Source organism: Sorghum bicolor, chromosome 9 (assembly GCF_000003195.3).
Source record: "Sorghum bicolor cultivar BTx623 chromosome 9, Sorghum_bicolor_NCBIv3, whole genome shotgun sequence".
Classification (NCBI taxonomy): domain Eukaryota; kingdom Viridiplantae; phylum Streptophyta; class Magnoliopsida; order Poales; family Poaceae; genus Sorghum; species Sorghum bicolor.
This window is the reverse complement of record NC_012878.2, coordinates 2901822-2962769: the sequence shown is the minus strand read 5'-3', so window position 1 is coordinate 2962769 and position 60948 is coordinate 2901822. Positions and strand designations below refer to the sequence as shown.

Here is a 60948-nt window from a genome sequence, read left to right as displayed (position 1 = left end):
AACGTGATTAATGATGATTGGTTGATAAATGGAAAATATTTAATGCAAAATTTTAAATGTTTAAATATACTATATTACAAGACGGGGAGACTATGTGCTAACGACCCGCCAGTTGGTGGACATTCTTGTTAACAAACATATGCAACAATTAGCGGAGAGAATGTCGGCAATATATACTTTAGCTTGTCCCCAAATCTGCAAATAATAAGATATGTCCACATAATTATATGCGACCTCAATCAATAAAAAAATACATTGTATTAGATAAATAAATTAATAAATGAGACAACGTTCTTCATCTGACACATGTATGCTTGTCCAACAAAGTACATGACATACAGAAATATATGTAGTCAACCGCCGGCCCATTTGATTCTATCGTTGCCTCTGTTTGTCTGTCGGTAGAGATGAGTTCCCCAATCGAAGTCAACATACAGCTTGATTATTAATTAGGTACATGGAATCTTGCCCTAACTAAGCTAGCTGCCTTCTCAGTGGCATTGAATTTTCTCACTCTTCACACCAAAATGCCAATGCGCTCAAAAAGTTTTCCAATCCTGAACGTGATTAAGCGCGTAGGTATGATCGATCGCTAGAGAGTTTCCGAATCGAACTTGATTAAGTACATGGATTCTTGTCCTAATTAAGCTGCTGCGTTTTCCGTGACATTGAATTTCCTCACTCTTCACACCAAAATGTCAATGCACTCAAACTAACGTCTCCAATCCTGAACGCGAGATTAAGCACGTACGTAGGATCGATCGGCAATGTCAACACACCAAGACGCCGCATTCGAACGTACCAATAGTTGTAACCAGTTTATGGTGCAGCATTAGCCACGAGTAACCTCCCAAATCATTGTTTCTGTAGTTGACTTACATTATCAAATACAAAACAGAAAATCCCTGTACTCCAGGGATGCATTAGCAACGTTTGTTTCCTCTCGCGTCTTTATCTATAAATACCAGCAGAGACCACACACTATAGTCACCATCAAACACTCCATTGTCCCTCAATCATCACACAGAGAGCCTGAACCTGTCTCCAGATTTCTGAAAGCTTTGTATAGCTTACACCGAGACATGGCAATGGCGACCCCAACGTGCCAGGCCTTAGTGATCATCCTGATCGCTGTAGCTGCTGCAATGAGCACGGCGTCTGGTACAGCATTGCAGTACGACTTCTACAAGTCGTCGTGCCCAAAAGCCGAGGAGGCTGTCCGCAACGCCACTCAGAAGATCATCTCCAACGACCCCACCATGGCTGCCGCCTTTGTGCGTCTCTTCTTCCATGACTGCTTCGTCAGGGTAACGATCTCAGCTTGTCCTCCTTAATTTGTGACATATACTTTTATATGAAATTGTGAGTAACAATGAAATGTCGAAAACGATGTATAGTTTATATATGTAACAGCACTACAAGCTCAGTAATTGACCACAGATGAATTGATTTCTCGTTTCAGGGTTGTGACGCTTCCATTCTGCTCGACCAGTCCAATAGCAACTCACAGCCTGAGAAGTTAGCCATCCCGCTACGTGGTTACGCCGAAGTGAACATGATCAAGGGGGCCGTGGAGGCCGAGTGCCAAGGCGTCGTCTCCTGTGCCGACATCCTCGCCTACGCGGCGCGCGACTCCGCCATCCTCTCCGGCGGCTTCGGCTTCGCCATGCCCGGCGGCCGGCGCGACGGATTCGTGTCCAACTCGAACAACATTTTTGGGAACCTCCCTGCCCCCAACATGCAGGTCCAGGACCTCATCACAAGCTTCAACAACAAGGGCCTCAGCTCCACTGACCTGGTGGCGCTCTCCGGCGCACACTCCTTTGGCCAAACGCACTGCTCCTTCGTCACGCCCCGGCTGTACCCCACCGTGGACACGACCATGAACGGCAGCTTCGCCCAAGGGCTCATGGCAGTGTGCCCATCGCAAGGCGGTGGCGGCACCGTGCTGAACAACAACCGTGTGACAGATCCCAACAGGCTGAGCAACCAGTATTACACCAACTTGGCCACCGGGCAGGTGATGTTCACGTCGGACCAGACGCTGACGAGCAACGCCACCACCAACAAGATGGTGCAGGACAATGCTGCCGACCCGGTCGCATGGATGGCACGGTTCGCGGCGGCGATGGTGAAGATGGGAGGTATCCAGGTGCTCACCGGCAACCAGGGTGAGATCAGGAGAGTCTGTGGCGCCACCAACAGTGGTAACTGAGGCTGGAAAGCAAGATCCACTGCTATTAGTTGTTTCCACCACTGTTACTCTTGCATTGCATATATGAGTTGCAGATTAATCCCAGTGCAACATGAAGTTGTTTTTGTTGATGCTGCTCTTCTAGCTTCAAAGATGTACAATTAATTGATTGATTTCATTCTCTTTTCCCATTTTAGATTTAAATCTGTTTCTAGTGCCATTTATATAATGTTCCATGGAGGTGCACAAGTTACCATTCATAAGGTTGCCCTTTTTTAATCTTGACATCACACTATGCTCCCTAGCTTGGAAGAAATGTAATGTTTGTTATCGCTATAATTATGTTTAAAACCTCTGTTCCTTAATAAAGAAATTAAAAGAAGTGGCGATATTCTCAACATGCCAAGCTTCTGCTACATCTAGATTTGCAACCTAGTAGAAACAATTTTCGGGCGGAGTACATATATAGGTATGTTATATGTACAACTAATATCTCAAATATCGTTTTAATAACTGTTGCAAATATAAATTGATATATATATATATATATATATATATATTCTCTTCATGTATGATTTTTAAGGCTCTTTTGCTCTTGGGAGGTCACTATATAGTCACCATATATCAAACATTCCCAGCACGTCCCTCTCTGTAATAGGCATCACGTTTTCTTGGGAGGTCACAAAACATAGTCTCACTATCAAGCATTCCAGCATGTCTCTTTCGGTAATATGCATCATATTGTCAAGAGTGAAATGGATTATGGGTCTCTAAACTGTTTCTCTATTCTCATATGGGCATGGGCTGATGAACTCTCAAAGCTATCATTTCAGTTCTGCAATTTTTAAAATTGGTTCGTTTAAGAATCATTTGAATAGTGGATATATAGATGGACCCAGATGATTATTTTGAGAGTGACCTAAACGAGAATGCGAGGAATGGACAATGGTGCATTTCACTCTGTTTTCAAATAGTGTGAATTGTGAGTGGAGATGTTGCCAACCTGGGAGCCAACAAAGCTAAAAAATTGTCTTTTCTTTTGAAAAAGGAATTAAGTTCGTTTGTGTGTTGCTACAATAGAAAGGATATATTTTTTGTGAAAGAAAGAAGATATACTTTAGGAAGTTAACTTCAACTTTATTTCATTAAGCATCCCCAAAAGTTTGGATTGCTAGTTATTTGTTTTCAACAGAGCTCGTTCTTCCAAGTACTTTTTGTTTTACAAATGATTCTGCCACATCCATCTTTTGATTAGTTGGCTTAAAAAACCATCTTGCTTATTAGGCATTGAGTTTGCACATTTAAGTTCCCTAGATTGGCATGACAGGGGCCGCTTATAATTAGTTAAATAGTCTTTATTTTTTATGCTTATTGTCAACTTGCGGGTAGAATTTTGAGAGCATCTCCAAGAGATTAGCTAAATCATTTTCTAAAGGCAAATTTAGCTATTGTTGAAGGAAAAACGTCTCTAACAGACTCTGTAAATAACTCTTCAAATTTAGCAGCTCTCCATCCTGCCTTATTCGCTCTCTACTTTTGGATAGCCTACCTCACTAGCCATCCTTTATAGAGTCTGTTGGAATACTCTAATATCTTTTTGTCAAATCTATTTTAGAGAGTAGCTAAATCTGTAAATTTGACTAGTCTTTTTGCTAGTCTCTTGGAGATACTCTTACCATGGTACTCTTTCCACATTATTATGTAGATTCTTCCACAAAAGATACAAAATCTACTATAACCGATTAGGTTTCCTTGATGTCAAGTTCTTGCATTCTTGCATGTCACGCCGACCAGCTTGGTGATCCATGTGACCTAGGCTGGCGAGTTGGGCTATCTCCTCCAGCACGGCCCATGTTGGGCCATGAGGATATATGAGTTTATACCCCACAACGTCATGCTTAGGCCTAGTTTGGATGCACATATATTTACTTTAATCTATATGTGTTGAGGTGGACTTAGTTTAAGTTCTATCCCAATGCACTCCAATACATGTGTATTGAGGCGAATGCATGTACATCTAAACAAGCCTTTAAGAAGAGTCTGTCTAGTTGACACTTGGTTGTTTTACCCCAACTTCACACATGAATTTTTCTGGCACTATTCATCTTCAAACTCCGGCAGCCCACGAGCACTGTTCATCTTCTACCTCCAGCCAGCCGTTGCGCACTGTTCATCCTCTACACCTTCGGTCGCCAGTCCTCGCTGCTCGCGGTACTGCATCTTCTTCGTTGGCACAGACCCCATATCACAGATCATAAAAAACAATTTTTTTTCTATGGAAGGACAATGACAAATCGCGACTGTGTTGGCATAGATCACAAGCAATAAATCACGGTGCAGCAGGCACAACCATGCCGCGGGGGCAGCGGCGGAGGTCCGGCTTGGGGGCAACAGAGGTGGCAGCGGAGGTCCGTGGCCTGAGGGCCGCGGCGGAGGTTCGGCTGCGTGGCGGCGATGGTGGTCCGGTCTGGCCGGGGGCTGCACGCGGCGCTGTCGCCTAGGCGCGAGGAGGCGTGGGCACCGAGAGGAGCTCGTCGGTCCCGTCGCCGGTGAGAGAGAGAGAGCACGCGGATGGGAAGACAGGAGCACGGAGGGGAGGAGTCGTCAGAGCCTGTGTTAGAGACACACAAAAAAATCGTGTGTTCACGAGTGCTAAAACACCCGTGTGGTGTTTAGCATTTCCGTTTAAGAATGAAAATAGTTCTTCCAAAAACATCATAATTTTTCATAAGAGCTTAGATAAAGATAGACTTTCTACTAGAGCATGACACAATTTATAACTTTATAGTTGGATAAGTTTTTTATTTCAGTCCCCAACAATACATTTTAAATTATCAAATTTTGAAATTTAGGATTTTCAAACAACCTTAGAATTTTAAATTTTAGAATTGTAGGCCAATCGTCGGTGTTCTGTACTACCGAATAGTAAACTTTTCGTGCAGTGTTTACTTCATACGGCTTAGCATCGAGGGACTTGAGATTTATGCTGGTCCATGCAGAAGCCCTACGTCAAACCGAGTGTAGTGAATTGTGTTCCTGAGTCCAGACACTAAGTCTTTAGTAGGGGTTTCATACGAGTGACAGAGTTAGAGGGTTTTGAGATGCTCCACAAAATGCCAGAGCTTTGAGCAAATCATGAAAAAGATGTGAGGGTCTCGAAGAAGAACAAAGATAACTCATGTTCCCTGTATATAGCCGAGGCTTCATGGTTTTAAAAAGGAGAGGAAAAGAAAGAAAGATAAGAGGGAGTCCTATAAGTCATCTCAACTGATCTATAGGAGGGGCCCCTCGGTCTTGCGTCGTGGCGTCCATTCTGTACTACTATGCCCATGTCGTGGTTGGTAGAAGAGGGCCACCACACTATCAAGCATAAGAGCATCTCCAAAAGTTCTCTAATACAACTCTTCCAATAAGATAGTAATAGGATAGTCTAATATCAGTTTCTAGATTTATTGAGGGAGATACTGCAGTAGTAGCCCCAATATATCTCCCCCAATACCCATATGAAAGGTGGGTCTCACATGATTGTAAGAGAAAACATGACTGAAAAATAGTAGTTGGAATGATCCTATGGTATTGGGGGAGTTGTATCTCCCACTTTCTTTGAGGGGAGATGAGAAAAATATTGGTGGCCACCAAAAAAAAGAAGAGATATTGGAGACTCCTGGAGAAAAAAAAAATAGCACATTTTCCTCAATATGCCAGCTTTATGGGACGAGGAGGTTCCTTTTTTTTTAGAATCATGGGATGAGGAGGTGATAAAAGAAAGGCTTTAAAATGGGCCAGTACAAAATGGTAGCTATTGGACCCGGTGTCAAAAGTGGCTAGGCTTGTTTGGGCCATTACAGATCTAGATGGGCCATGGTGCTTCAAAATGGGCTGGACAGAATGGTATCTATTGGGCCTGGTGTCGAAGTGGCAAGCACCATGGGTGCAACCAAGTATTGTTGATGTTGCCTTGACAGTCGATTGCTGGCGTGCTGCATGGAAAACTCCATTGGCTGTCATCAGAGTTGAGAGATCATGCATTCAGGGAAAACTTCTACTGACGACGGCATGGGAAAAAATCACTCAGCAGTGCCCAACTGTGAAGCTGGGAAGTAGAGGATGTAGCCTGTACCTGCATTGCATGGTATTCAGTTTTCAGTTGAGTGGATGTGCTGCTTGCATGTATCAGTGACTTCTCCTGATAGTTGTCTGTAATCCCATTGTCTGAAAATTGGTAGCTACAAAGAGGATGATGAAGCTGCAGGCTGCAGCTGCAGGTAGCTGATCTGCTCCGGGCGGCCACCAGCTGCATCATGTACGCTATGCTATGCTATGCTATGATTCTGATCCTCCATGCATGTGCAGATGTGCTCGCTGATGATGCTGCCTGACGACCTTCAATTCGCTTTAGTTTGCTCACCAGTCACCATGCGCTTTGGCTACCTTTGGGGGCTGTTTGGTTGCTATTGCTAGCCACAATTTGCCACACTTTACCTTAGGCAAGTTTGACCAAGTTGGCAAGTGTTTGGTTGACAACTAAGCTTAGGCATAATTCTTTTGGGCTCCACATGTCATAGAGTAAAATAGTGTGGCAAGATTCCTTTAGGCATGGCAAAGTGTGGCAACCAATTTGTTAGCCACACTTTTTGAGGCTTGCCACACTTACCTAAAGTTAGTTGTGGTGGATTATGGCTAGCAACCAAACATCCCCTTAGTTTTGCAGACCACTGGTGGCGCCATTCCAGCTTAATCGCTTGTGTGGTTGTGGTTATATGCTCTGCATGCACCCAAAGCATCTGTAGCTCTAGATAGCCACGGAATAGAGTAGCTAGTGGAGTAGCAGCTGTAGCATATAGTATAGCTAGCATGTGTGTGTGGCCCATGCATACTACCATGTGCCATGGATTTTCTTTCAGAGCGCGCGCACAAGGATCTGCAGTGCCCAGACCCCAAAATATATTCCACCCACACCCAGCATCATGGCATGCATATGTATGGTCCTAGATTAGGTGTACAGTAGGATTGAATGACTGATTGTTTTCAGTGCAGCCAATCAGCCAACTCGATCAGACCACACTGTTACTCCTCGTGCTAGGTGCGTTTAATTTGATAGAGCTCTGGCTCAAACATAAAGAAAGATTTGGTAAAATAGTTTTCATGGTAGATAAAAAAAGAATAAAATATCTATAATCTTTTTTGTCTTTTTTCTTCTCTTCTCTTCTCTTCCTTTATTTTGTCCTCCTCTTCTATATCTTCTTTTCTTCCCTCTATCTTATCCACACACCCCTCCCAACCCGTGTCGCCTCTCTCGCCTCCTCCTCCTCCTCCTCCTCTATCATGATTGTGTCGTCTTCCTCACCTGCGCACTCGACACCGTCTGCGCCCCTCCCTTTGCCTCCCTTCGTCAATGCCGATATCAACGCCATCGGGCTTCATGTTCGAGCGCAGCTTCCCGCACCTACATTTCTATGGAGGAAGGGCATTTTGGGGCGGGCCAGTGCCCACGAATGACGGAGCTAGTCAAAACTATAATTTTCAGCTTCATTGCGTCGTTCAAATCTTCTCGGCGCAAATTGTAGGTGGAGTTGTTCCACCTCTTCCCTTTTGGTTGGCAGAATCATGAAGCTAGAGGTAGAACGGCTTTGATAATGGTACAAAATGGGGCCTAGTATACGTACAAGTACGCAACTACACATACCGTTGGTAGCTTCAATTAGGGTCTCTCTTTTGCAAGACTTAGGCCTTGTTTAGCACAACTCAGCTTTTCTAGTGAAGTTATTTTTTTAGAAGAGAGCTTCATGAGTAACTTTTTAGATAAAGCTGAATTGTTTTAAAAAAGTTGTTTGATAAAAACAGCTTTAGCAGCTTCATGCATGGATGAAAGAAAGAAATATGAGAGAGTTAAGATAAGTTACTTTTTTTTAGCTTTATCTCAACTCATGTCTTTGTGAGAGAAGAAAAAAATAGTTTCACCTATGTTTCTGTAGCCTCTAATTCCAAGCTTCGCCGGTTTCTTCATTTTTTAGTGTATTTTGAGCTGGAGAGAGAAAATAAACTTTTAGATAATACTACAATGACGCTACAGTACGCATGTCAGGGAAGCTGAAACCGAAAGAGCCGTTGCCAAAAAGGGGTCTTCCTCTACTTTCTTGGATGGCCATCCCATCCTTTATCCATGCGCCATGGGACATGCACATGCCTGTCATCCACCTTTAATTTAATCTGTTTTATTAGTTTGTCCAAACTCCATACAAGGACAAGATACAACAACAGATCAACCATGCACATCGATCCCAACACCCACCCTACTCGGTGAAAACACGCATATGATGTATGTAAAATTCAGAAATGATGAAAAACACATGAAAAGCAGGGAAATAAATAATCAAACAAACATACAACAATAAAACCAAAAAGAACCAAGAATCAAATGAACCGATCAACATGATGACGATCCATCCTGTATACCAGTAAGTAATCACAATTTCCGGTGTGCACGCATGCATCCAGATCGAGATGCAGTCCAGGAGATCAGACACACTAGCTGCAAGTAATGGATTGGATATGGCTCATCATCATCAGGTCATCATCAGTTCACCCAGCGGCAGCTCTTCCTGATCTCCCCCTTGCTGTGCGGCGGCATGGGCAGCTTGCTGAGCTTGACGAGCGCGTCAGAGAAGTCCTCGTCCCACAGCGTGCCATTCTCGGCGTACTCCTTGACATGTCCCAGCGCCTCCTTCTCCGTCAGCAGCTGCCAATCGGAGTTGAAGGTGACGATCCTCGCCAGGTTGTTGTGGTAGTAGCTGTTATCCAAGAAATCCTTCGCCTTGCGGAGCTTCTTCAAGAACGACGGGAACGACGCCGCCACGGCACGGGGGTCCTCGTCGCGGACGTTGTTGGTCACCACGGGGTCCGGACCCGCCGCGCACTTGGCCGACAGCAGGTTCCGGTACGCCGGCACGATCTGGCTCGGCGGCGACGACAGCCGCGCCCGGAAGGAGGAGCAGTGGCCGACGCCGATGGCGTGCGCGCCCGACAGGATCACCAGCTCCTCGACGGTGAAGTTCTTCCGCCGGAAGTTGCGGATCAGCTCGGAGATCGTGAAGGTGGAGTCCGGGAGGTCCCGCTGCGCGTCGGCGGCGCGGGAGATCACGCCGTCGAGGCGGCCGGCGGGAGCGGCGAAGTGGACGTGCCCGTTGCTCAGGAGGCTCGACGCGTCGCGCGCGGCGTAGATGACGATGTCCGCGCAGGAGACGGTGCCCGGGCAGTGAGACTCCAGCGCCGCCTTGATGTCGTCGATCACGTCGAAGGCGGCTAGACCGATGTTGACCGGCGCCGTCTTCTCCGTCTTTGGGTTCGCCGGCGTTGGGTCTAGCAGCACCGACCCGTCGCACCCCTGCACATTGTTTTCAGTTGATTTGATTCATTATATTTAGCTAAGATAAGAATCCATTGATAAGAGAACCATGCATGCATATAGGTATAACGGCTCGTTTGGTAGGACTTGTCACAAGAGGCTTTTGTGTTTTTTACTCAAAACGACTTCTCTAGAAAAACGTTTCGAAGTTGATCACAAAGCATAGTACATGTCATCAGTTCGTACGTACATACACTCCTACTTTGTATTATGTACTGATGCATGCAATTAAGTGGCTCAACTACTAGCTAGCTAGCACTAAGTACTAGGAGCAACTAACAACCTGTTGCTGTGGAGTGACGTGTCAAGCGTGCATGGCAAGTCATTTCGTCGGTAGTGATAGATACAGGTGCAGTGGAGCTTTTAATTTCAAAGCTACTAGCGCCCGAACGTCCGGATCTAGGGGCCCATCCGGACGCACCTAAAATCCGTTCGTCTCTCGCACAGAACGCACGCCCCCGCCCCCGACCCCTCCTCGGGCCCCCTGCCCCCTCTCCCCCCCCCCCCCCCCAAATAGAGCGGAGCAAAGCAGAGGGGGATTAGAGGGAGCCGCGGAGCAGAGCAAAACAGAGCAGGATGGGAGGGAGGCTGAAGTAGAGCAAAGCAGGATAGAAGGGAGTCAAGTCGCATCGAAGAATAAGGCAAGCACACGTCCATCCCGTCATCACACCCTGCCGTCCATCGAACGCCATTCATCGCGTTGCTCCATTCCCCCCACCGTGCCCCACTATGTGCGTTGCATCCTCATAATGGAACAAATTCTACTGCAATATCAGGAAAAAACGACTATAACAACGGAACAAAAGCTACTGCAACACAAGATGCAAGAACAAAAAAAAGAAACTAATGCAACAAAGGAACATTGCTTGTTGCAACACTATAACAAAGACTAGTGCAACACAAAATAGAAAAAAAAAAGCAAATGCAAAATGAGAACAACATCAAGAAAAAAAAAGATTAATGCAACAAAAAAAATTACTTATTGCAACAGCAAAAAAACAAAACTGCAACAACAAAAGGACAAATGCGAGATGCAACATCAAAAAATAGAGTAACGAAACAAAGAAAATTACTTGTTGCAATAGTAAAACAACACTACTGCAACAACAAAAACAAAAAAGAAATGTCAGATGCAACATCACAAAAAAACTAGTGCAACAAAAAATATTGCTTGTTGAAACAGAAAAACAAGCCTACTGCAAACAGAGCTCGATGAAACTCTAGCCACCGTGGCGTCCCTCAGATCTAGATCCAAAAGAGGAGAAGGAGGAGAAAAATGAGAAGAAGGAGGAGGAGACCTCAGATCAAGATGAGGGAGTGAAAGAGGAGGAGAGGGACGGCTCAGATCTAGATCTACCTCGCTGGAAGCTACCACCGCCATCCTTCTCTCTGGCTGCATGGAGGTCACGGAGGTAGGGAGTGAGGGAGCAGTGACTCGCCGGGACCCGTCGCCGTCGACCTCCTCTCCAGTGGCATGGAGGTCACAGAAGGGAGAGAGGGATGGAAAGAGGAAGAGAGCGCGAACAGACAAGGCGGCAGCGAGCTAGATATGAGTGTGGCAACTGTCTCCAAGAGCAGCAGTGAGAGCAGCGGCGAGCGCAGCGGCGTGGAGGAGCGGAGAGGGGGAACGAGAGTAGAAAGTGGATGCGGGATTCACAGGGTTGAAATAGCAAACAAACAGATAAAGAGATGGGAGCGGTCACTTTAATTTTTAATTGAGTTTGGTTGGTGGAGTCGAAAGCGCTAGCTTCGGTCTGTCCGGACGGACGGACGCTCGAGAAGGAGCGTTACCATTATAAAATACAAGCTTAATCTCTCTGTTTGGACCTGAAACACGCTCTGGATCGGATGAGTTGTTGGAAAGGGATGTCCATATGTAGTGTCGGCAGAGGGAGGATGATGCACGCATGGGTTGTTATGCATTATATGTATATATATACTGGGACATTATTGTTCATAAACTGTTTGTTGTAGTGCTAATGAACAGCTTTTATTTTGGATGAAATATATAATTTATCTATGTATTTATTTTCAGGATGCCTTTTTCTTTCCTATATAATAGCAATGCAAAAGCTGAAAAGCATTGCACTGCATTGTTAATTAGCTGGAACCTTTGGTCTTTGGATGTTTTCTATGAGTATTCAATTTTTTAGGGGACTAGTGGAACCAATAATTGATGGCGTCGAGATGACTGTGTGTGTGACTAAATGCTAGTCATCCGCGGCCATCTTATAATTTTTCTTACTTGTAGCTCTTTCCAACTCAGGTTTTCATGACGACATAAACAACAGTTAAAGCATCAACATCCATCTCTCTACATCCCATCTATTCGTTCTATGCCACACATGCATGTGGGCGGGTGGCTTGCAAATGGGTGAAGAAAAAAAAACAAAATAATCTGCTATACATGCAAGTGGCTAGTTACATTTTCCAAAAAGCAAAAGAGGCTAATTATTTCCATCAGGATAATAACAAAATGTGATAGATGAATGGTACTAGAGAAAGAGTCAAGAAGTTAATGCCTATGGTGGTTGCATGTTAGTTATCAAATAGCAATCAGGGACACATGGAAGCTGCAATCAGCAAGGACAGGGACACACATGTGTACTGTGTCTATGGGGAGGCCCTACCTAGAAGGAGGCCATGGCATATGTCCATTGGATATGCATGTAAGCTAGTACTCCAAGCTCAAGGAAAGTATCACATTCCTGTTCCTGGTCTTTCCTGGCCGAGCGATGGATTCTCTTTCCAGCTAGACTAGAGGAGCGAGAGGAGGAGTAAAACTTTTGTTTCTTTCGCGTCATCATAATGTAGTTGGAGTGAACAAGCTGCACACGAAACTTTGAGAATATGGACACTTTCCTGGCTGCTGGCTGCTAGTGCTAGTGCTAGTCATCTCTCTGTTGAAGCTAAGCTATTGTCGCAAAAAAAAAAAGTTGAAGCTAAGCTAGAAGCTGCTAGTATAGCTTGGGACTTTGACAAGATGTGGTGGTTATCGTCAAACAAAGTAGTGATGGAGGGCATTGTTAGGACTCTCTCTGTTAGTAAAGATATATATCATATATGTATGCAGATGGCCGGTCACTGAACAAGTAACGGTTATTATTAAGTAGGCCTTGCTTGACAGTTTTGGTTGGTGATCACCGATCTCTAATAACTACTTGCTTAGCCCATGCATGTGTTCAAACGTAGTACAGAATGCAGGCACCGGTCCTCTCGATCGTTGGAACCCTTTAATTTACTAATTTGTGCCTTTGGCCTTTATTAATTTGTACCGAGAAAGTGAGCAGCAGCAGCAGCAGCAGTCACTGGCATCATCAGGCCGTGCTTGCGTTATCTTATCTTGGCAGTTAGCTGATGATGATCACTGTACATGAGGATTATTGCATTGTGGTAGTTTAATAAGCGAAGCCAGCAAAAAATACTGGAGCACTGACTAGCTAGCTAGGTAATAATGAACACTGACTAGTTTAAAAATAATAAGCATGCATATCCTGTAATTAAGCTACCCTTCCGTGGTAAATTAATTTGCAAGTCGGAATGACTTACGTACAGTCTGAAACGGAACAGAGAGCATATAGCACAATTGGGTGCAGTAGTTAGTGTTAGTATTAATTCTACTTGTAGTATGTAGTAGTTATAATTTAACAAAAAGGTATATAGTTAGCATGTTAATTATATACGACGTGCGTATACGTACTATACGTAATGTACGTACCCTGACGAAGCAGTCGTGGAAGATGAGGCGGACGAGGGCGGCGCCGGCGGCACGGTTGGCCTTGATGGCCTTGGCGACGTGGTACTTGACGATCTTCTCCACGCCCGGGCATGTCTTCTTGTAGTACCCCAGCTTGAGGTGCGATGCCTCCGCCGCCGACGGCGCCTGCGCCACCAGCAGCAGCAGCACCGCCGCCGCGCACAGCGCCGACACCTTCATCGTCGCCGTCGTACGTCGTCGGTCCTTTTTACACTTTCAGCCTGCAGGCCGGACACGCCGGCCGGCGAGACGTCGACGATGCAGTCGATCACTCACTCGCGCGGGCCGGCCGGCCGGCAGCAGAAAGCAACGGCACCTCTCGCTGAGCTAGCTAGCGAGAGCGAGCGAGTGGCACCTACCAGACTGCTGCAGTGCCGCTGGGCGAGGTGTGTGTGTGGCACTAGCTAGCTGCTAGCTTGGGTCGGCTGCTGCGGCGTTTCCGTGGGGTGTGTGGGTGGGGGTATATATCAGCAGCTAGCTGCTCTGCAGGAGGCTGGGCGAGCTGCTGCTGGGTCGCTGGCAGCTTCTGCAGCTTACCGTTGCCTCGACGACAGGGCTGGTTGATCAGAGAGCTAGGTGCTAACTGCCATGCCATGCCATGCCACGAGAGGAGCGTGCTGAATAGTTAGTAAGGCCTTGTTTAGATCCAAATTTTTTTTGGATTTTGACACTGTAGCACTTTCGTTTTTATTTGACAAACATTATCCAATCATGGAACAACTAGGTTAAAGATTTGTATCGTGATTTACAGATAAACTGTGCAATTAGTTATCTTTTTTATCTATATTTAATGTTCCATGCATGTGCCGCAAGATTCGATGTGATGGGGAATCCTGTAAAGTTTTGGGTTTTTGGATGTATCTAAACAAGGCCTAAGTTTAGGTTTCGTTTAGTTCTCTCGGTACCGTAACACTTTTGTTTGTATTTGGCAAGTATTATCAAATTATAGACTAATTAGGCTAGAAAGATTTGTCTCATAAATTATAGATGAACTGTTATTTTTTATATCTATATTTAATGTAAAATTCGATATGATGATGAAATTTAAAAAGATTTTAGATTTTAGATATAAGTAAAGGAAACCTTATATTTAATCGGCACGGGGGGAGCGCACCGGGTCGTGTGTCGTGTGGTGACGGATGACGATGACTCATGGACTCACATGGTGTGATGGCGAAAGCCGGCCAACCGGCGGGAGCACGACGGACGGACGGACGGGCGCCGTGGCGATCGTCGTCGACAGCTTGCGAATACTACGACGACCGACGGGCGCCGTGGCGATCGTCGTCGACAGCCTTGTTTAGTTTTAAAAAATTTTAAGAAATCGACACTGTCACACTTTTGTTTGTATTTGACAAATATTGTCTAATTGTGGACTAACTAGGCTCAAAAGATTTGTATCGTCAATTCCGACCAAACTATGTAATAAGTTTTTATTTTCATCTATATATTTAATACTTCGTACATGCGTCTAATGATTCGATGTGACATAGAATTTCAAAAATTTTGTAAAATTTTTTAAAACTAAACAAGGCCAACACGTAAGGCACAATTTGGTACCACTAGAGGTCCCATGGGTTGGTTGCTGCTCCCTTTAACTAGGATCGGGTCCGAGTACGTGTGGTGGACATGTATTTGTACCTCCCTGCGAAACAAATAATCATTGCACGTCACGATTATATGGATTATTAATTGGACAACAAACAAGCACAAAATGGCGTCGTTGAGAAAGAGAGATACGGACGGACGTGTCCGTGAGTGCGTGATCTATCTCTACCTACCTACCTACCTACCGTATGTGTACCTGCGCACGGTACAGCAACAGCTACCGTCCGTCCGTCTTGTGGATCGTGCCCTCCCGGCCGGGGTCCGATCCGATCCACGACGACGACGCTCTCGTACGTGTCGTGTCGTCTGCTAGCTCGATCACACTCCTCGCTCTCAGCTTCGTCACTACTGTCTATACTCTTACGCAATGCGCAGCTGCCGTACGGCAGCTACCTACCTATTTAAAAATATTTTTTTTATAATAAATCAATAAATATTACTTTCAGCCAATAACTTTTCAGCCAATCGACATATACTACTAGTATGGCGCAATTTGACGCTGCACATGCATCCATACACACACGCTTCTCGACATGACTTGCAACGTGAAAAGCCTTTCAATTCGTTTAGCATAGCATAGAGAGCAGCACAAAGCTATACCTCATCCGTGATCCACGTGGGCACGATATGGATGCATGCACGTATGGTTGATCCATCCACACAACCACATTGCATTGTGCAACCATGCATCATGCATGCATGCAACTCATAGTCGTCGGTCTGGCCTCGACCTCTCGCGCTAGTGTGGTACGGTGGTTGCCACGTTCCGATCCCCGGCCCATCACGTCTGTCTCCGTCGTCCATCGGTCCCCTCACGATGCCTCCCTGCGCGTGTACGTTCTCCGTCCATGGTACATCGCTCACTCCCCGCGCCGCTTCTCTTCGACCGATCCTCTATATATGTTCCTTCCATCGTCGGCAAACTTGCTTTCTATGTACGATTGCTGCTTCCTCAGATATGTATGATCGGCTCACAACCTTGCCCGGCCGACTCTTGATCCCATTCGTTTGGGAGAGTAGGACGACACTTGTCTCACATGGGAAACGCCCCGCCCAAGTTTAATCATGTGCGTCTAGAGTCGTGCGGGCGAGCTCCCACACATTTTAGCCATGGGTCACTGACCACTCCTGACCCCGCAACCTATTTATCCGCCACGTGCAGTGGCCACTTAGGTCCGGGCCTCATGCTGGTTGTCCCTCTATATTTTATTTGTCGATCTATGCTTTTATTTGTCTTCCATATCATTCCCCCAATCACCGTCTGCCTCGTCAAAGATGGATCGGCATCACCGCTCAACCATGATGTGTCTCGTTGTGCTTCTCCACAGTGGTTGGGGCGCCGTCCTCCCCTATGATCATGGATTTGGCTGAATTGAAGTGCCTCAACCACTTAACTGGCTATTGCTCAAGCTACCTTGGATGTTGATAGCTATGCCTTCTCGTATTTTGTGTAGGATCGTCATGGTGTGCCTAGCTAGCTCACCTCCACCGCTTTTCGATTGTTCTTGCTAGGGGGAAGCTTTCATGTTGGATGTGTGCGCCATTGTTGCCTGTTCATTATTATGACCATCTCGTTGATGCCTTTCACCACTGTGTGGTGTAGAGACCTACCTCGTTCCCCAAGCCAAGCCCCCTTGCTAAAGAGGAGCAACATGTGCTCGCATCTCTAGCATCGGTGAATAAGAAGGGGAGGAGCAACAATGAGGCCACCTAAGCCTCTTAATCCTACTAAGGGTCCCAAGCTTGGATCTTCATCTAGCTTATGTAAGTTCTTGGCAAACTCTAGAAGCTAACCACATGTACTTTCAACCTAGAATCCTCAAATTAGGGTACGTTATCCATGGATATCCTAGAGCTTTGCACATGTACATAGAAAACTACCAATGTACCTTCCTACATGTGTCCTAGGGGTGCCTAGGAATACCGAGGGACAAGCTCTGCTTGAAGACTTGGACCAATCCATTCTTGACACGCTTGAGATTCTACCTTGGTGCATTCATAGTGACCGACAGATGATCCGCCAATGCACATGAACGGTCCACCAGGACAAAAACCCGCATTTGAAACTTCAAGGTCGCAAATAAAAAATGATGTAAGTCCATCTGTCGAATCTATCAATCTCATCCATAAAAATGATGTAAGTCCATCCGTCGAATCTATCAATCTCATCCATCCGATCGGTCCGTAGTGTCTAATTGCTTTCTCATGATCTCACCACCTGAAGCTAAACGCGTGCTCCCTTTGTCCCCAAAAAAAAGGTATTATTATGAGATTCATATTAGTCAAACTTTCTTAAATTTGACTAGATTTATAAAAATATTAGTATTATTTATATCTCTAAATAAGTTTGTTGTAAAATATATTTAGTGAAGTTAAAATGTTTAACTTTTTAAAGTGAGAGCACCCCTATATAGATCCATAGTATAGTACTATGGTAGGGTACGGTGTGCCACCAACCTTGTTAATATAAACCTATGAGGGCACTCTCAATGCTAGAAACTACATGTAGTTTCTATACATATTAATTTTTATAGACACTATATATATAGAACCTATGGTCCCAATAGACACTTTCTATAGAATATTTTTTTTATCCAATCACATTTATTCTCTCTCTATTCTCAGCCAATAATATCACATCATGTCTTGGATTTCGTGCAGACATGGTTTCTAACTTAAACTCAGTTTCTATGATTTTTGTTTTCTCTCTTTAATAATTATCTTGTCACATCAGCAAAATGTTTAGGTAACACTACAATTAATGTTTATAAAAATTATGATAGTTCCTGCACCCTAAATAAACGAGTGCTAGGTATGTAGCAAGGTATGGAGATGTGCAGGCACACACACGCATGCTGATGATTCAGAGAAATCGAGAGGCCGGCCACGAACGACGCCCAGCAGTGCAGTTTTAATTTAAAAATTTGGCAACCCTTTGCAAGGCAGCAACTCGATCGGGCGACCCATCCATCCATCCATCCATCCCCAAATGGCCAAATGCGTGCAATGGTTTGTCATGCCAGTTGCGCCATCTCCATCCGTCGTTAATTATACCGTGTTCCTCAACCACGCCACGATGTAAATGCAAATCACACACAGCACGCACCAGGGCGCTGACTACTACTGTTGTGTGTTGTTCCATCCATCAGTCACCACCACGTTAATTAAAAGAGCCAAAATTTTCTTCCTCCATTTAATTGCTTCATTGTCCCGTTAGTAACCCAAACTCACAATTCATATTTATGAGTTAGAATACGGTCGTAACCTAAACTCACAATTCATATTTATACGAGTTAGGACATGTCCAACCACAATAGAGGAGCTGATTTCAGAACATATTAAAATAGAATAGGACATGTCCAACCACAATGCGCTGGCATAGTATTTGCTAGTGTACGTATAGAAGAGAAAGAGCAGGGAGGGAATGTAACCGTGACATTTCGGACGATCCATCGGTGTCAGCCGAGATAGGTTCCCATTTCTGCCTGCCTAATTTGGCCTTGTTGTGAAGATGCATCTTCCCTGGGTTTAGCTGGCCAATCTAAAACGTACTCGAGTCTTGTCAAAAACAAGAAAAAACGTACTGGAGAGCTAGAGTTTGATACATCGATATCCAAAGTGCATGCATGCCTTGCTTCATCATCGATCATACATATATTTTACTCCTATATGAAGGTAGGCGGTCAATTCGTCCAGGCTGGCAAAAGACACATGCATATAGACTACATTATCGAAACGGGAGATGATAACAAACTAGCTTGTGCATCAGGCCGCCATGTCTGTATTGTGTACTGCTACTATCACTATGGAGACAGACGCTTTGCCGAGTATCTCTGGCACTCGGCAAAGGTCTAAATACACTCGGCAAAGAGCATATGGCAAAATTCTGACTGGCAAAGGGATCTTTGCCGAGTGTTTTTTATCGGGTACTCGGCAAAGGAAAGTCAAACTTACTTTACGTTACAAATTTTTCTCTATAAAATGACTTACAATTTGAGATGAAGGGAGTACTATAGTACTTAAAAGACATCCAGTCCACCATACCATATCCTACTGATGATGGCCGTCTATTAACTTTCAACGTACGTAGCGTAGTAGGTCATGTGCACACCGCGAACGCAACTTGTTTATTTCGTGCCCAAATATTTGTCAGCTTGCATGCATGCAGCAGCAGCAATGCAAGAACGCTAGCTTTGGTCTTTGTGCTTAACCGCTCCACCACCTACATAGCAGCCGCCCGGCGCGGCTATATACATGCATGCATGCCCAACATATAGTATTTGCAAGATGCTTTGATTTACTTATTATATATTCCCTGTTAGTACTTTGTTTATTGCTTATTACATATGCATCTGCATGGAGGTTTTAGTGATCCATCTGTGATCTTGAACTTGCACATTGTGATTTGTGAGAGGCTGCTTGGTTGGAGTCTTGGAGAGGACTCCAAAGTTGCCTGGCGCCGGATCCAAGGCGTTGCATTTCGTTGTGCATGCAGGCACCAAGTAGACAAGCCCTGTGTTGACCTATAAATTATCAAGCTGATAAGTTATGGTTGAAAATACTATTTACTATTTTAAAAAAAAACTGTTGAATGACTGCGAATACACCTGATCGAACCGGGAGTAACGTACCATGCATCACTGCTGGTAGTTGAGGAAAGCTAAATATAATATTGCTATATATTTGCTAACGAAACATGAAACAGTAACTTAGCTTACGCGTCAGGACGCTGATCCGATCCCTGGCCGTTTATAATTTTTCAACGAACGTACTCATCGTCATCTCTAATCTCCACGCGACACGCAACATGCATGTTTATTCCGTGCCCAAACAAATTGGCTAGCAGCAAGCGGCTTCAGCATGGCGGCTACCCTATAGCCGCTCACACAACCACTTTCCTAGAAAATTTTGCAAAAATTTTCACATTCTCCGTCACATCGAATCTTTAGACGCATGCATAAAGTATTAAATATAGACGAAAATAAAAAACTAATTGTATAGTTTGGTCGGAATTGACAAGACAAATCTTTTGAACCTAGTTAGTACATGATTGGACAATATTTGTCAAATACAAACGAAAGTGCTACGGTGTCAATTTTCCAAAATTTTTCAGAACTAAACAGGGCCAACTCCAACTCCAACTCTAGCTGCCATGCATGCATCTATCTCTCTCTGTGTGTGGTCCCCATGCATGCATATAGCAGCCCGGCCGCCGGGCTAGATGCCAACATGCATTCTGCTTTATTCCCTGCACTTTGCATGGATTTTATATATATTTATATACTGCTATTTGCATAGTACAAGCTAGCGAGCTATCATTTTCCTTTGAGAATTACAAGTATTTTTCTTTTTAATAATGTGTACACATGTGCACCCCACTGCTGTAGCTTGTTCCAGAAAGCTACTCATGTGGACTGCATTGGTCGCCGAGTACATGCATGCTAATCAGCTAAAAAATATAATACTTACGTTACATGTACTTGCTGATACTGCCGGTTTATTGTTACCAAACCCATAACCATGCACAGATGGATTCCTGAGGCAACAAGCAAGCAAGGCACCACCGTAGCCATCTTTTCTGGTTCCGAATAGGCGAATAGTGCCATGTGACCGATGGGGGCTACTGTTGCTAGTACCGTACCCATCACTTTCCTCCTTATTAATTTAGCAGCATATATACGGCCAAACTTCGTTCCAACTTCCAAACCTATGAGTACGTACAAATGCCTTTGTATATAAATTAAATGTTATATATACTCATAGGACATAAAAATTTAGGCCTATATTTATCTTGAAGAAAGGCAGCTTTTTCATGCACATAAAATGGAATGGTGCTTAGTACTTGTAAATTGTTTGATACAGGTGTACAGCACCAGAATTTAGACTGCAGATTCCTGCAGCTAGCAGGAACACATGAAAGCATCAAACTTTCAGGACATATATATATATATATCTCAGATTCGGGGTCCAAGTACATACATATTTGCTTGTCAACTGGGGCGGCTGTTAACTGGAGATAGATGCGTGATGCTTTTGTCATATGACTACATGATTGCGACGAGATTAATGTACTTGCTTGCATTGTTGTAGCTACACTTAACTAGATAGCGTCTCATCCATGCATGAATCATGATGACGCTCAGATCATTGTTGTAGACTGCTTGTAGTAGTACAACTGGAGTAAGCTTTCCATGGATCATAGCAACTGTAAAAGTTGAGCATTATATTAGTACATCCATAATGTACTTAATCTGACCATAAATTAATAAAATCGTAAAAAGAAGGAAAGATGCTCACATACACCAACATCAAAGGAGTTGATACAACAGCAGCAGCCATCCGCTGGAAAGGTTGCGCCTATATATATGCACGTAATATGCATGTTGGTGCACATTGTTTTTAATAATGTTACAGACCAATAATGATCGTCTTGCAAATTAAAGCTGCTGCTAGAGTTGGGTGTAACAGAGTATACTACTATGTGATAGTCAAGCTTTGGTGCCTTGCACCAGTGTAATCATGATGGCAGTGCCGTGCATTTTTCATTTTCGTCAAGGGTCGACCCATGATCTGAGCGTGTGTGTGTCCTGCTAGCGCTACAACTAGCATGGTTGGTGCGGATATGATATAGACATACATATGCATGATATCTTGGCACCATTATTTCTTTTCCCCTGTTATTTGATTCACCTCAGTTTTAATTTGGCGACTCTACAATTTTGGGAGTAAGGAGAAAGCGCCTACATTTTGCAAGAGATTGACTAACCAACAAAGCAAACGAGGACGATGATGATTTGTGTTAGTAGGATCACTACTTGAAAAAAACAATATATGACATGATGAGTTTTGCTAGTAAAAAATACTTGAGAACTTGAGATTGTAGGATCACCATGAAAACCACTACTATAGAAACAATCATGGTTCTAGAGATGTCATTTATTTTAGACATGCATATTAGATATAAAAACACCCCTAAAATGGTGACCTATAGTCCGTGGGTGTTACACAATTGAATGCCTCTAAAAAATAGAAGCATTTCTAGAAGCGGTTGGAAACAACAACCACGGCTAGAAAAGCGATTTCAACTGCGCTTGGTAGCGTGTCTCACCTCTAAAAATAGGTGAGGCACAAAAAATGGAAATTGCAGACATCTTTTTTAAAATTTTAAACCATTTATGAACCAAAAATATTGAATATAAAATCTATAAAAGTTAATACAAAAGGATAATTATTGTCCTAGGAATCGGTTGGAAACACCAGCTGTCCACACTACATACGCTTGGTTAGAGCCGGTTGAGAAAACCGGCCTACAAATCATTTTTGACTGCCCCATAATAATGTTCTGTGTAGCAGTGACCCAACTTGAAAAATAGATGCTTGACGATGAGACTTGTTATTAGTAGAGATAAGATGAGACAGTGAGATCACGATGGTTGGCTTGATGTATATATCTCTCCTCTTTTTTTTAAAAAAAAAAATTGTGGCTATAACTTGGATTTGTATGATTGTCATTTGCTTGTCCGTTTTATTAATTTAAACTTGGTACTGCCTCTAGTTAGCTAGGACTGTGGCCACATGCTTCGTGCAGTGATCCCCCCTAGAGGCACTATATCTAGTTGTATATGCTTGCTCATTAGGAACACTACCGCTGCTGCTACTGTGAAATTATTGCTCTGCTCCGGAAATAGGAATTGGCTTGTTCTGTACAAACTGCTAAACCAGGCTTGTCGTGGGCCGGCCATGATAGATTAGCGTCAACTGTAAAGCTGAAGCTAGCATTATCCATTGCTTAACTTAGACATAGTATAGGAAAAAAGGAAGTTAAAGAAACACATATACCGACAAAGCACCCTGCTTTTTTTAGTAAAACAAAATAACAAAGCCATCTGGAAAACAAAGCTAGAGGTAGCTATAGTGTGTTTCTCTAAAAAGGAAAAAAGGTAGCCATGTTCATGAAAGCATGCAAATGCATATAGACTTATAAACTATGCTCATGATGCAATCATGCGTCTCCATTAGATAAGATAAAGCTGCTGCTTGCACATATCTTAGGGCGTTCTCAATGGTTAGCTATTATGATATGGACAATCAAAAAGTAAGAGAGAGTAGTCAACAGCCACGAGCAAATAGTCTATTTATTTCGCGTAGTACGTCTAAGAATATGAGAAAATGACACGTGAATCCAATAGTACATAAAAGAATAAATATATATATAATAGTCTTATCTTTTATCTCTCACCTCTACATAAGCTAACTACATAGATAGCACCCATTGGCGGACTCAGGGGGGCTAGGGTGGCTGCAGCCCCCCTCTTGGACTCAAAATTTTTTTAACAGATTTTCTTTTTAGCAAAAGACTCTATGTATTTGGTATTTTTCTATGTTTATCTTATGAATCTTTGCTTTTGAGCACTTTGAATCAATATTGAATTATCAATCTTAGCTATATCTATTAGTGTACTGGATTGAGCGAGCAAAAAAAATTTAGCTATATTATTTAGCTCCCCTCTTGGTCCGTTTCTGGGTCCGCCACTGATAGCACCATTGTGGACGCCCTTAAGAGCAGGTACAATAATGGCCTTATAGCCAAGCTAATGCTGATGTGGAGGAGAGAAGAGAGGAGAGAATGATAGCTTGGCTCTTATGTAAGCACCAAGCTGGGCACGGATGCATAGGTAGTGGTGGGTCCAAATAACAAGTGTTGTGAGAAGGAATAGAAAAAAAAAGTGTTTTTGAGACAACTTATTGTATAACTTGGCTCTAATCACTTGGCTTATAGCCAAGTACTTGGCTCTATTATTGATTTTGCTCTAATAGACAACATATTGTTTACCTGCTAGCACCAATAACGATGGCGCCGTGCATCTTCCATGATCAGCTCGATATGTGTGATGCATGTGGTCAAGCTAGGACTCGAGCAAGGCAGGCCGGCAGCAAGTGTGGATCGCTGCTGACACAAGTTGGCGCCCCGGCAGAGCACTGATCTTGACACGCGATTTGCTCGTCAGTTCACCGGCCCGTTTTGGCGACTTCCATTTCCATCAGTAAGAAAAAAAAAAGCCGGTCTTTTCATCAACCAATCAAACCAAAACAGTCCTAGCATTTGCTATATTCCAGGAGCCTGAATTTTTAGATGTTTCCTGATAAATTCTTACACATTCATCAACTAGTACAATTAAACGGGACAACTCACAAGAGGATAATTCATAGACACACAACAAAATTACATGCATGTTGTCAGAACAATGGTAAAAGAAACCAGGCACCTAATATTTGTGTGACGATGGTGACCTAAAAGGAGATATATATCATGTCATGGCATGATGATGCACACACTTCTAGCATTGGTGTGGACCGGCTAAATGTGTGTGCAGCACACTGTGCCACCTTTTTCCCTTTTGTAAGGTGAGACATCGCTTTATTTCCATCTGTATATTTTTTGGTTGCTGTGGCGTCTATGTTGAGAGCAACTAGCTAAGGCCTTGTTGGCAAAATTTTTTGGTTTCAGATACTATAGCATTTTCGTTTATATTTGATAAATATTGTCTAATTATAAATTATAGTTAATGCTCCATGCATGTATCGTAAGGTTAAAAGATTCGTCTCACAAATTACAGACAAATTGTATAATTAATTTTTATTTTCGTCTATATTTAATGTTTCATGCATGTGCCATAAAATTCAATGTGACAAGGAATCTTGAAAATTTTTAGATATTTTTTAACTAAACAAGGCCTAATAAGGCTAGGACGTGGGCGTGCACTAGCTCACTGCTCACTCACCCGCTCACTCACGCCAGCAGAGATGCTATTTCAGATGCATGGTGGAGTAAGGTAGGATTGGGTAGCTAGCTTGGACAAATCAGGGAGAGCTGTCGTGGAGCACTACATGATACACAAGTGTCGGTCACAATTGGGAGTTCATTCTGAGTGCACTGCTGTGTGGCATGCACCGTACCTTGAATTAGCTGCCCAATCCATTCTAATTAAGGATGTCCTGTGAAGTTTCCAGATCCTGACCCGGCCATTTTCAATTCAGAAACGTTGATCACATGCATGAAGGAGAAATAATACAAGAAAACTTTTTACATACAGACAAGACCCTTTTGTCTTCTTTTTTGTATCTCAAGCAGGGGCAGATCCAGAGTACATAATAATTTGGCTGGTGAATTTGGCCTTTTTTTACATAGTGATCATTGATGTCATCACTTGTGTTAAGAACATGATCATCACTCTTGTTTTTCCTTAGGTCAATAATTAACATTTTAACCAAGGATTTCAAAAAAATCTATTATATTGCTGTCAAGTCTGCACCAAATTAAAATGCCATGGCTTCGCTCTTGAACGCACGTACCCATGAAGGAGGTGTTGTTCACTGTTAATTGGGTGCAGCTGCAACCAGCACCACTGTGCGAAGCTCTAACGAGTTTAATGAAAACATTTCCGAGGGAGGAAAGTTGTGAAGCATCTGATCTATTCCTTCCCTCATCACATAACCCTTAATTAGACCACACCGCCTCCACCTCCAACCCCACCTTAAAAAGAGAGTGAAGTATATTTCCCCCGTCTAGACAGGTTATAAATTAGAGTAAAAACAAAAATCTAGCCCTACTACCCCAAACTTGTAAACCATATACCATGAAATAATCTACCAAAATCAAACAAATTACTCGCTTCGCTAGTTTAAAGTGGTTCCAAGGTAGTTCTGCTGATGTATCGTATGGGACCTATGAGTTTCGTTCTCCACTTTCTCCCCCTCTCACTGACAGGTAGATCCCACCCATTATCGCCCATCTCTCTCTTCTCTCCTCTCTCTCTCTCTCTCTCTCTCTCTCCACAACATTGTTGCTTCATCTTGCACGCTGTCGTCTCCTATGTGACATCCGACGTAGTTTGAAATTTGTCCATTGTGGCAAACATGTGTTGATGTCAGTGAGGTTGAGTGCCACCTTGTTATTGATGGTGACTTAGAACTATATATGGCCATGCAGCTCGCGGCCCTGTGGCCTAGGCCGAGCACGGCCCAAGGGAACAGGCTATGCCTAGGCCGCCACCCAAGCACGCGGCACGACTCGTCCCAAAGCTCGGCCTATGAAAATGAAATGTTGTGTAGTTGTGACTTGTATATATATGCTGTTAATTGTTATACTGGTAAAAATGATAAACAATTGATGGAAATGTTGAAGTGTTTCAGCACTTTGTGAAAATATTGACGAAAATGAGTTGTTTTTAGCTTGACGGGTCGTGCCTTAAGCCGAAGGCCAGACACGAAGCCGTAGAGGCACGGCCCGCTAGGCACACGGCCCGTAGTGGCCCGATAACCTACGGCACGACACGATGTCAGGCTGTGTCGCCCAGCATGACCTGTTAGACATATATATACTTAGAACAACATATAAAGCTCATAGTCCATACCAGCAACTAATGATGGCCAAAAAAAAACCTGAGTGGAAACGGAATTGGGCCATGCAAATCTCATTGTCGTCTTCGTGCAAGTTACGCACGTGGGCCAGAGTTTGGGCCACCAAACTATAACCCGTCCGTTTGCCTTCCCTTGAGATTTTTGGGCCTCACAAAAGCCCACCAGGGAAGCCTAACAAAAAGCCCGAGTCTGTCAAGAAAAAAAAACAAAGAGGCCGAGCCCAAGCACGCCACAAACCGCCTTACTAGCACGAGCCCAAAAAGCCCGAGTCGCTCGCTGCTGCCGCTTCCCTTCAACTCATTTGCCCAAACCCCTCGCCGCCTTCTGCGAACCTTCTCTTCCGACGATGAGCTCCCCGGCCGCCGCCGCCGCGGCGGAGGCGCCGCGAACGGTGGCCTCAGCGGTGCTGCGCATCCAGATGGCGCTGCTGGACGGCGCCGCGGCGTCAAACGAGGCGCTCCTCCACGCGGCCGCCTCCGCGCTGCTCTCCCGCGCCGACTACGACGACGTCGTCACCGAGCGCACCATCGCCGACGCCTGCGGCAACCCCGCGTGCCCCAACCCTCTCCCCTCCTCCTCCTCCGCCGCCGCCGCCACGGGGCCACGCTTCCACATCGCCCTCAGCGAGCACCGCGTCTACGACCTCGAGGAGGCGCGCAAGTTCTGCTCCGACCGCTGCCTCGTCGCCTCCAAGGCACTGGCCGCCTCGCTCCCGCACGACCGGCCCTATGGGGTCCCGCTCGACCGGCTCGCTGCGGTTGTCGCGCTCGTCGAGGGCGCCGCCGCTGCCGGGGACGGGAGCGGGTTAGGGTTTCAGGGCGTGGATGGGAATGTGAAGATGAAGGACGAGGGAAGGAAGGTGGAGATCAAGGAGAAGGAGGTCGCCGGGGCTGGGGAGGTTTCGCTGCAGGACTGGATTGGGCCCTCCGATGCCATTGAGGGTTATGTGCCGCGCCGTGACCGCAGTGCCCATGGTGAGTATTCTATACTTTGCTTGCCCATGATTGCATTTTATTATTTCGTAAAACTTCAATTGATTGAATGATGGAAGCGCGAGAACAGCCTGATGGTGTTAGTGTCCTGTCCTAATGCTGAAGTATTGCATAGTGATATTTTGCTTTAGTATTGCAGTTTAAGTATTTGGTCATACATATTGCCATAGGTGATCGCTCATGAATAACTTGGGTAGTCTGAATTGGTTTCCAGAATAAGATATGAATCTAGGTTAATCTTGTTACCTTTTACAAATAGTCTTTACCCGTGGTTGGAATTAGTAAAGTTTACTTGCAACCTGTTACCTGTCAGTACCTCTAGTTAGCGACCTCTTTGTATACACGGTTCAAAAAGGCACTACTAGGTGCTCGCCTAGGCACGCTTCCGCGCTAGGCGGAGGGGTGCCGCCTCACCTATGGGGGTACGCAGAGGATAGGCGCTACCGGGAGGCGGGCGTACCGCCAGTGTGGCCAGGAGTCGGCAGGCGACGATCAGAGGCTGGGGCACGGCTGGGAGGAAGGCAGGCTGCGGGTGCAGCTGTGAGGGAGGGCGGATGCTGATGTCCGGCAGCAGATGCCGGCGTTACGGGCGGCAGCGGAGACGGAGGGAGGAGTCGCACGTCACCGGAGACGGAGAAGGAGAGAGGAGGCGCGTCGGAGGAGGGAGGAGCGGGCGGCGTTGGAGAAGCAGGGAAGGGAGGCGGAGCGTGCGGTGGGAGGGCGATGGTTGGATGGATAAGGTGGAAGGGGTGGATAATGTGTGCTGGGCTTTTTTTATTGGCCTTTCTTCCAACTTTAGGTCCACAGATCTCTTATTTCTTCTTTTACTTAAGGTAATTTAAGGTAATACATATGTATCTGTATAAACATTAAAACGCCTAGGCTCGCTTAGGCTCTAGGCGGTGGGTCACATGAAAACTATGTCGGTGAAAGGAATCAAACTCAATGTTACCTGCATATTGTTGATATGATTGTGTCTATGGTGATTGATGCGTGCAATCCGCAAATGTAGGTGTTTTTGTTTAAGTGTATCAAGTAGTAGAAGTTAAAGAAAATAGAATAATATAGCCTGTTGGTCAAGGATTTTCTGACTCTTACTCCATTCCTTTGAATGGAGGTGTTACAAATCTGCAAAACAGTAGGAAAAAATTGACCAGGTCACTTCACCCCTTGCAATTTAGTCAGTGCACTTGATTTAATATCTCTACTGCTGCATTTACACGTCATAACTTTGCTACTGATGCAGTTCAGCCTGCACCTTGCAGCACACTGAAAATTTATAGGGTCCTCAGCTTTGCTTAAGAGTGTTGTATTATTTTTCTTAGCAAAATTGCACACTAAAACTTTAATCTGGGTTCTGCAAGCATCTTTGGGTTGATATAGATTTGGCACACTAATTTTCTGGTCACTGGTGTAAGTAACAATGTTTACCAGAGTAACGGTAGTTTTACTTGCAGGCACATTTCTGTACATGAAAGGATGCTTATCTCCATTCTTGCCCTTTGTTCGACCTGTCTTAAATTTCGAACAATTGAAGATACAGTGAGCTTATGTTCTGTTTTCAGGGCAAAAGCCACAGGCTGAGCAGAATAAAGTTGCTGGATCTGATCTGTCCAGAACTAAGAATGTGGATGATAGGACTGCTGCTCCTAGTGAAGATGGCATGACAAGTCCACTTTCATTGGTTGAAACACACATGAGCGCTGAAGTAATGGCTGAGAGAATGGGCGACCTGGTTCTTGGTGAGAATACAAAGACACTTAGTAGAAAGAAGAAAACCAAAACCCCATCAAAGATGATGGAGCAAGAGGAAGATGACAGTATGCTGTCATCTTGCATATCTGATTCTATTGCCAAGCAGCTCGAGGATGTAGTTTTGGAAGAGAGAAAAGGCAGTAAGAAAAATAAAGTGAGTAAAGCATCATCGAGGACACATAAGAGTAAGTCTAGAAAAAGGCCTGCTGGAAGCGATGGCCACGAGGTGGACTTCACGAGTACCATCATTATTGGGGATGCTTCGACAAACAGGGAGGAAAGTGCTATGAATCAGTATAACTATTTGTCAAGTTCTGTATTGGTAGACAATCATCCCTCGTCATCTCAATCTTCAGCAAAAGATTCAACGCAAGCTTATGCTGAACAACTGTGCGAAGAATTCAGTGAAGCAGTGAACATAGGAAATGATGAGACAACTGATGAAAAGATGAGGCCTGCATTGAAGCCTTCGTTGAAAGTTACTGGGTCTAAGAGCGGTAGACAGTCTGTTACGTGGGCAGATGAGAATGGAAGTGTCCTAGAAACTAGCAAAGCATATGAAAGCCCCTCAAGTAGCATAAAACAACCCAACGAAGGCATAGACAGTTCACTAAGGCGTGCATCTGCAGAGGCATGTGCTGCAGCACTTATTGAGGCAGCAGAAGCTATTTCTTCAGGCACAGCAGAAACAGAAGATGCAGGTGAGCATGTATTCATTTTATTCCCACGGTTGCTATTCTTTGAGGTACACAACTTTTGTTATTGATTGGTACTGATGCAAGCCTCTCTAATGTCAGTTTCAAAGGCTGGAATCATCATTCTGCCTGACATGCTTAACCAGAAAGAATATGGCGATGCCAAAAACAATGGCGGAGATGATGACCCTGAGATAGATAGGGATGTTATCAAGTGGCCTAAGAAACCTGTACTTTTGGATACAGACATGTTTGAAGTTGACGATTCTTGGCATGACACGCCTCCAGAAGGTTTTAGTCTAACTGTAAGTATTATTAAGAAGGAAAAAAATAAATACCAGTTTTGCTTCTTTTAATTCAGTCTCAGCATGATGTACATTTCTTTTCAGCTGTCTGCTTTCGGAACAATTTGGGCTGCGCTATTCGGATGGATATCCAGGTCATCTTTGGCCTATGTGTATGGGCTTGAAAGGGGTTCAGTGGAAGAGTTGTTGATTGCCAATGGGAGGGAATATCCTGAGAAGATAGTTCTGAAGGATGGGCTCTCATCGGAGATTAGAAGAGCTCTAGATTCTTGTGTTTGTAATGCTGTGCCAGTACTCATATCAAACTTGAGGTTGCAGATACCGGTTTCAAAATTGGAGATTACTTTGGTATGTGTCAACTTTACCAAGCAGATAATATCATACCTTTTCAAAATAAGACTGCTAGCTTCATGCTGGTGGCTGACAGTTATATTGGCCTTAACACATGAAACTACACCGTGTATGTGCTTGCTTTTGGATTATCTAATGTGAGCCTTGCTTTGCCACCAGGGCTACTTGATTGACACAATGTCTTTCGTTGAAGCCCTGCCTTCTCTGCGATCAAGGCAGTGGCAGGCTGTGGTTCTGGTAATGCTTGATGCCCTCTCTGTTCACCAGCTTCCTGCCCTTGCTCCAGTCTTTTCAAATTCGAAGCTTGTGCAAAAGGTGAGTACCCGATTTTACTTTTCACTGAAGATTTTTGTGCTTACTTGAATAATGTATCTTATTTTGCTTTGGTGACATCTGAGTTCTTTCCCCAATCGATGATGTGCGATGCAGATGTTGAATGCCGCTCAGGTTAGCAGAGAGGAGTATGACTCCATGGTGGACCTGTTCCTCCCTTTTGGAAGATCCGTCCAGGCCACCACACCCATGTAGCCCAAACGAGAAGCCGTGTGAATCTGTATTCTGAAAGCTGCGTGAATCGCCTGCTACTCTTCGTAGGATCTGATCTGATATTTGGCTGAACTGACAGAGTAAATACAAGTCGCTGTCTAGTAGTACGAGTCATGGTTATCTGTTGAACAAACTGCCCACTGGCAATTACAGTGAGGCTGAAAGACTTGCGACCTTGACGCCTGCTTGTCGGCTTGCCATATTCCCTCAGCATCTGCGTAGGCTGTGAGAACAGACAATCTTTACTGTCATTCTCAGAGGCTGTTGTTAGCTTTAGTGTGGGGAGAGCAAAAGATAACTTACACGGATGTTTGGCAGTAATTTACAAGCCTTTGGACCTGAACTCTTCACTCTGCTGTTTATCCCTGAGTTTTACTTGTTATATACTCTCCGTGTTCCAAATTATTTCTGGCTATATATATATAGTTAAAGCTATGTAAGTAGATATAGCATATATATCTAGAAATATATATAATTTGGAACGGTGAGTATGTAAAAATTGTGGATTTGGCAGCCGAAGCTGTCGTGTCTCCTACACGACTTATCTACCCCGGTTTGTCGCCGGAATTGCGTGCGATTGGCACAGGTGCGCACTAGTCCACTCCCATCTGCTACCTGCTCGACTCCCATTTGCGTAGTCAAATGCAGTGGCTGTGCAGCCCGCTCTGCTCTACTTTTCTCACTGATGACTGAAGTTGGCGGCTCAGGTATAAACACATCCAAACATAGACTCTTGTGCCTTTGCAATTGGCCATGCCATCTTATCTCCAAGACGTAGAAAGCAACTTTGCTTGAAAGGCCCCTTCTGTAGTTGGTGCAATGGTGCCATTGGCATTAGTGAAACGCATGCTCTTACGGCTTCACGTCGCCTCAAGGCTGTTCACTGTTTCTAGTTAACCTCTTTGCCTCATGTATGAGCCGCCATCTCTCTGTTCAGTAGCCCCAACGGCCAACGGCCAATCTGCTGCAATTCCAGCATCACAACAGAACCAAACATGGAAGAAGGTAGTGGCAATGGAGCATGCCATCAACATCATCATCATACATATATGTACAACAGAGAGGTGGTGCTAACAATAACATCAACGACTAAATAACAAGGATGAAAGAAAGAAAGAAAGAACAAAGTGAAAAATAACCTACAAAACTGCTGGCTGCTGCTACAGCTGACCTGCCTACGTAATCCGCAGCCGCCTCTCAACAAATGGCCCAGCGCTCATCATGCGTCAACCAGTGTTGTCAGCATAGTATTTACACATCCCGAACCCAACCTCCTCCACACTCAAGCAGCCGCTGCCGCCGCCCTCTAGCGGTGGTCGGTCTCCAGCCAGCTCCTCAAGTTCTCCCTCTAGCGGTGGTCGGTCTCCAGCCAGCTCCTCAGGTTCTCCCTCTAGCGGTGGTCGGTCTCCAGCCAGCTCCTCAGGTTGCACAGTGCCTCCGTCGACAGGCCCTTGCAGCTCCTGGGCCTCACGGGCTGCTCCTGCTGTTGTGATCCCATCTCCGATGCGAAGCACACCACAATGACCGTGAGGTTGTCCGCCGTCTCCAGCCGCTTGGCCTCCATCACGAGCTCCCTCGCGCACCGGGCAGGGTCATCGTGCTGCCGCAGGCCCCGCCGTACGAGGCTCACCGCGTGCTGGCTCGTCATCACGTCCCAGATGCCATCACAGCCCATGATGAGGAACTCGTCGTCCTCGCCCAGCGTCGCCTGCCGGAACTCGGGCTCCGCAATGAGCGGGGACACCGACGCGTCGGGCGTCTTCATGTCCCAGTCGCCTAGGGCGCGCGTCACCGAGAGGACCCCGTTGAGGTAGCCATCCTCAATGTACCCTCCGGATGCCGCGACCCTCTCGCACTCCTCGACATAGTTTGCGCGGTGGTCTCGAGACATCTCCATCGCGACTCCTTTTCGGCATAAGACCGCACGGCAGTCACCAGCGTTTGCAACCAGTAGTTGCCTGCAAGGAGGGGAAAGCACAGGAATGTTTGAGACAAGAACAATGTGGCTCAAGTGATTCGAAATGCTATCACTGCTCTACAGCTAATTATACCTCCCAAAGACTAATGCAGTGAGCGCAGTGGTTCCAGATGAGCGGCTGATGTCCAAATCATCAGCCAGAGCAAGATCTGCCTGCAGGAAAGCTCTGCGGACAGAGCTCTCAACAGACTGAACGTACATCTCATCGACTTGAGATGCTTGTGGGAACTCACTATCCTCGAATAAGAACCTCATTGCATGCCTTTTCATGTAGGCTGCGGCATCCGGACCGCCATGGCCATCAAAAACCTAAAACACAGGGATACAATCAGTTAGGCATGGCAGTGTTTTAACACCAAGTGCTGGAGAGGTAATTTACAGATAAAATGACTTACCCCATAGAAGGCACTAGGCAAAGGGCAGACCAACAGTGAGCCAAGATGAGCAGAAAGATCATCTATCCTGATGTGTTCATCCTCCATGTACCTCCTAGGCCCAATATCGGCAAAGCTACCAGATCGAATGGTGGGCACAAACTGTAGCACGTCCATAGACACACTTGGTGCAGCATCAGGCTGCTCCAACCCCTATATCACACACAAAAAAAACAATTAGTGCCTTAATCGTTGAATGGTAGAAAGCAGTAAGAAGAACAGTCCATTGTTGCATCCTAATTAGTAAGAAGAACAGCCCATTGTTGCCTCCTAATTCACAAAATAAACACCGTGTGTCAAGGCCAAACTATCTCAGTTTCCAAAAAGTTCCTTCGTCTACGCAGTTGACAAATTACGCACCTAAACAGGTGAGAACATGCCACATACTGCACATATGGTTCACCCACTAATAGCCCACTACATGCTGATGAATCAGGTTAAGAAAGTAGAACAGCAAATCTTTTATTGCATTAACAGGCAAGCAGTATATAAATGACCAGATTAAGAACCACTAAGCCAAACTCAACTGGGTAATCTGAACTAGTGCAAAAGCACGCATAAAACTAAACTCAACCACCACCAAACACTACTAGAGACATGTATGTATGGGTCCAATAATTCACCACCCACTTTTCTGAACCCTGATGAGGCCTACAACTGTGCAACCACCACACTAGAGCTCCTCCCCTCAAGAAAGGAGCTACTACTTTTTGGCAAGCAAGTGTATCAGCCTTTTGCATCCACGAGCAGATCTTTTTTCCCCCCAAATCGAGAAAAAGGAAGATGAAAAGAGGGACTCCCTGAGCTTGTCCTACACACTTGAAGAACAGTAGCACAACAGTAGTAGTAATTAATCGGTAGTAACAACACCTAACATGAAATTTGATTTGCAAACTTACAAGCAAGAAATTTCGGCTAAAATGTTTCCAGTCAGAGATAGATTTTTTTTTTCACCAGTAGGCTGAGCTTGAGGAACTCACCATGAGAGGCACCTCCACGGCGACCTCGACCTCGACCTCGACCTCGACCTCGACTTCAACCCCGACCTCCGCGGGCGCGGCTACGGCCGCCGCCGCCGCCGCGGACATCCCGACGACGTCTTCAACCCCTTTTGTCGTCACGCACCGGTGGTACTGCACCTCTAGCACCGGCACGGGGGTCTGATGCATCACCTCCGCCTCGGCCACCATCTCCGCACCTCTCAGCAGACTCAACTACTCCCGGTCCAAGACGACCGCCGCCGCCGTTGCCTCGCCGTCAACCAGACACCGCCCGATCCGCGAGCCGACCCGCCGAAAAGAGCACGTAGACCTCCGAACGCCGCCGTCGTTGTACGATCTGAGGTGCGGGAGAGGAACGGCAATCGATCCCCGATGGTTCCCAGGGGCACGACAGGACACGGTTTCTTGATCTGAGCAGGAGGAGGACGCGACGAACAAGCGAGGGGGGAGAAGAGAAGAAATGCGGAGACGGGAGGGGGGTGGTTGTTATTTAACCGTGGCGTTGGCGTGCGCGGAGGTGACCGGCGGCGACCGGGTGGGGGTGGTTTGGTGACCGGGTGGTGGCAGTGCGTTTCGGGGCGCGGGGACGCGGCTGCGGCACGGACACGTGGCCGTCGCCTGCCCGTGTGATTGGGTGCCGTTGCCGACCACGCCACGGTTTTCTCTTTTTTTTTCTTTTCCCCTTGGTTTTTAGGAGGTTAATTTATGATAAATATTAGTGCTGGGCTTTATTTTAAATAAAAAATGTGCATTTAAATTTTTTGTTGTGGATATTGGTGGTTTATTGCGGTTGTCGAAGTGGATTGCGGTTGTCGAAGTGGTTTAAGGGTGTGTTTGGTTGGCAGCCAAAATACGTCACTCGGTAAACTGCGGCTGCCTGAAGTTGTTGTTTGGTTCTCGTCCACGCTTTGGCCACCATAGGTTTTTCTCTCGTTGTTTTGCTCATCTTCCTTGTCGTTTAGTGTATACTAATTTATGGCGAGACTGTGACGAATGTGGCATACTTTATGGACACCACGGTTATGGCTACGCCATTTAGGAGTGGCCAACACTGGTCGGGAACCAAGCAGCCCCTAAGTTTGGTAAAAAAAAAACGTGTTTCTAGTTCGATGAGAACATGTTTCTTTTTTAACTCCTTGCAAAGGAAAAGAAATATTTCTATCTCGGTGTGGTTACCGGATCGAGTTACACCATTTAACTTGCTAGTGGTAATAGCTTCAGCCCATGTCACTGTGCTTGTTTCCGTTCTTAACACAACTACCTAACTAGCTGCTGGCCGGCTAATAACAATATTATATATAATAAAATAAAATGCAGACCGCCAGGTGATATATATGCCCTTGTTTTTTGGCGGGAAAAGAGTGGACGAGTGAGCACTAGCTGAGCGTAGAAGCGAAGTGTTTCTTGCACGGCAACGAGTGAACCTCTTGGTCGTCCCATAATCTGGGTCTAATTTTGAGATAACTTAGAAAATTAGTCTGAGTTAAGTTGCATTTGTTGATTTCCTACAACGATTAATTGAAATTTTTACCTTTAGATTTTACTCCCTGCATTCTAAATTATAAAATGTTTTGACATTTAATTTATACATATGTTGATTTTTCTATGTATCTATATATACATTGATGTGTTGATATATAGTGAAACCAATAAATTAAAAAAAAAAACCAAAACATTTTATAAGTTGAAATGAAGGAAGTAGTTCTTTTCAATTCTATTTTCCTGGCTTTATTTTACTTTTTACCCCCAAAAATATATATCTTAATATCAGAGAGAGCGTACTTATAACTCGCAATGTACGTTAGCTGCAATGTAGTATGTACTACGTGTCTACGTCAACATATATGGTAATAGCCAATTTTTCAAAATTATCGACCGGACGGACACACATACAAGTACAGTACGGAGCAGACGCGGTGGTGGACGCACCAAGAGCACACATGCATGTCCCTCTTTTATTTTCATTTATTTATTTTTCTGCATAAACAAAGGCCTTGTTCAGATGTGAATTTTTTTAGATTTTGATACTGTAGCATTTTTGTTTTTATTTAACAAATATTATCCAATTATGGAGTAAGTAGGCTTAAAACATTCGTCTCGTAATTTACAAACAAACTGTGTGTAATTAGTTTTTGTTTTCATCTATATTTAGACCTTGTTTAGATGCGAAAATTTTTTGGATTTCGCTACTGTAGCACTTTCGTTTGTTTGTGGTAAATATTGTCCAATCATAAACTAACTATGGTTAAAAGATTCGTCTCGTGATTTACAGGCAAACTGTGTAATTAGTTTTTGTTTTCGTCTATATTTAGTGCTTCATGCATGTGCCGCAAGATTCGATGTGATGGTGAATCTTGAAAACTTTTTGAATTTTGGTGGGAACTAAACAAGGTCTTACTGTTTCATGCATGTGCTGTAAGATTTGATGTGACGGAGAATCTTGAAAAGTTTTTGGTTTTTTAGGTGAATTAAACAAGGGCAAAATCAAAGCGGCGACAAGAACATCGTCCTCAGGAGTTACTACTGCGATCGATGCCTATCTATTTTCCTATCTCAGTAGTCAAAGCAGTCATGCTGTTGGATGGTATGAATTTATTAGAATGGACCTTTGTAGGCAAATAGTTATATGTTTCTCCCCAACTCGTGCTGAAAATACTCATGTCGTGCTGATAACAAAGGTGTTAGAGCATCTTCAAGAGCACCTCCGCCCAAAAGAAATACAAGGCATGGACCTAAACATTGTTGAACTCTTGAGGAGTAAGTATACAGTTCTATTTGGTTCGAGAATAAAGTGTGATAGAATGATCTTGTCCCTAGTTAAGAGATAGAATAGTCTTGTATCCTGTTTGGTTGAAGTGGACTAGGTCCATAATCTCATAATCTCTTGTTTGAATGGGTGGAAGTGGTGGTCATCCCTGAAAGTTTGAATGAAAAAAAAAAAGCACTTTGCGTAGAAGATTTAAATTTTTCTATACAACTAATTCTGCATGATTTGTTTGGTCATGCAGAGCTTGAGCCGAGCTCGCAAGGGTGCAAGATCCAAAGGATGCAAGGGTGCACGCACAAGTCAGCATGCATGCAAGAAAACTCATGCAACCAGGCTCAACTCAGACTGGTTGAGATATAATATGAGCTAGGCAACAAGTATTCAAGTAACCGGTCACGTCCTTAGACAATGAGAATTTATTTAGTTTACAGCGATGTTTTGAGCACCGCTCCCTCTATATTCATGTCGGACGTTTTGAAGGTTCAAGTCAAACTTTTAAAACTTTGATTATTATCATTTTTAAAAAGCTAGTCTAGAAACCTAAAGATCATATGGATAGATTTTGTCACGAAAAGCTCCTTTGTCTATAAAAGCATAAATTTGTTACCATGTTCATTTTATACTCTAATAGAAAACAGTAGTCAAAACTATGTTTTTGAGACCATGTCATTGTCTAAAAAATCAAGTATTTACAAAACTAGAGGGAGTATTACCTTTGCACACTTGCTCTTTTGTCATAAACGCTTTGATTTGACCCTCCATTTTTATAAGGCATGCACTCATTCCAAGAGTCATACACCATGTAAACTTCAATTGAAATCATATAAATTTTTTCATACAAAACTTTTGTCATTACACTCACATTTGAGTATTCTTATTATATGATTTCAGTCCACAAACATTGAATTATCTTTTTTTTAGTGAGGCACACATGCTACTTAAGATTAAACTTTTTAATCACTATCAGCAAATAGAAATTTCTTGGGGGTTCACGACCATGATTTCCTTGAGTACCAAAATCAAACCACTGAGGAATTAATCATTTCATTGGTGGTTGTAATAAATTTCCAAGGTAATTTGTATCCTTGGGGTTTCCACTCGGCCTCCAAGTAAATGTGTAATTTTTTCTTGAGTGTTATTGTGAACCGTTAAGGAAACAACCATTTCCTTAAGTGCTATTGTAAACCACCAAGGAAAAATTAATATTATTTTATGAATTTTTCAAATGACATGGAGAAGTGACCTAAACGAAAATTATAGTACTCAAAGAGATATACAACTTTCTAGTTCATTTTTTCCCAATAGAATTCATTTAGGATCTCAAATATGCATTACAAATTTCACTAAAGTGAATACAAAAATAATGCATTAGGCATTTAGTCTTCATGTTTTTCTTGGAGGTTTTTTACCATCAAGGAATTTTTGTTTTAGTGCAGTGAATCTTTATTAATCTTAAATGTATATACTATAGTCTATAATTTTGGTGTTACTGGATTCTTCTCTAAAAAGGTCCATACTATGTTAATTTTGTAGTCATGAAAAATTATGACATAGGAGATATTATTAATGGTCAAAGTTTGATATTAGAGATCCCATGCCAAACCATGCTCACAAAAAAAGGATGGAATATAATACATGACATAAATTAAGAGTTAAACTGAATCAAATTACATCTTACTACATTACATTTCACCTACCTTTATATGGCTGCCGAGGGCGAGTGCCACACTTGGATGACGCAAAAAAAAAGTACTGCTAGCGCCCGGACGTCCGGCGCCAGCAGCGCGTCCGGACGCCGAGCTCCCTACCCGCACCACACGGAGAAAAAAACCGTCAGCCTCCCAACTAACTCGCCCCATGCAAAGGACCACCTTTCGTCCGCTCCCCCGCACAAGGAGCCCATCCCCACCTCCACGAGCACGGGATCTGCCCGCCCCCCACCTCGCCGCACCCTAGCATATCCGTCTGCCGCCAACTCGTTCCCACCGAAAACGACTCCTGCCCCGCGCCCGCATAGAGAAGAAAGGCGACCTCCACGTGCACAGATCTGTCCGCCCACAACCTTGCCAACCCAGCACCTCTGACCCAACCACCAGCTATAACACTCCAAATTTTTTAATTTCAAATTTAGTTTAAATTTGATTTAATTTTGGCTTAGTTTGAATTTTTGGAGAATTATTAAATAATTTACAAAATTAATTAAAATAAAATATAAGGTAGAAACGTGTTTGATTTTTTGCATTCATGCTGCTGCATAATTTTGCCTGATATTATTTATTTTGCTGATGCTTGTTTTGTTTTGTTTTGGAGCAAGAAAATTTAAAAAAAAAAGAAAAAAAAAGAAAAGGGGAGAGCTCTCACCTGGGCCGATTCTCGGCCCAGCCCCCGCGCGCGCGCCCCCCTTCTCCCCGCACGGCCCAGTAGCGGCCCAGCCGCAGAGCCCGCGGCGCCCCCTGCCCCCAGCCCGCCTGCCGCCCGCTGCCGCTGACGGGTGGGCCCCACCCGTCAGAGCCGCCCCCAACCTCCCGTCCGAAACGGACGGGGCAGCCGCGCCGCCACTCGGAGTCCGCGCCCGCGCGCACCCCGAGGATCGCTGCGCCCTATAAACAGGCCTCGGCCTCGCCCGCACGCCCCCCCCCAAAACCCTAGTGCAAAACCCGAGCCGCCGAGCCGCAAGTTCGCAGCGCCGCCATCGGAATCCGCGCCGCCGCCGTCGAGCTTCTCTTTGCCGTCGACGTTTCGCGAAGGTGAGGCCTCCATCGTGCTCGTCTCGCCGAGCCGCGCCCGCCCATGCCCTCTGCTCGGCCAGCCGAGCCCTGTAGCGCCGCCGCCGCCCGCCGGCCGCCTCCAGCGCGCGCACCCGCCCCTGCTCCGGCACGCGGTCCACGGTGGACCGCGGCCCAGCGCCTCGTGCGGCCGGTCCACGTGGACCGGGTCCACGCACCCGCCGGCGCCGCTCCGTAGGCGCGGTCCACCATGGACCGCGGCCGCCCTGCCCCGCGCCCGGTCCACCGCACTGTGCCGTGGACCGGCCCGCCCGCACGCCCCTAGCCTTTTTGCGAAAAGGTCCTCGCGTTTCTTCAAATTTAACCCGCGATCCAACTCAGTTATAGTTTCATTTAAAATATGCCCCTGCTTTTACAGTTTAGCCCCTGCACCCGTTGGTATTTATGTATTTAATCCAAAATGAGTTTTAATTCAGTTTTAATTAGTTTTAATTACGAAAAATAGTTCAGTTTATCTACAGAAATGTCATTCAACTTGTTTTAGCCATAACTTTTGCATCGTAACTCCGATTTAGGTGATTCTGGTCGCTATAGTTTCGTTTCATGGAGTAGAATACAGTAGTGCAGTTGCTTTATGCTTTCGCATGCTTTGGTGTACTGTTTCTGATTAAGTTTGTTTGCTTGCATGTATTGTTCCTATGATTGATGATTGTCGCGTATAGCCAACGAGACGTTCGTGAAGGAAGAGGTTCAGGATCCCGCTGAGTTCGAGCAACCCGACTTCGATCAAGGCAAGTGCAGACACCGTTTGATCATTTTGAACCTATTCATTAATGTCATTTACTTTATATGCATGTGTCCAATGAATGCAAACCCTAAGGACATGACTAGCTTTACTTATTATTCCTTGCTCACCTGGGGTTATGTATTTGGGTAGACTAGGCTATACTAGGTCTGCTTAGCTGCTCTACTCATCTTATACACATGTCTAAACAATAATTACTCTCTACTTAACTTGATGCATAAACTGTGCTGAATCTTTGGTCACTGCGGTGATGGCGATGTTGGATGCTTGCGAGCATCGCGATGATGGTGGTGACAGGGGGAGCGGGTACCGTTGGTGGTCCGGTTTGCCGGGCGTACCCGTCTCTGCTCTCCGTAAGGACTTAGTTAGGGAGCGGCCCCCTGGGACTTACAGTGCAGCTCCAAGCTATATGGCTCTGGCTTGACTAATTAGCAGGACCTCCACTAGTAGGGTGTTACTTTCCGGGTAGGCGTGAGGAAGTAACTTGGGTAATGAATATTAAGTTGTCGGTTGATCGGTACGCCATGGCTATGGGTATCGACTGCCGAGCGCCCCGGCAAAAACTTGCGAGTGGCATCCTATTAGTTGGACCCTGTGAAAGGTCTCGTAGTGAGACCCTGCCTGCTCACCTTGGAAGTGTTTTGGGGAGTCGCGACCCCGAGCAAATGGGAATCACGACTTGGAGTGAACGTGCACACCTCTGCAGAGTGTAAAACTGATATATCAGCCGTGCTCACGGTCACGAGCGGCCCAGACCCTCACTTGATGAGCAAATTGGATTCACTGGATACTTGGAGATGGAACTTGGCGAGGTTGCTACCTCGTGTTTTGGCGGAATGGCTATTCCGTGTTGGCAGGATTGCTATCCTGTGTTAATAATTGGGGTTAATCCCTGGATTACTATAATAAGTAGGATAGTCTTTTAAAAGATGCTAATTACTACTTACACTAAATAAGGGTTGGGTTTATGCTACTCATATTTAGTAATAGGTTGTTCTAGTAATTGTTATAATTAAAAGTGATCAACTAAAATGCTACCGCAGTCAAACCAAGTCAGCTTTACCTTGTTTTAAGCCTTGCATGTCATTACTTTCCGTCTGTGCTTGCTGAGTTCGACATGAACTCACCCTTGCTATAATCATTAAAGGTTGCTCGGACGATCAGGAGTACAATTGCGATTTCCCTGAGGACTACCCTGAGTCTCCTGGTTGTTAGGCTCGTGTGGTTCTGCCGTCGACCTTCCTGTGGCAAGGTGGTCCTGCTACGTCGGCGTTTAGTTTTCCCTTTATTTATGGAACAGTTTAGTTTATGTTTCCCCTCCGCACTTTGATAAACATTTGGCTTGTAATAATGGTACTTTTACTCTCATTTATGTAATTCGTTTGAACACTGTGTTTTGTACCATTGATGATGTCGGTCCATGTGTGTGAATTTGAGATCCTGGCGCACATGTGATTTAACACCCGAATGCTCTTTTACATCCAGGTGTGACAGAAGTGGTACCAAAGCCGTGTTGACCGTAGGATCACGCAGCCTAGTTAGAAACAGCCGTTTAGATTGTCCCTTTTGGGTGGAATACACCATTGGATCTATTAACTACCTTACTAACCTGTCTCATTAGACTTTATCTATTAGCCTTATCTACTTACTTTTACTAACAGTTCAGTTTATTCACTTACTTCCTGCATTTATTACCTTGTTATCATTTATTGCTTTCTATTTCTCATATTGCATTTATATTCTTGTTTCAACTTTTACTACTTGTTATTTGAACCTTTCTTTTATACCTTGTCATTTATTATCATTCTACTCATATTACCTTCTTGTTCCTTGTTTTTCATTTATTACTTGAGTTATGTTTTATTTCTGCCTTGACAATAAATTTCATTACCTTGTTTTCACTTTATACCTTCATTACTTGCTTTTATATCTTACCATAAATACCACCAAAGTTCATATTGTCCATCCATTGTATAATCTTGGTTCATCTTCATTACACATACACTTTTACCTTCATTTATGTTATTCATTTACCTATCATTGTCATGATCTATTAACCGTTTCCTGCATGTCTATGATCTTATGCATAAGTAGATGACTCGCCACCTGACCTGCCGCAAGAGCGTTATCAGTTTCCGCCCCGTTCAAGCTGTGGAGTTCTCGTTGACTGGTCGCGTGGATAACATCGTGTTCCAGCCTAACCAGCATCTTGATGACGGTGCTAACCTCCAAGACGCGGAACCCTATGAAGGACAGCAACCACCTCAAGCTCTGGTGGTGCATGGAAGGGCGCCTTGCTGGGCACCTGGAGGAGATGATCCCTTCGGTGATGATGACATGGATGATGATGATGAGGATGATGATGATGAGGATGCACCTGGAGGACCTGGAGGACCCGGAGGACCCGGTGGACCTGGAGGACCTGGAGGTCAAGATGGACTTTTTGCTGCTGATGATGGGTGGATTGTGACAGTCTGCACCAGGGATGGTGGAGAGTGTTTCTTCCACAGCGAGCTGAAGCATCTCCTTGACCAGCAGCTGGGACATGGCATGTTCTCAGTGGAGTACCGCAGTGAGCACTGGAGTCACCCAGACTACCCGGCGTACTGGAAGGTCTGGGCACACGTCGGTAGGCCTAACCCGACGTTGAGGGCACTGAGGATCATGTCCATACATGAGGCTGTGGCTGAGAGGTCTACCCAGATGGCGGGCATTAATGATGCTGCTCGCCAGGCTTTCTACGCATACCGTGACCACTTCTTCGAGGAGATCAGCCAGGATGAGCGTCGCTACTACCCTCGCCGTCGCCGTGGAGAGTTGGCAATGACTATTGCTTCCACCACTAATGAGCAAGACCCCCGCGTGCACAGGACTGTCAAGCTGGTGGCGGTCACTAACACCGAGCTCAACAGTTCACTAGTGGAGCTGAAGCAAGTCAGGAAGGAGCTGGACGACGCCAGGAAGAGGATAGCGCAGCTGGAGGCTCAGATCACTGGAGTGCCACCGCCTTCACCTAAGTGGCCTGCTTTCTCTCCGCCTCGTGAAGATCCAGCCTATGGAGATGCCAGTGCTCGTACTACTATAGAATAGGAGCTATTCCCAGTTTAGTAATAAATAGTGCCACGCTTAGAACGTTAGCACGATCTTAGTTATGCGAGTCTATTGCTTAGTGGTTTGCTTAGTGTGCTTTGCTTGGTCTGTGTGAGAACTTGATTTATTATTGTGTTAATGGTGTGATTTGGTTCTTTGTAATGAGTGCGATGAGTTGTGGGTTATGTCCACAACGCATCAAGAACAAGATTAAGTATTAAGTTTATTTGAGATAGTTAGTTTGGGTTATCATCGGTCTCCTTTATTTGTGCTTTATCATATTTCATAATCGCTTTATCTTATCAGACTTACTTTATCATGATCAATTCATTATCTATATATTACATCTGTTATGAGTACTGTGTTTATCAACTGAGAAAGGAAAGTGACTATCAGCTGGTTCATACTTTGAGGAAAGATTTTCACATTGCAGTTTACATTACAGCTCAGGTTTACACATATGAACTGCATCTGATTTTATTATATTATTTCTATACATCAGATGCCTGTCCACACCAGGAGCAACACCAATGGAGGAAACAATGGGCAGTCCAACAACAACAACAATGATCAGAGCGGGACTAATGCCAACCCTCCTCCTCCTGGGAATCAGCCCATGACCATAGAGCAGTTGATGACTATGCAGACTCAACTGATGCAAGGGATGGCTCATATTATGAACCACATGCAGCAGAACCAAAACCAGAATCAGAACCAACATCAAGGAGGTAACAACGCGTTTGCCCCACCCAGGGACAAGCGTGGAGAGTTCATGAAGGGACGTCCACCGTTCTTCTCCCACTCAGCTGATCCTATGCAAGCTGAGGATTGGCTTAAGACAGTGGAGAAGCAGCTGGTCATTGCTCAGTGCAATGACAGGGAGAAGGTTCTGTATAGCTCTGGGCAGCTTCAGGGAGCCGCACAGGACTGGTGGGATTCATATTGCTTTGCACATCAGGACCCGGATACTATCACTTGGGATGAGTTCAAGGTCGCCTTCAAGACTCATCATGTGCCTGCTGGATTGGTGAAGCTGAAGAAGGAGTTTCTGTCTCTGAAGCAGGGCTCCATGACAGTTTGTGAGTACCGTGACAAGTTCACTCAGTTGTCGCGGTATTGCCCCAATGAAGTGGAGAATGATGAAGACAAGCAAGACCACTTCCTGGAAGGTTTGAATGATGGTCTGTCCTACATGATGTCAAATGTCAAGTATGCCAGTTTCCAGGAGATGGTGGACAGGGCATTGGTGCTTGAGAGCAAGCGCCGTAAGATGGAGGACAAGAAGAGGAAGTATAACTCCTCTCAGCAGCAGGCTGTTGCCAGTCGTCCCCGTTACAACAACCAGCAGGGCCCTCAGTCTCGCCCTGCATATCAGTCTGGTAACCAAGGACAGCAACAGAATGTCAGGTACAGCAACCAGAGTCAGCAGACGAGCCAGCGCTACAACAACAACCAAGTGCAGCGCCCCGCTAGTCAGGCGCCTCGCCAGAATGCCCCAGCACCATCAGGCTCTCGCCAGAACTCCAACACTGTCCCAATGAAGCCCAATGTCAACCCCGCCCCCACTGGAAATACCTGCTTCAAGTGTGGTCAGCCTGGACACTATGCGAATGCTTGCCCCCAGAAGCAGAAGAACAACAATGGAAGGGTGAACCATGTGAAGCTGGAAACTGCTGAGGAGGCTCCAGATGTGGTAGTTGGTACGTTCCTTGTCAACTCTTGCCCAGCTACTGTTTTGTTTGATACTGGAGCATCACATACTTTTATAAGTGCACAGTTTGTTGAGAAACATAGTATAGCCACCTGTACCATGCAAAACACCATGCTAGTTAAATCACCTGGGGGAAAGATGCATACTAATGCTTTGTGTCCGGGAATGAGCATTAAAATAAGGGGGGTAGATTTTCCTGTCAATCCTATTGTGTTGGGTTCAGAAGGTTTAGATATGATATTGGGAATGAGATGGTTGTCCAAGTTTAAGGGTACTATTCAGTGTGCTGAGAAGACAGTGGCTCTAACAGCACCTAGTGGGAACAGAATTGAGATCAGAGTTTCTATGTCACCTAGCAGTGAAGGAACAGTTTACCATGTGAGCAGTGGGTCAGTAGAAGACATTCGAGTTGTGAAAGAGTTCCCTGATGTGTTCCCAGAGGATTTGCCAGGTATGCCACCTGAACGTGAGATTGAATTTGTTATTGATTTATTACCTGGTACTGCACCCATATCTAAGAGACCTTATAGAATGGCTGTTAATGAGTTAGAAGAACTTAAGAAACAACTAAGGGAGTTACAGTCTAAGGGGTATATCCGTCCTAGTTCCTCACCTTGGGGAGCTCCAGTTATTTTTGTAGAGAAGAAGGATGGGACACAGAGGATGTGTGTAGACTATAGGTCTTTGAATGAGGTCACAATTAAGAATAAATACCCTTTGCCTAGAATAGAGGACCTATTTGACCAGTTGAAAGGAGCTTGTGTGTTTTCCAAGATAGATCTGAGGTCAGGATATCACCAGTTGAGGATTAAACCCAGTGATATTCCAAAGACTGCTTTCACCACCAGATATGGACTTTATGAATATACAGTTATGTCTTTTGGATTGACTAATGCTCCAGCTTACTTTATGTATCTGATGAATAAAGTTTTTATGGAGTATTTGGATAAGTTTGTGGTAGTCTTTATTGATGATATCTTGATCTACTCCAAGACTGAGGAAGAACATGAGGAACACCTAAGACTTGTGTTGCAGAAATTGAGGGAACATCAGCTCTATGCCAAGTTGAGTAAGTGTGACTTCTGGTTGAAGGAAGTGTCTTTTCTTGGTCATGTCATTTCAAATGGTGGAGTTGCTGTCAGTCCGAAGAATGTGGCAGATGTTCTTAAGTGGAGTCCACCTCAGACTGTGGGAGAGATCAGAAGTTTTCTTGGAATGGCCGGTTACTATCGGAGATTCATTGAAGGGTTTTCCAGTATTGCCAAGCCCATGACCGCTTTGTTAGAGAAGGGTAAGCCATTCAAGTGGAATGAACAGTGTCAGGCTAGTTTTGAGGAATTGAAGAAGAGGTTGACTACTGCACCAATTTTGACTTTGCCAGATGTGACTAAAAGCTTTTCTATCTATTGTGATGCTTCCAAGCAAGGTTTGGGATGTGTGCTGATGCAAGAGGGAAAGGTGATTGCCTATGCATCTAGGCAGTTGAAGAAACATGAGGTGAATTATCCAACTCATGATCTTGAGTTAGCAGCTGTGGTCCATTCACTGAAAATCTGGAGACACTATATTCTGGGTCATAAGTGTGATATCTACACGGATCACAGGAGTCTGAAATACATCTTCACTCAGAATGACTTGAACCTAAGACAGAGAAGATGGTTAGAGTTGATCAAGGACTATGAACTGGAGATTCATTACCACCCTGGCAAGGCTAATGTAGTTGCTGATGCTCTGAGTAGAAAGAGTCAAGTGAATATGATGGAAGCCACAGAGTTACCGATGGAACTACTGGCAGAATTTGAGTATCTCAATTTGGGGTTTGTTGCTAATACCCAAGGTACTTCCATGGACATAGAACCAACTCTTGAGCAAGAGATGAGAAAAGGTCAGAAAGAGGATGAAGAGATCAAAAAGATACTTAAGCTGATAGAGGAAGGTAGAGCACCTGGATTCAAAGTTGATCAAGAAGGGATTGTTTGGCACAAGGACCGATTGTGTGTGCCTGATATTCAGAGAATCAAGGATGTGATACTGAAGGAGTGCCATGAATCTGCTTACTCTATTCATCAAGGAGGTACTAAGATGTATCAGGACTTGAAGCAAAACTATTGGTGGCCTGGTATGAAGAAAGATATTGGTGAATATGTGGCATTGTGTGACACCTGTCAGAGAGTGAAAGCGGAACATCAGAGGCCAGCAGGGTTGTTGCAACCATTGAAGATACCTGAGTGGAAGTGGGATGAGATCAGCATGGACTTCATAGTGGGATTGCCGAAAACTCAACGAGGTTATGACTCAATATGGGTTGTAGTAGATCGATTGACCAAGGTAGCTCATTTCATACCGGTCAGAACTAACTACCGTGGAGATCCGTTAGCAGAAAAGTATATGGAACGGATTGTGTGTCTGCATGGAGTTCCTAAGAGGATTGTGTCCGATAGAGGTACACAGTTTACATCAAAATTTTGGGAGAAGTTACATGATGCTTTGGGAACCGAGCTCAGATTCAGTACTGCTTATCACCCTCAGTCCGATGGTCAGACAGAGAGAGTCAACCAGATAGTAGAGGATATGCTCAGGTCTTGTGCTTTACAGTATGGGGATAGTTGGGATGCTAGTTTGCCCTACGCTGAGTTCTCCTATAACAACAGTTATCAGACTAGTCTTAAGATGACTCCTTTTGAAGCCTTGTATGGAAGGAAGTGTAGGACTCCATTGTTCTGGAACCAGACTGGTGAAAGGCAAGTGTTCGGCCCTGATTCATTGAGAATAGCCGAAGAAAGAGTTCAGTTCATCCGACAGACTCTGAAGGCAGCTCAGTCTAGACAGAAGAGTTATGCTGATGTGAGACGAAGGGAACTTGTATTTCAGGCAGGTGATTATGTATACCTGAAAGTGTCTCCGATGAGGGGTCTAAAGAGGTTCAATGTCAAGGGAAAGCTAGCTCCAAGATATGTAGGTCCTTTCAAGATTTTGGAGAGGAAAGGAGAAGTGACTTATGAGCATGAGCTGCCTGTTAGTTTATCCAATGTGCACAATGTTTTCCATGTCTCCCAATTCAAGAAATGTTTGAGAGTGCCTGAGGAACAGTTGCCACTAGAGGAACTGGATTTACAGGAGGATCTAACTTATGAAGAGAGTCCTATCAAAGTCCTGGACACAGCAGAGAGAATTACCAGGAGTAAAACTATCAGGATGTGTAAAGTACAATGGAAACACCATTCCGAGGAAGAAGCAACCTGGGAAAGAGAAGATCTAATATCCAAATACCCTCAGTTATTCCCTGGTTCATCCTAATCTCGAGGACCAGATTCTTTTAAGGGGGGTAGGTTTATAACACTCCAAATTTTTGAATTTCAAATTTAGTTTAAATTTGATTTAATTTTGGCTTAGTTTGAATTTTTGGAGAATTATTAAATAATTTACAAAATTAATTAAAATAAAATATAAGGTAGAAACGTGTTTGATTTTTTGCATTCATGCTGCTGCATAATTTTGCCTGATATTATTTATTTTGCTGATGCTTGTTTTGTTTTGTTTTGGAGCAAGAAAATTTAAAAAAAAAGAAAAAAAAAGAAAAGGGGAGAGCTCTCACCTGGGCCGATTCTCGGCCCAGCCCCCCCGCGCGCGCCCCCCTTCTCCCCGCACGGCCCAGCAGCGGCCCAGCCGCAGAGCCCGCGGCGCCCCCTGCCCCCAGCCCGCCTGCCGCCCGCTGCCGCTGACGGGTGGGCCCCACCCGTTAGAGCCGCCCCCAACCTCCCGTCCGAAACGGACGGGGCAGCCGCGCCGCCACTCGGAGTCCGCGCCCGCGCGCACCCCGAGGATCGCTGCGCCCTATAAACAGGCCTCGGCCTCGCCCGCACGCCCCCCCAAAACCGTAGTGCAAAACCCGAGCCGCCGAGCCGCAAGTTCGCAGCGCCGCCATCGGAATCTGCGCCGCCGCCGTCGAGCTTCTCTTTGCCGTCGACGTTTCGCGAAGGTGAGGCCTCCATCGTGCTCGTCTCGCCGAGCTGCGCCCGCCCATGCCCTCTGCTCGGCCAGCCGAGCCCTGTAGCGCCGCCGCCGGGAGCTCCGAGCGGCGCCAATGGCGCCACCGCCGCCCGCCGGCCGCCTCCAGCGCGCGCACCCGCCCCTGCTCCGGCACGCGGTCCACGGTGGACCGCGGCCCAGCGCCTCGTGCGGCCGGTCCACGTGGACCGGGTCCACGCACCCGCCGGCGCCGCTCCGTAGGCGCGGTCCACCATGGACCGTGGCCGCCCTGCCCCGCGCCCGGTCCACCGCACTGTGCCGTGGACCGGCCCGCCCGCGCGCCCCTGGCCTTTTTGCGAAAAGGCCCTCGCGTTTCTTCAAATTTAACCCGCGATCCAACTCAGTTATAGTTTCATTTAAAATATGCCCCTGCTTTTACAGTTTAGCCCCTGCACCCGTTGGTATTTATGTATTTAATCCAAAATGAGTTTTAATTCAGTTTTAATTAGTTTTAATTATGAAAAATAGTTCAGTTTATCTACAGAAATGCCATTCAACTTGTTTTAGCCATAACTTTTGCATCGTAACTCCGATTTAGGTGATTCTGGTCGCTATAGTTTCGTTTCATGGAGTAGAATACAGTAGTGCAGTTGCTTTATGCTTTCGCATGCTTTGGTGTACTGTTTCTGATTAAGTTTGTTTGCTTGCATGTATTGTTCCTATGATTGATGATTGTCGCGTATAGCCAACGAGACGTTCGTGAAGGAAGAGGTTCAGGATCCCGCTGAGTTCGAGCAACCCGACTTCGATCAAGGCAAGTGCACACACCGTTTGATCATTTTGAACCTATTCATTAATGTCATTTACTTTATATGCATGTGTCCAATGAATGCAAACCCTAAGGACATGACTAGCTTTACTTATTATTCCTTGCTCACCTGGGGTTATGTATTTGGGTAGACTAGGCTATACTAGGTCTGCTTAGCTGCTCTACTCATCTTATACACATGTCTAAACAATAATTACTCTCTACTTAACTTGATGTTTAAACTGTGCTGAATCTTTGGTCACTGCGGTGATGGCGATGTTGGATGCTTGCGAGCATCGCGATGATGGTGGTGACAGGGGGAGCGGGTACCGTTGGTGGTCCGGTTTGCCGGGCGTACCCGTCTCTGCTCTCCGTAAGGACTTAGTCAGGGAGCGGCCCCCTGGGACTTACAATGCAGCTCCAAGCTATATGGCTCTGGCTTGACTAATTAGCAGGACCTCCACTAGTAGGGTGTTACTTTCCGGGTAGGCGTGAGGAAGTAACTTGGGTAATGAATATTAAGTTGTCGGTTGATCGGTACGCCATGGCTATGGGTATCGACTGCCGAGCGCCCCGGCAAAAACTTGCGAGTGGCATCCTATTAGTTGGACCCTGTGAAAGGTCTCGTAGTGAGACCCTGCCTGCTCACCTTGGAAGTGTTTTGGGGAGTCGCGACCCCGGGCAAATGGGAATCACGACTTGGAGTGAACGTGCACACCTCTGCAGAGTGTAAAACTGATATATCAGCCGTGCTCACGGTCACGAGCGGCCCAGACCCTCACTTGATGAGCAAATTGGATTCACTGGATACTTGGAGATGGAACTTGGCGAGGTTGCTACCTCGTGTTTTGGCGGAATGGCTATTCCGTGTTGGCAGGATTGCTATCCTGTGTTAATAATTGGGGTTAATCCCTGGATTACTATAATAAGTAGGATAGTCTTTTAAAAGATGCTAATTACTACTTACACTAAATAAGGGTTGGGTTTATGCTACTCATATTTAGTAATAGGTTGTTCTAGTAATTGTTATAATTAAAAGTGATCAACTAAAATGCTACCGCAGTCAAACCAAGTCAGCTTTACCTTGTTTTAAGCCTTGCATGTCATTACTTTCCGTCTGTGCTTGCTGAGTTCGACATGAACTCACCCTTGCTATAATCATTAAAGGTTGCTCGGACGATCAGGAGTACAATTGCGATTTCTCTGAGGACTACCCTGAGTCTCCTGGTTGTTAGGCTCGTGTGGTTCTGCCGCCGACCTTCCTGTGGCAAGGTGGTCCTGCTACGTCGGCGTTTAGTTTTCCCTTTATTTATGGAACAGTTTAGTTTATATTTCCCTCCGCACTTTGATAAACATTTGGCTTGTAATAATGGTACTTTTACTCTCATTTATGTAATTCGTTTGAACACTGTGTTTTGTACCATTGATGATGTCGGTCCATGTGTGTGAATTTGAGATCCTGGCGCACATGTGATTTAACACCCGAATGCTCTTTTACATCCGGGTGTGACACCAGCTCACCACCATAGTCTGTCCTCTAACTACAACTATTGCAAACATCAAAGGTCATCTAAAAATGCAACAAAAAAGAGAAAACATTGCTAAAACAAACGGAAAAAGCTATTGAAACAATGGAAACCATCTAATGCAACAAACAAAAAAATAAACTTCAACATTAAAAAAAAGTCTACTGCAACATTGAGGGAAATATACTAAAACATTGATAAAAACCTATTACAACATCTCAAGCACTACTAATGCAACATTCAAAAAAACATCTGTTGCAACAAAAAAAACTACTGCAACATCAAGAGAGAATCTGCTGCAACAATGAGAAAAAACTATTACAACATCTCAATCACTACTAATGTAACATCGAAAAAAACGCATGTTGCAACAAAAAATCTACTGCAACATCGAGAGAGAATCTGCTGCAACAATGAGAAAAAACTATTACAACATCTCAATTACTACTAATGCAACATAAAAAAAACGCATGTTGCAACAAAAAATCTACTGCAACATCGGGGGAGAATCTGGTGCAACAACGAAAAAAACAAAATAAAATATCTCAAGAACTGCTCTGCAACATCAGAGAAATGCGTGTTGCAACAAAAAAAAAGATACTGTTGCAACATTCCACATCATCTGTTGCAACATTGAAAATGAACCATTGCAAAACAGCGACGAGATCTGACTCACTGAAACACCAGCTACCACAAAAATCCTTAGATCTAGAAGGGGAAGAAGAGGAGGAGGAGGTGCAGCAGGAGGAAGCCAGATCTGGGTCCAGTAGGAGAAAGAAGGGGGAGAGAGACCTCAGATCTAGATCCCTCCCTACCTACCTCGTCGGAGCCACACATGGAGGTCGCAGCACACGAGATGCGAGAGCAGGGAGGGAGGGAGGGTGCGCGGCTCAATGGAAGCTGCCCGCCATGGCCCCCACTCCGATGGCTATGGATGTCGCAGAGGAGGGAAGAGAGGATCATCTTCGGTGGCACGGAGGTCACATAGAGAAGGAGGGAGGCAAGGATGGTGCGGCTCGCTGGAAGTCGCTGCCATCGCCCTCCTCTTCGTGTGACATGGAGGTCGGAGGGAGGGAAGAAGGGAGGAAGGGAGAGGGAACAAGTGAGCTGGATCTGACTGTGCCTCCGTCTTGGTGAGCAGCAGCGAAGGCAGCGCAAGCAATAGCAGAGCGGAGCGAGCGAAGATGGAGCCACGGCGCGCAGAGAAAAAAGTGACGAGCGGGTGCGTCGGGTGGATAAGAAGCCACGAGACGCGTCGGGTCCTTTCCCTGGTTCGCTCGGTGGAGTAGGTCCGTCCGATGCGGACGGACGCTCTAGAAGTAGCATTACCGAAAAAAATGATGGTATATATTCATCCAAATGACCATAAGAGTACGTACTCCACAACCCTTCCATTATTCAACTTCTAGTATTTTATATATTGTCTCCTTTTTCGCCTGGACCAATGAGAGGCCAACAAGTGTATCACCAAAGAATAGTGGTGGGTGACAGGTAACGAAGAAAGAACGATGCGCTTTCCCTCTTTTGGAGTTGCTTCCTTTTAATGACTACAGTGTTTGTTGAGAAAGATTGCCAAGCACAAATTGTGTCGTCATCACCATCACAACTGTTTTCTTTTTCTTTTTTCTTTTTTTGGTCATTTTGTGCAAAAAGAGAAATAGGCGACGTGGCACTACTCCCTCTCCAGCTTGTTGATTGCAAAGGCAGGGATGGGTGGGTGATAGCATGATTTTTTTCCCCTTCTGGAAATCTCTCATTCAATTGTTTGTGGTCACAAATCCAAGAAGAAGCTTCTAGATGTTTATCTTTATGCACAGGAAGGTTCTATACTTCTATGATATTCTGCCTGGATTGTGGGAGAAGATATGAGCAAGCTCATCATATTGGCTTGAATTTTTCTTGACCACACTGAAACATAATCAAGTTTGAGTGCATCATTATTGAGTAGTAGGTAACTGGATAGGAACAATGGTTATAGGTTTTTTTTTGGTAAACAAACTATGTTTATCTTTTTACTTCTGTAGCACTGTAATTTGTAACAAACCTATGCAACTGTTTATTTTTGCATAATTAATATAATGCTAACCCATGGATGAATGAATCACTTGTTGGTTCCTGAACTAGAACTACTAAACATTAGTGTTAAGCCATAAGAAATAGTTAGGTCAGTTCTATTATGGACTGCATCAGAGAGGCGCATCACCGGTTTCCTCCTTGTATTGTACAAGCTCCTTGATCCAATGAACTTGCCTGACAGCAACTCATCAGGCAAGGCAAATCTCTAATGGACATCATCTGACAACGCAATTTAACAACCCTGGCGAAAATGACACTGCAAATGGTATTAGTGTAGACGGCTCCAATGAATCATAGTGGATAAGAACAATATAAAAGAAACAACAAACCGCCGTGCTAGGCCTAGCCCAGCCCAAATGTCCACAGTTGGCCCACGAAAAAGTCTAGTACCTGTGCTCAGCTCTCTAGAATAAATTGAATATACATATACATGCTTAGGTCAAGCCAATCCCTTTCACATTCTATTTGCTAACTCCTTAACAACCTAATCCATTAAGATCAGCTTTGAGAAACACAGACACACACCAAAAGTTCAATGCACGGCCCTCTTTGTCAACTGTCGTGTCTTTTTGATGTGAAAGTATAACTTCCTAAGATGCTGGTAGCTACTAGTAAGGGCCTATTTTTTATGAGCTGTTGTGGGCTAGTTTTTTTTTTTTTTTTTGCCAAACACTTATTTTTAGAACAACTTTATGGATAAAACTATTTTTTTCTCTCATAAAGACACGAGTTGTGGTAAAGCTGAAAAAGGTAGCTTATTCTAGCTCTCTCCCTTATTTCTCTCTCTTATTTATGCATAAAGTTGTTAGTGAACCTATTTTGCCAAATAACTTTTTGAAAACAGCTCAGCTTCACCTAGAAAATTGCTCATGAAGTTGTTTTCTAAAAAAACAGTTTCACTAGTGAAGTGGAGCTACGCTAAACAGAGCCTAATAGTAATTTGGATTTTTTTAGACCAAATAAATATATTTTATGAACAAATATACTAATAATAAAAAAATCAGAAACGCAAAATCCTTTGTGTGAGACGCTTGTTTACCAAAGTCGCAAAAATATTGAGATGATCTTTGAGACTCAGACAGGTGTTTTTGCTCCTGCCATACACTAGAGTGCTACCTCTTTACTTCTCATTGATATCACTTCTGGTCCGCGAAGACATTTTGTTTTACTCAGCGATTGCATTGCACTCCTTTCGCTTTCTTCACAACAGAGGGGTGAGCAACTCCAATAGAAGCCCTTAAATTAATTTTTCTATTTTAATTTAAGAATTTTTCTACTCAGAGTTTATTTTATTTGCATTTATTCTTATAGGAGCCATAAAATGAGGGCCCTTATCTTTACTCCAGCAGACATTAACATATATATGGAATACCACTCACCATTTGGTCATACTCTATCGTCTTTTTCCATTGACTGAGCTATAACCACAAAGGAGAGGAGAGGGAGGAGCACTGGTCGTTCCAATCAACTAAGCTATGGGGATATAAGAGAATAGAGGGAGAAGCATCTGAGATGACAAAAGACTTTCTAATCAGCTAAGCTATGAGGAGGAAGGAGAGGAAAGGGAGGAGACAGAAGGGGGGAGAAGGTAGAGCATTGGAGATTACAGAGACATCATCGTTTCAATCGTCTAAGCTACGAATTCGAAGAAGAGAAGAGAGAGGAACACTAGAGATGGCAAGGAGAGGCCGGGCATGGGGTGTGAGCCATGGCGGGTTTGAGTACCTCTTGGAGAGGAGCCATGCCATGACAAGGGGCTTCGCAGGGGAGCCACACCAGAGGAGCGGAAATAGATCAATAGGGCAATGTCGGAGGGGAAAGTTGAGATGAAAAATTGACTTGGTGCAAGTGGGGTTGAGGGGATTTAAAGAATTAGGGAGCTCCTTACGTGCCTTAAAAGATGGGACCAAAGGAGAAGATTTAGAGACCTCCATAAAGTAGAGGCTTGAGTTAAGGTATGATTGGATAAGGATAACTTGAATAGTATGAGGTTGGCACTAATTCTAAGACAACTATTCTGATAGTACTAACTTTTAGTACATAGATCATAACACGAAGGAAAAATTTGCTATGTGACATCAAAGAAAGATGATGTTGGCCAATTCACATAGCAAACAACAAAATTTGCTAAGTAGTGAGTACCCTTATAAAAATACTGTTATTTACTTTAAGACACCACATCAATTATTTTATTCATTTATCATATTTTAAGAGTGAGAATGTGAGAAAAATATATTTTCTATCTTTGTTTTTAATCTCCAGCGGCGATCACCAGTGTCCTTCCCCTCTGCCTTCAGCTCCAGCTCTGGGCAGGTCCTAGCTTGAAAATACATTCAAGCCATGTCCTCCACCACCTCTCGACTGAATGAAAGCTTTGCCATTGTGTCAGGCTACTATAAAGATCTTCTCATCTTTTTGTATTCAAGGCCTTCCCAAATTCTGAAACTCAACCTTAACTTTTCAGACCAGTGAACAGACCCAATAGACGAGGAGATGCACCGCACAGGCTACGCTGATCGTCCTTTGTCCCAAATTAATTGAAACTCGATTTGAAGCCGGTTTACTGAAGATATAAGCTGGAAATGAACGATCAAGTGGTTGAGGATACTTCAAGTCGATTGATTGGTTCAGTTTGAAGAACTCATACACGGGCGGGCCCACGTACCAACGATGGATGCGTTATAAATCTCGTACTAGGTACCAACGAAATGTCAGGTCAGCATCGTCGATCGCTGCAGTCTGCTGTACATGTACGTACGTCATAAAATGCGGCCGGGTCTTCATTTTGTCCCCCACATACCAACTGTGCATGCAGCCGACGAATTAAACCAAAGCTTTGGCCCAGCTGCATGCTGAAAATTTCAAAACGATGCATGAGATCGACTCGGTTGAAATCTAGGTAGCATGCCTTTCAAACTTCAAACTTTGAGGACATGCATGCCAGGGCAGGCCAGTATGATCTACAAGTTTCCATCAGGGCAAATTATTGTTGGTACTAACACTAATAAAAATAAACAAACAGCGTCTTTTTTGTTTAGCTCACTGATTTGTTATGAAAGCTGTTGAATAGTTCATCGAGAACATGTACATACTTTCTGCCGTGTTCTGATTTGTGAATGAATGAATTCTTTGATCCGGTCCACCGTACCGGCCGCCGTGCCGGCCGTGAGCGGCCGCCGGTGACGAACAGCTGCTGCACTGTCCACGTCGGCCCGGCCGGTCCTGGTCTCCTGCCTGCCTCTCCTATAGTACGTGCTTGCTGATTCGCGCGTTTCCAAATTTTAAATTCACAGCTTCGGCCGGATTTAATTTGTATATTAAGAATTTCACATCAGACCATGTTCACTACTAGTTTAGTGCTGCGTGATTGGACAGTTAGTTATTAAGCTGGCATCAGAAGAATCCGTGCTGGTTTTATCGATCGATCGATCGAGATTATTTATTATGATCGGTGATGATGATCGATTAGTACGGACTGTAATATAGTACATAACATACACAGAGTAGTAGTACACAAAATATCATGAAGTTGTTTAACTCTGTCGGACACCGTATCATGCATCCATGTACGTATAGTATATAATACACACAAATCGTATTCTTAACTGATGTATATGTACATGTACGCGAGGCAGAAGTGGGCGGCACGGGACGTGCGCTGCCCTACACACTAAATTTAAAATAAAGAGGAAATTTAAAATTTGATGCTTGCTTGATAGGTTTGGTGTAACAAAATGTGCATTCGAGATTTTCTTGCATTTATCAAATAAACAGGGAGATAATCAAAAAGGTTAGTAAGGGTCGTCTGCTTAGATCCCAGAAAAAAAAGTTAACTAATCGTTAGCTGCTATAGCTGAAATAAACCGGCCGGCTAATAGTTTTTTTTACTAGTTGGGCTACTGTTAGTACACCTAATATAGCTAGTAGTAAAAACCAAGCTAATAACTTTCCATAAGCTAAATGGTTCGTTTTTGAGATATTAGCTACGATATTTAATCACTAGAGCTAATTTTGATCCAAGTGGGGTCTGACTTTGTAAAACTTAACAGGAGCATGGGCGATCAGTAGCTAGCTCATTTTGTGTGAACAAAAGGTTTATGAACTCAACCAAAGGTGCCATGAGAAAAAAGTGTATGCAGGACTATACTATCCCAAACCTTTTCCTCGACAGCCATGAATGATCGCCAAGCATCAATGAGTAGATGCACTCGCAGGATAGCTTTACAACACAAACAAGATATAAGATTGCAAGGCCCAATAAACTAGTAACAAAGAAAAGGAGAGAGCCAAAAGGCTGTTTCAAGATTTTTCTGATGATTAGTGGTGAGTCTGGTGGCCGGCCTACCTAAGCTACTATTATATATCTATGTATGTATATTTATACAGGCAGTTTTTGATAGCTACTATAAGCTACAGTGGAATGCCCTTTTTTCTTTTCTCTCAGGATTATATTTGTAGTATCTAATGGATTGATTTGTTTTGTTTTTGTTGTCTTTGAGCGCTGCATGCTGGCAGGCAGGCAGGAAGAGGAGTGGAAGAGGCAGAGTGGGGTGCATGCCCATGCCCCGACCATGACAGCCTGTGCCGGACCCCCCCAATCATTTGGTTCCTTCTTCACTTCAGCTTCGACTTCAAACCCCTGGCCCTGACTCAATCATGCAGTATGTGTATGTGTTTTCAACATACAAAATATACCCCTGTTTCATGGAAATTTACGATTTATTATGGTAGTTTTTATCAACAAATTTACATAAAATCTGCGTTTTTATGTGAAATCGAACTGATTCATGTAAAATTCCTATGACTTTTCAGTGAATCCTTGCATTCCAAACAAGTCCTAATGATTGTACATTTCTTGAATGTGGGTGCCACTACTTTTCTTTATTTCTCTAAGAATTTATGTCATGATTTGAGGAATTGAGGAAGATGGCGCAATTTGCCATCTCTTTCATGATACAAGTGTCAACAAAGAAGTTTAGGAATACATACATACCTCAACGCATTGAATAGTTGAGTCGGAAACATGCTTTCAGTTTATGTTGTTATACAAGATGGAAGATATATTAGAAGATATATCATTGAAAGGAGCATAAATGCTATACTCCTACTTTTTTTTTCTAAATACAAATTGAAGGATACACAATAACCCCCTCGCTTAGATTGGAAGGGCTAGATGTCCAATAATTGCACAATGAAAACAAAAATGCATCCCTACTCTATTTAGGCCTTGTTTAGTTTCCAAATTTTTTCAAGATTCCCCGTTACATCGAATCTTTAGACGCATGCATAGAACATTAAATATAAATAAAAGAAATAACTAATTACACAGTTTGTCTATAATTTGCGAGACAAATCTTTTGAGCCTAATTAGTCTATAATTGGATAATATTTGTCAAATACAAACGAAAGTGCTATAGTAGCCAAAGCCAAAAATTTTCCCCAACTAAACAAGGCCTTATAAAAAATGAAGTTATTACCATCTCTGTCAAGGAAAACTTGACATTATTTTAGTTTTATTATAAATTAAAACTATTCTAAATTCGGTCAAATTTATCAAAAGATAAAAATATGTGTATTACTCACTTCATCTATTACAAGTTATTTCGGCATGTTAGGCACGTAGATTTTACTATGTACTTAAATCTAGACTTATAATTTAAAATAAATAGAATGTATCTTTAGGTTAGTTATGGAATATATTTTTATAGTATATTATTTGGTGTTATACCTTCAGTTTCTAAAGAACATTGTTTCGAGGTTGTCTTAAAAGTCAAATATTGTGAGTTTGAAAATATAAAAGTGACGTAGGTAGATTTATCTTGAAATATAGTTTCATAAAAGTATATATTAATTATATTTTATAGCAAAAAGTAATGGTCAAAGTTTTTTCTTGAGACCGAGACGCCATCCAAAACGACATCCTTTACGAAACCGGAGCGAGTAAATGTTGACAACCTTATCATCAATTTGATCAAATTTAAAATAAGAACAAACTAATACATCATCTATTTTTCTGGAATCAAGTTCATTCATAATTAATACAGTATAAAAGAAAAGAGTTAGTCACTAATACTAACTAATACTAAAAAGAAAAATAATAAAAAAAAGAAAAGAGGCGCCAGATCAAATCGAGAAGAGGATGAATGCAATGGCGCCGCTGGAACGAACCTTTCAACGGTCAAACAGACAAGATAATAATATATCAGTAAAAATTCCATCTTTTTCCGCTCTAATTAATTAATTAATTAATCAATTAATAATGAATTTATTGCTGCCCTGCAATTTTCTTGTGCGTTATAACTTGTCTTTCCCTCCCCGGCGTCGCCTCCCTTCTTCCTCCATTCCACCCCCCTCTCTTCTTCAATCCTCCCTCCTCGAGCCGGAGTTGGAGGGAGAGGGGAGAAGCTTCCCGGCTTCCGGCTCCGACGCCGATCTGCGCGCCGAGAAGATCCATCCGGTAATCCTCCTCTTCGTGCTCGTGCTCTGCGTCTCTTCTTGGATCCGGCGATTGAGGTGCGGTCGGGCGGGACGGGCGGCGGGCGTTTGATTCCGCAGCGGCGCCTTTCCGTCGCGCTGGCGATTCGTGAGATCGAGGGACGGTGGCGTGGCGGGGCGGGGTAGGCTTGCGCTTTCGCCGTTTCGGGCGTCTGGTTCGCTCGATTCGGGAGGAGCAGACGAGACGGCAGAGTCGTCTCCTTTCTTTCTTTTTTTGTGTTTATTTTCTTTTATATATCGTTTTTGCTTGTGATTTTCCGAACAGAGGTAGTTTTGGCTTCCACGGTTTCCTCTTGTTCGTGCTGATTTTCCTCGTTCTCCGCCAACGTGAAAATAAATAAAAGGAGATGGATCGGTGGGGAAAGGTGGCAGCTTTGGTGCGAATTTGGTGACATGCATCGAGAACGTTTTTTCTTATTTTTTGGTGATTTATTTATGTGCTACGTCTGCCAGATGTTATTCACACTCTGCTGGGATAATCTTGTTCATTTATGATCAGAGCTGAATTGCTCTCGGGAACTGTGTAAAAATCT

At 44.3% G+C, this 60948-nt stretch overlaps 5 protein-coding genes across 5 annotated transcripts in view; 3 read left to right on the top strand and 2 right to left on the bottom strand.

Moving 5' to 3' along the window:
- LOC8071281 (peroxidase 2) lies at nucleotides 996-2508 on the top strand. The gene is made up of 2 exons (XM_002440494.2): nucleotides 996-1307; nucleotides 1463-2508. Exons 1-2 carry the CDS (start codon nucleotides 1083-1085, stop codon nucleotides 2213-2215), a joined length of 978 nt encoding a protein of 325 aa, XP_002440539.2. The 5' UTR covers nucleotides 996-1082; the 3' UTR covers nucleotides 2216-2508.
- LOC8068187 (peroxidase 2) lies at nucleotides 8388-13817 on the bottom strand. The gene is made up of 2 exons (XM_002439186.2): nucleotides 13318-13817; nucleotides 8388-9578 (listed from the first exon to the last, which is right to left on the bottom strand). Exons 1-2 carry the CDS (start codon nucleotides 13534-13536, stop codon nucleotides 8772-8774), a joined length of 1026 nt encoding a protein of 341 aa, XP_002439231.1. The 5' UTR covers nucleotides 13537-13817; the 3' UTR covers nucleotides 8388-8771.
- LOC8071280 (putative RNA polymerase II subunit B1 CTD phosphatase RPAP2 homolog) lies at nucleotides 26682-31413 on the top strand. The gene is made up of 6 exons (XM_002440493.2): nucleotides 26682-27359; nucleotides 28943-29833; nucleotides 29930-30132; nucleotides 30217-30480; nucleotides 30643-30798; nucleotides 30913-31413. The coding sequence occupies exons 1-6, from the start codon at nucleotides 26732-26734 to the stop codon at nucleotides 31009-31011; spliced, it is 2241 nt and encodes a 746-aa protein (XP_002440538.1). The 5' UTR covers nucleotides 26682-26731; the 3' UTR covers nucleotides 31012-31413.
- Nucleotides 32026-34909, bottom strand: LOC8068186 (probable protein phosphatase 2C 47). The gene is made up of 4 exons (XM_002439185.2): nucleotides 34422-34909; nucleotides 33403-33594; nucleotides 33081-33316; nucleotides 32026-32987 (listed from the first exon to the last, which is right to left on the bottom strand). Exons 1-4 carry the CDS (start codon nucleotides 34629-34631, stop codon nucleotides 32420-32422), a joined length of 1206 nt encoding a protein of 401 aa, XP_002439230.1. The 5' UTR covers nucleotides 34632-34909; the 3' UTR covers nucleotides 32026-32419.
- The window catches only part of LOC8068185 (shaggy-related protein kinase alpha), a 3739-nt gene continuing 3011 nt past the window's right edge, over nucleotides 60221-60948 (top strand). The window contains exon 1 of the mRNA XM_002440492.2: nucleotides 60221-60377. The gene's annotated coding sequence lies outside the window, so the exon portion shown is untranslated. The remainder of the gene's footprint in view (nucleotides 60378-60948) is intronic.

What these genes read in the sequence shown, in the direction of transcription:
- LOC8071281 (XM_002440494.2), top strand. Translation starts at nt 1,083, where the DNA reads ATGGCAATGGCGACCCCAACGTGCCAGGCCTTAGTGATCATCCTGATC. An exon ending in TCCATGACTGCTTCGTCAGG is followed by an intron (nt 1,308 to 1,462) that starts GTAACGATCTCA and finishes TTCTCGTTTCAG; the next exon opens with GGTTGTGACGCTTCCATTCT.
- LOC8068187 (XM_002439186.2), bottom strand. Translation starts at nt 13,536, where the DNA reads ATGAAGGTGTCGGCGCTGTGCGCGGCGGCGGTGCTGCTGCTGCTGGTG. An exon ending in TCCACGACTGCTTCGTCAGG is followed by an intron (nt 9,579 to 13,317) that starts GTACGTACATTA and finishes AACAATGTGCAG; the next exon opens with GGGTGCGACGGGTCGGTGCT.
- LOC8071280 (XM_002440493.2), top strand. Translation starts at nt 26,732, where the DNA reads ATGAGCTCCCCGGCCGCCGCCGCCGCGGCGGAGGCGCCGCGAACGGTG. An exon ending in CCGTGACCGCAGTGCCCATG is followed by an intron (nt 27,360 to 28,942) that starts GTGAGTATTCTA and finishes TTCTGTTTTCAG; the next exon opens with GGCAAAAGCCACAGGCTGAG. An exon ending in CAAAATTGGAGATTACTTTG is followed by an intron (nt 30,481 to 30,642) that starts GTATGTGTCAAC and finishes CTTTGCCACCAG; the next exon opens with GGCTACTTGATTGACACAAT.
- LOC8068186 (XM_002439185.2), bottom strand. Translation starts at nt 34,631, where the DNA reads ATGGTGGCCGAGGCGGAGGTGATGCATCAGACCCCCGTGCCGGTGCTA. An exon ending in CCGTGGAGGTGCCTCTCATG is followed by an intron (nt 33,595 to 34,421) that starts GTGAGTTCCTCA and finishes TGTGTGATATAG; the next exon opens with GGGTTGGAGCAGCCTGATGC. An exon ending in ACTGCATTAGTCTTTGGGAG is followed by an intron (nt 32,988 to 33,080) that starts GTATAATTAGCT and finishes CCCTCCTTGCAG; the next exon opens with GCAACTACTGGTTGCAAACG.